The 72,089-nt window shown below is 37.2% G+C and overlaps 1 long non-coding RNA gene across 1 annotated transcript; it reads left to right on the forward strand.

The window, feature by feature from the left end:
* The first annotated feature begins 22,158 nt into the window (after positions 1–22,158).
* On the forward strand, positions 22,159–49,549 carry LOC145239906 (uncharacterized). Its single transcript, XR_013862394.1, has 2 exons — positions 22,159–22,650; positions 46,981–49,549. It is a non-coding gene; the product is annotated as an uncharacterized LOC145239906 (long non-coding RNA).
* The last annotated feature ends 22,540 nt before the right edge of the window (positions 49,550–72,089 follow it).

A 72,089-nucleotide genomic window follows, 5' to 3' on the forward strand; every position in this document is an offset into this window, starting at 1 on the left:
GGCCGGCCACAAACGCATACGCCAGTGTTTGCTCTGACACTCTATTGCCAAATAGAACTGCAAGTTTCTTCAGCTCCGCGAAGAAGACGTCCACAGTTTCTCCTGGCATGAGCTTCCTTGTGGCAAATGTTTCGTAGGCCGTACAGGGATCCATGGCAAATGCCTTGTATAAAGCATTTTTTATACAGGTAATATCAGTCTTCTCCACAGCACTCAGTTGCTGATATACACTTAGGGCGCCTCCAGCCAATCTCAGGGGAATCACGGTATGCACCCCCTTTACTTCACAGAGGTTGCAGGTCAGCTCAACCCTTTCAACCCAGTCGACAACAGAAGTGGATCCGTCGAATTCGGGTATCAGTTTTAAATCAAACTTTGCCCCAGCCATAGTTGTCCAGGAAAAGAGACAAAATGAAATTGCCGAAATAGCTTATGACCTTCACCTTCACTGAGGTGAATGATTTATATGACCTTCACCGAGGTGCGCTACTTGACACACAAAAATAAACCGCCTCTTAATCACCTGCTAACGCATGCATCACTGTAACGTCCAATGACAACAACAACCACAACCTTCTCACTCGACCTGCCTTTATACCACTATCTCAATCCCTTCTCTTGCGCATGCGCCTGTAGATTCCTAACAACCTCGAGACTTCCGCTTATAAAAACCCAAGTTTTGTTGTCACGCATGCCTATACAAGGCACAAACACGAGGGCGTTTGTTGTGTTGGTAAGTACTACATATGACTTGATAAATCAAAGCTTTTTAAAACGTCTGGTATGGAGAGTTTCCAACGATAATTAAAACCTATGGTATTTCTGAATGAATAACATGATCAAATCCTTCAAAGACAAGAGAAAAATTCAGGTTTTCATACATCATAGTCATACATCAAAACAACATGATAATTATGCAGATATTCACCAAAGATCAATCCTTGGATCTTATTCATACCTGATATTTATAAATGATCTCCCTGATAAAATTGAATTTGATAAGAGTATATTTGTTGATGAGATTACAATTTATCATAGACATGAGGGAAAAACCAATGTACACTTATCAATGTAATTGCAGAAATTCTAAGAAATGATTTTCAATCTGTAGTGAAATGGGACTCTAAATGGATAGTATTATTTAATGTTACGAAGACTAAGCAGAGATGTATCTGCAGTTTTCATAAAATTCAGATTAGTCATTTGTCAACTTGTGAAGGGTAGGTATAAGGTCTGTTCCTTGTGAGGGAGAGAGTCCGTTTTACTGAGGTCTCTACCAGCTCTACTTTCCAAAATTAAAAAAAAAAATATCCAAGTTGGGGAACAACTATTCAATAATTCTGGTAAAGGTATTATTTAAAATCATTTTGACAAGCAGCAGTTATGGCTTGTAACTCTTTAGTTAGCAAACGCTGATAAAATAACTGCTACTCTGAAAGCACATCAAATGTTTTTTACGGGTGCATACATAATTCCTACTACAATCAGAACATCAAAGCAGTTAATGATCACTCATTCTGCAACTTTGGTTTTATGGTGCTGAAAGTTTGCATACATTAGGTTGACATCTAAGTTAGCATGTTTGTTAATGTTTAAGGGCGTTAAAGCATAAATGAAGAAATAATTAGATAATTGAAATTTCGTAAAGAAAAATTAAAGAATAAACAAAGAAAGTGTCAGGGTGCTTTCTTCCTAAAAACAATCTAATTATTGGTATATACTTGCCTCTACACAAAGGGACAAGTTAGATAAAAGTTTCGTGTGAAATGAAAAAAAATCGGCTTTGAAATAACATTATTATTTCAGCACGGTCCATATTCTGAATGAGTGCAAAAATTAAAAAACTAATTTCCGACAAGTTCAAAGACAAAATTAAATAATAGAAAATACAAAAATAAATAGAAAATACAAAAATAAATATTTATCTGTTTTTACCGGCTTGTTTACCAAACAAAAGAAAAGTTTCCTTGTGTTTTAGAATTAAAAGTAGAAAAATGTCCGAGTTTACTACTGAACTTTTAATATAAAAATTAACAGCAAGGGATGGGGTTATTTGATTCACTCACATCGATAAATCGTTTCGTATATATTATATGTAAAATGAATGCCGATGCTCAGAATGTATAAACATTTTGACCACTCGCTTTACTTAAAAAAATTCACCAAAAATCAGGAAATTAACCAATTTTTATGAAATTTTCAGTATTTATTAAATAATGATTATAGAATATAATGAACTCATTATTTTTATTTATATCTTAGTGAAAATCTATTATTTCGTTTAAAAATCCTAAAGTTATGATTTTCAGTAGTAAAAAAATGCATGAATTTACTTTTGCTTTTTTATCATCATGATCTGCTGTCCTTCGTGTCCGAAGACGACTTCCTGTGAATCATCATTCTCCACTTGTAACGGTCACAAATGAAGATCTGCCAGCTTCTAGTAGGGATCAACCTGTCCTTTAGATTTCGTTTGATGGTGTCACGAAACCTGAGCTTAGGTCTGCCTATGCCTCGTACCCCATCCTCCAGCTGTGAAAACAGTATCTGTTTTGGTAGTCTGGAGTTTTCCATTCTGTTTATGTGCTCGGCCCATCTCAGGTTTTTCCGGATGAGGAGGTCATACATGCTTGGGATGTTGGCTTGTGATAGGATCTCCCTGTTGCTGACAAAGTCATTTAAAATCTGCCAGAGGTGTCTTATCATATAGGTGTTGAGCTTGCAGGCTACCAGTTTGTACACTGGCCAAGTTTCTGCACCGTATAAGAGTGACAAGACGACGATGGCATTTAGTTCTGAAAGTCAGGTCTTTATTTTGCCAGACCTTCTGTTTGAGTTTTCCATAGGATATGGAGGCGTTGGAAGGTTTATGTACATAAAGCATCGCAAATTGTATCAATAAAAAAAAATTATTTAACTTTTACAGGAACATTAGGAAAAAAGCCCCTAAAGTCTGAATTCAATATAAATCAAAGAAAAATTCATTTCTCGAATTACCAATACTATCATTGAATTAAACATTGTTTATTTAATATTTTCACACAAAACAATTTTAATTGCAAAAATATTTCTATGCTTTTTTTTTCGATTACAGCTTTCGCATAATTTTTATATGAAAGTATTTTCCTTGCTTGCATGAATGTGAAACTTTCAGCATAACATAATTTTTATATAATCTTGAAAAATAATTGGGTTTTTTTAAGCAGGAACATAGAAAGCTTATCAAATTAAAAATGGTAAAAAATTATACAAACATCCACGATAGGAATGTACAGTTAAACAACTGGGAAAAAAGAAACCAGCACTATCTACCTCTCTTTAACTGCCTGACGTCATTTTCAGACAGCCTTACAACTTTCTGACATTTTGGGCTTCTGTATAATTCATGTTTAGACAACTTCTGTTTGTTGTGATTCTACAAAGGCAGAATCTCTCACGTTTGAGGGCTAATCAAGCTATTTTTTGTACAAACAAGGTGTTTTTTATATAATTTAATACCGTAGGACTTTACTTTACTAATTATCTAGACCAAGAAAACTAATATTTATCTTTAAAACATGGTGGTAATGCACTTACTGATCCGCGCTATTTTTTAAATTGTATTCTCAAGTTTAATTAAAGTTTTATGATACGTTTTTTTATTCAATTGTAAGCTTAAAGTATAGAATAGGTACAAAACACCCTCCCCTCCCCGTGTTAAAAATGGATTTTTTAAATAACAACGTTATTATTTCAGCATGGATCAATAAGTGCATGAGTCCCAAAGAAAGTTTTACAATGAATTTATTTAACTTCAAAATTTAACTGAATTTGTTAGCTTGCTGTGTCGCTGTGAAATCATTTTCATTATAACTTTTTTCTCATGTATAAATATTTTTTTTTACATTTGAAAAATAAATTAGTCTATAATTTTCCAAACACAATAAAAAAAAGTAGTCAACAACCTATTAAAAAACTATGATAAACCGGTTTTCAAAATTGTCCTATTTTTTCTGCCATTTTTGTCCATACCTAGTATATATTATTTTGAATTATTAGATTTAAACTTAAAGTATGTAATGACTAAGCTAATTATTTAAAATGGTTTCCAATGCCAACAAATCCCCAGGGCACTCGTAACACACTATATATAGGGTTTGTTTTACTATACACAGAGATTCGAAAAAGTTGTCAAAAAAGAAATGTATAACAAATAAATGTTATCAAAGGCAAGATAAGTTACTTTTCTACCTAACTGGTTAAGGTTTTAGTGTTTTTATTCAGTGTAAAATGTTTATTAAATTCGAGAAACAAGTAATGTTGAAGGCTGCAGGTTAAGAAGAAAAGATGGCCGTGATGGCTTTAGATACTCGATAATCACTTCAAAATAAGAAATAAAACAAAATGCTGTTAGAAACCCACCCAATAAATGTCACTGTAACATTTACTGGGTGGGTTTCTAACAGCATTTTGTTTTATTTCTTATTTTGAAGTGATTATCAAGTCTCCAAAGACACCGTGGCCATATTCTAGTTCGCCAGCAGCCTTCAACATATTACTCGTTTTCCAAACCGAATAAATATTTTACATTAAATAAAAAGACTAAAAGCTTTTCCAGTTAGATAGAAAAGTAACTTATTTTGCCTTTGATAACATTTATTTGTTATAATATATAATTGTTATATATTTGTTTTTGATAACTTTTTCGAATCGATAGTCAAACAAATTCAATTAGAAACGATTGTATAATATAATCGTCCTTCGTTTACATGCAAACTTTGACGGTGTTAATGCAGAGAGTGATCCGCGCTACTTTTTAAATGGTATTTCCATGTTTAATTAAAGTTTTATGATACGTTTTTTTTTTATTCAATTGTACCTATTTACAATGCCTCCCCACGGGACAGAGTTAGACACCAGGGTCGTTTTTTAACGTGGAGAAAAAAGGTACAAAAATAAAAATTATCTCAGTCGTGAAGGATTTCTCCTCCACTGAAAGAGAACGAGAAATGAAAGTGCCGCATCTGAAGAACAGATACTACACTTTGATCTTGCCCAAAAGTCCGCGATATTATTCAATTGTAAGGTTAAAGTACAGAATAGGTACAACACACCCTCCCCTCCCCTCCCCATGTTAAGAATGGCTTTTTAAATAATAACTTTATTATTTCAGCACGGATCACTCTCTGAATGAGTATCTTATAATTAATACATACCTTCTGATTGACAAATTGCTTTGAAGAAAAAAAAAAAAAACAGATTTGTTAATTAAAACGAGATGAATTTGAAGAGTGCATGTGTAAATTTAAGATAGCGACCGGAAAATCAAGTTCGCAGAAAATTAAAACCGAACTAATTCAAATCCACCATTGTAAAACGGTTGATGTTTTCAGTGAATATTATGTATAAACTTATTATTTTATTTGCCACTATATTTTAATAATGGGAACAAAACAAAATACCACAGGCCTGATGGAAGTTTTTTTTTTTTTTTTTTTGCCCGTTGACGAAGACAACAAGGGTTTGTTTTGTATTACCGTGTTAAAGAGAGAATCAGACGCCATCTTGAATTTTCCAATACATCGGTAAACACTGTATGTTTTTCGAGCTGAATAAACATGTTACATTGAATAAAAACAACAAAAAAAATATATATCCAGTTTGGTAGAAAAGTAACTTATCTTGCTTTTGATAACATTTATTTGTTATATATTTATTTTTTGACAACTTTTTCGAATCTATGTGTACAGTAATACAAACCCGACAACTACTTACATTTTTTTTTTTGACAGGTTGCGATTGACCAAGACTAGTGACACAAACTTAATCGGTTTTATATATTTTAAACATGCAAACATATAGGGCAACAGTAATACATAAAAAAGTTTTCATTGACATATGTTTATTTAAAGAAATAATTGATAGTGAAAATAATGTGTATATAAAATACGGTTAATTCAATCTAGCAAAATAAATTAAGTTCTTATTTGCAAAAATAATTAATAGTAAATAAATTCAGTTATTATTTACAGAAATTATTAATAGTAAAATAAATTCAGTTCTTATTTACAAAAATAATTAATAGCAAAGTATATTCGGTTCTTATTTACAGAAATAATTAATAGTAAAATCAATTCGGTTCTTATTTACAGAAATAATTAATAGTAAAATCAATTCGGTTCTTATTTACAGAAATAATTAATAGTAAAATCAATTCGGTTCTTATTTACAGAAATAATTAATAGCAAAATAAATTCGGTTCTTATTTACAGAAATAATTAATAGTAAAATCAATTCGGTTCTTATTTACAGAAATAATTAATAGTAAAATCAATTCGGTTCTTATTTACAGAAATAATTAATAGCAAAATAAATTCGGTTCTTATTTACAGAAATTATGACCTTCACCTTCACCGAGGTGCACGTGCACGACTTACATGATCTTCACCGAGGTGCGCGACTTGACACACACATAAAAACAGCCTCTTAATCACCTGCTAACGCACGCGTCACTGTAACGTCCAATGACAACAACAACAACAACCTTCTCACTCGACCTGCCTTTTATACCACTATCTCAATCCCTTCTCTTGCGCATGTGCCTGTAGATTCCTGACAACCTCTAGACTTCCGCTTATAAAAACCCAAGTTTTGTTGTCACGCATGCCTATACAAGGCACAAACATGAGGGCGTTTGCTGTGTTGGTAAGTACTACACTCCCCCCTGATCTGATGATCACATAGAGTGCACTCCGGGGGTGGCCTCTTAGTTCGTTGGCTTCTGCGAAGGGTGGTATTTACAATCTCGGATTCAAGTTCTGGTTCTGGTTCTGGGTGTGGTTCTGGTTCTGATCCTGCCTGATCAGACGAACTACAACTACCACTCTCTTGCTCGGTGACCTCACTCATTAGCAGCTCATCATCTGATGATTCATCGCTCTGTAGTTGTGGGATGTACTTCACTGGCCGGGCGAAGATCACGCACATGGCGTGGGGTTCCATCAACAAGGGCCGACTGCTGGCTGACCACTCCAGATATTCGTCCTCGCTTGAACTTGGTGGTGCACCGGTTTCCAGGGGGTCTAACCCAAACTGGATCCCTACCTTGTATTTGTCATGACTCTCCTTGTCGATTGGTTGGACAGTGTCAATGCCCTTTATCCTAACATGGTATTTGTGTATGGCATTGGCCAGTGCTGTTGTTAGTGTCTTCCCATCCTTTGGTGTGATGTTATACCAATACGTGGCCTCCGTAATGGTGCATTGCTTTCTGGCAGCAATTCTCTTGATGCTGTGATGGCTCCTCTCAGCAATGCCATTCCCTGATGGCACATGAGCACATCGCAGTCATAGTCGGACACCCCACTCATTCAACAACTGCCGAACTTGGTGGCTACAAAAAGCAGCATTGTTGTCCGTCAATATCTCTTCCGGCGCACCTCGCTCAGAAAAGATAGATGACAGTTGGCGGACAACATGCGCTGAGTCCTGCCTGGTCATTTGCTGCCACACCGCAAAACGAGTGGGTCCACAGTCGATAAGGGTTAGAAAGGGCTTACCACTGTAATGGGTAATATCCATCGCTAATCGTTGCCACACATGCTCAACTTCCAATCGCCCCTTCTGCCATTGCTCAGGTGCAGGATCGATAGACTGGCATGCCTCACAGTGCTTGATGATCTGCATGACATCCGCCCTTGTCACTGCCGGGTCCACACGCCTCGCAAAATACAAAGTTCTTTTGATACCTGGATGTCCACTCTGTACATGAATTCTTTGTATTTGGCATGAGCTAATCACACCAACTGCGCAAGATCGAGCAGCGAACTCCATGCTTGTCTTCACAGCTTCATACCATTTGTGAGGCACACGGGTTAGTTGGTCTGCACGATTACAGTGTGATGCCACGAGCGTTACACTCACCGACAGGTCATACTCTGATACCAGACTCTTCAGGGTGTTTAGCCTCCGCCGGATTAACATCTCACTGGCTGCCTTAGTGCCTTGTCGGGTATCGAGTACTCTGCAATGCTATTCTTGAGTTCGGTTGGCACCCTTCCTTCTGTCCACTTCCACGATGCAGTCCATGCTTTTTGGTGAGGGTTGTAGTCCACCTTAAAATCAGGCCGATCAATGTAAACTGCAGCACACACTGGGGTTGCCAAAAATCGCACAGTCCCATCTCTTCTGATAACCACTCCCCCCAGTGCCTTAATAGCATCATATCCCAACAGTACATCGAATCCCAGCAAATCACCAGCACATTAATGTCTGCGGCCACACCAGAGTCTGTGTGGACTTTGACAGTTCCGGCTCCACAGCAAGCTTGTGTATTGCCACCTATTGTGGTTACTTTGATGTTCTGCTTTGTCCAGTTTTGACACAACTTGGCACTCATGATGGTGTGTGAGCACCCGGAGTCGAGAAGAGCTGAACAAGGCACTTGGTCCGCATACACATTTATTGTCGGTTGCGCCTCAATTAAATCTTGTCCGGAGAACAGGGCGGCGCTGACGTCCTGCCCCCTGATGCATTTTCCGCACAATTTTGGGATAAATGTCCATAACTACCACATTGGAAACAGCGCGGGCGCCCCCGCCCCTTGTTAGTACAATTTCTTGCAAAATGGCCTCGCTGGTCACAACAAAAACATCTCCCTTTGGTCGTGGGTCTTAAACTGGGACTCTTTTCAGCATTAGTCTTGGCTGCCTGCACCATCATTACAACCGGTTCCCTCAGGTCCTCCTCATCTCTGATAATGGCTCGAGCGCGTTCTAACAAATGTTCCATGGGTGTTACAGATACGCAAGTGGAAGCCCTCAACAGTTGCTTAACATGGGTGGGAAGGCCGGCCACAAATGCATACGCCAGTGTTTGCTCTGACACTCCATTGCCAAATAGAACTGCAAGTTTCTTCAGCTCCGCGAAGAAGACGTCAACGGTTTCTCCTGGCATGAGCTTCCTAGAGGCAAATGTTTCGTAGGCCGTGCAGGGATCCATGGCAAATGCCTTGTATAAAGCATTTTTTATACAGGTAACATCAGCCTTCTCCACGGCACTAAGTTGCTGATATACACTTAGGGCGCCTTCAGCCAATCTCAGGGAAATCACGGTATGCACCCCCTTTATTTCACAGAGGTTGCAGGTCAGCTCAACCCTTTCGACCCAGTCGACAACAGAAGTGGATCCGTCGAATTCGGGTATCAGTTTTAAATCAAACTTTGCCCCAGCCATAGTTGTCCAGGAAAAGAGACAAAACGAAATAGCCGAAATAGCTTATGACCTTCACCTTCACCGAGGTGCACGACTTATATGATCTTCACCGAGGTGCGCGACTTGACACACACAAAAAAACAGCCTCTTAATCACCTGCTAAAGCACGCGTCACTGTAACGTCCAATGACAACAACAACAACAACCTTCTCACTCGACCTGCCTTTTATACCACTATCTCAATCCCTTCTCTTGCGCATGAGCCTTTAGATTCCTAACAACCTCAAGACTTCCGCTTATAAAAACCCAAGTTTTGTTGTCGTGCATGCCTATACAAGGCACAAACACGTGGGCGTTTGTTTTGTTGGTAAGTACTACAGAAATAATTAGCAGCAAAATCAATTCGGTTCTTATTTACAGAAATAATTAATAGTAAAATAAATTCGGTTCTTATTTACAGTCGGTTCTTATTTACAGAAAAATTAATAAAAATCAATTTGGTACTTATTTACAGAAATAATTAACAGCAAAATCAATTCTGTTCTTATTTACAGAAATAATTAATAGTAAAATAAATTCGGTTATTATTTACAGAAATGATTAACAGTAAAATAAATTCGGTTCTTATTTACATAAATAATTAACAGCAGAATTAATTCGGTTCTTATTTACAGAAATAATTAACAGCAGAATTAATTCGGTTCTTATTTACAGAAATAATTAACAGCAAAATCAATTCGGTTCTTATTTACAGAAATAATTAATAGCAAAATAAATTCTGTTCTTATTACCAGAAATAATTAATAGCAAAATGAATTCGGTTCTTATTACAAGAATTAAGTAATAGTGAAATAAATTCGGTTCTTATTTACATAAATAATTAATAACAAAATAAATGTGTTTTTTATTTACATAAATAATTAATAGCAAAATAAATTAGGTTCTTATTTACAGAAATAATTAATAGCAAAATAAATTATGTTCTTATTGACACAAATAATAGTAAAATAAATTCGGTTCTTATTTACGGAAATAATAGCAAAATCAATTCGTTTCTTATTTAAAGAAATAATTAAAAGCAAAATAAATTCGGTTTTTATTTACAGAAATAATTAATTGTTCAAAAGAACCAAACCTGGAAAATAACTTAGGCGAAGTACAACTCTGTCCTAACAAGACATTTAAATTGTTGAAAAGAACCAAGAGAAGAAAATTCGCCTCAAAGTTTCCTAAGACACTTGAAAACTGAATTCAATTATCGAGAAAAGGATAATTGAAGTTTAAGAAAATTCGCCGCTGGAAAGTTTCTAAGAAACTTGAGAACTCTAAAATATTCTGCCTCCATGGAATTTTAACCCTTGCAAAAGGACTACGGAAACGAGTTTCCAGGAAAAGGACTGATAAAAGAGAACTTTTAAATAACACGAACTCTGAAAATAAAAAAGACCCAAACAAAGCGAACTTTCTAAATGTTCCATTCGGAAAAGGGCGCCCAGAAGCTTCAGTAAGTGCACCCCCCTTCTTTATTTCTTTCTTCCACCTTCTCTATCTCTCTTTCCTTCTCTTTCCCTTCACTCTCTCCCCTTTTTACTACTACAAGAATACTTGTAAGCCAGATGGACATTTTTGGCAGCCCATAGAGGTCACAAACTTTTCCTTTTGCCATTATATTTAATAAGTCCTATTTCTCCTATTTTTCTCTTTTTGTTTGTTTTCTTCCTTGATGTTTCAGAGTTTAGTAGTAACGTCTAATTGATTAAGAAGAATTACCTTCCACGGGAAGAAGTGGATAATAAATTTCTTCACATTTAGCTATTGTGTGTGTGTATTTTTTGTTCGTTTATTTTAAAACCAACACAAAGTCAAGTATCTGCAGAATGTCTTCTTGGTTCCTCCTCTTCTCTTTTCTCTCTCCCAACAATCGAACACAGCATATAATAACAAAACTCTAAAGCACGTCTGACAGCACTGACTTCTGCCAACAGTCTGCCCCTCCTCTTAACAACACAGGCTTTTTATATCGCAAAATCGTTCACCTCTATTTGCATATTCTTCTAACTCACGTGATCACTACTCTATAAATAAGAGTCTTGACCATTTCTTTTCTTTCTTTTTATTTATTTTTGGTGACCGACCCGCACGTGGTCTATCCAGGTAAGTCACGCATTTCTCCACACTCCCCCCTGATCTCATGATCACAAACAGGACATGCGGGCAATCGTCGTTGGCGGGTACTCCTTCGAAGAAGCACTTCCTCATTGCTGTTTTCTTCATTACCACCATCATTACTACCAGTCTGTTCCATTATCCCGTCTCGTGGTTCCATAGGCGGTGTCTCACAATCAGGGCAGGGGGGCAGTATCCGTCTTTGTCGGGTACTTCTCCGAAGAATCGGAGGCGTCATCTCCTCGGTATGCTCCATCATCCCTTCTCGCTGGGTTTCGCAATCACGGGGGGTGGGCAGTATTCGTCTCTGTCGAGTATTTCGATGAGGCATTACTTCCTTGTGTCCATCGCTCTCCTCACTATTGTCATCAGTATGTCCCATCATTCCCTCATCTGGTTCTGTTGGTGGTGTTTCTATGCTCACCTGAAGGGGCAGTAAGTGATCAGGATCATCTCTGAACGGTGTGTGATCCTCCTCATCGTCCTCAGAATCAGAAGAGGTATAACAAGGGCGGATATCTTTTACGTGACGTGGTATGCCACCAATCAACATGGTCTGAGGACTTATGATTTCATCTATTTTTCCCCGGAAAAATTTCGTAGTGCACCCAGCATTTGGGGGTTTTATCCAAACAAGGTCTCCCACCTGATATGGTGTATTGACAACACTCACCACTGATGGTATGGCATCAACTCCTTTCACACGCTGTTCATATTGGTAAATCCCATTGGCTGGTGCAGTTGCTGGTGTTGCATTGTCCTTGGGTGTTATATTATACCAGTACACAGCTTCTGGAATAGAGCACTGCGTCCTGGCTGCAATTCTTTTGATGGTGCGGTGACACCGTTCTGCTATACCATTACCCTCGGGATAATATGCACACCGATAATGCATTTTAATCCCCCATTCGTGCACGAATTTCTGAAATTCTTGACATCGAAATGTGGCGGCATTATCAGTCAGAATTTCAATCGGGGCACCACGTTCAAAAAAGACGGCTCTCAACTGTTGTATAATGCTGGCTGCATCCTGTCGTGTCAACAGGCGCCATATTGTGAAACGCGTCGGGCCACAATCCGTCATGGTCAAAAAATGTTTGCCCCCATAATGTGTTATGTCCATCCCTACTCGCTGCCAGTTGCCCTCCACCTCGAGCTTCCCTTTTTGCCATTGGGATGGTGCCGGATCAATTCTCTGACACTCTTCACACGAACGTATGGCTGCTTTCACTGATGCTTTTGTAGTTGCAGGGCATACTCTCCGGACAAAATATGCAGTCCTCTGAATTCCAGGATGTCCAATCTGCTGGTGTATCATACGGATCTGGTCAGGTGTTAATTGATCCGTTACAGTCGCGCATGTTTGTTGTTGAAGATCGGATCTCTGCCTCATTGCATCGATCCACCTCTTTGGTACTCGAGTCAAGCTATCAGCCAAATTCTGCATCGATGAGACTAACGTAATGTCTACCTGCAAGCTGTATTCGTCAACTAGACGCTTAATTATTGCTAGTCTCCTTCGTACTAGCATTTCACTTGCAGCTCTAGTCTTAACTCGAGCCTTTCCAGTCAAGGTGTCGGTTAACCAATGGTAAACACACAATGAGTCAGTGTGGAGATGCACAACATTAGTCTGCCATTGCAATGCGAGATTAAGACCTTTTAACGTGGCATCAAGTTCTGCCAAATTTATATGTTGGGCATCATTTTTCGGACGAAGCCAGCATGCATCTTCCACAACAACACCTAGTTGCTCCAACACGACACCTGTAGCCAACGAACTTGCGTCAACCCATGCATTTAGTTCGTTTCCAGACACTTGCCACTCACCCCGGGCAGGGTCATTCCTATGCACTCTGGACAACATTTCAGCCATCATTTGTTGGAGAGAATCATCATCCGCAACATCGTCCCATCCTTTTGTTACTGTAGTCACTCGTCTTTTCACCACTCCTGTTGCCGATCGGAGCCATCCACAGACAGGTAGATGTCCTACCAATTTACCACAGATAGAAAACACAGTACGTCTTGTTAATACATTGGGTAACTTTGGAAGTGGGCTCCCTCGTTTCCATCGCAACATATTGCCCTCCTCCCAGACCTCGAGGCCTAGCACGGGCACTCCATCCTTTAGGCGCTTAGGGTCTTTGCTTATTAACCCAAACGCTTTCAGTTTTATTCGAACTGCATCCGCAGACATTATGTCCTCATTAACATAGATGTCATCTATGTAGGCTGAAGCAGCTTTTGCTGTGGTCTCATCCTGCATCAAAACAGTTTTAATAATGGTTGTCATAATCAAGGGTGCTACGTTTAGGCCAAAACCCAAACGTATCAAACAATATAGTTTTCCCTTGAGTAGTACTGTCTGAAACGGCCATAATGACTCATGGACACGTATCTGCAGGTAGGCCCTCTTTAGATCCAGAAGTGCTACATTGCTCCCTTTTTGACGCCACTCTCTCAGTTTAGCAGCGCACACATCTGCGTTTCCGGTAAACGCATCAACATGCCGATTCAACTCTCGGTAATCCATTACGGGACGAATTTTTTCTTTGGTAGGTTGTTCAACAGCCATGAGCGGAATTAATCCCTTGGGTGGTCCCAGACGTTCCTGTGGGTATGGTATTAACCAACCGTTGTCAATCCACATCTGAAGTTCTTCTTCATATGCGGCCCTATTCTTGGTAGAAACTGCATACTCTGGAATCGTGTTGCACAGCCGATCTGGTTCCTGGCCCATGGCCCATTTCCACTTTGCAGTCCACACCCTTTCGTTGTCATCAAATGTAGCACAGAAGTCCTTTTCTTCAATCGACATGGCTGCACAGACGTCTTTCCCTTCTCCAAGCCTGATACCTCTAGCTGCTGTGATTGTAACGCCTCCTAGTGCTTGTATTGCATCAATTCCAAGCAACATGTCGTAGCCAAGGGGTTTCTCCTGCATCACCAGAACGTCAACTTTAGCTGTGTCACCCTTCTCAGTGCAGATTGTGACTGTCCCTTCACCACAACATACCCGTGATAAGCCATTGATGGTCATAACGCCAACTGGGTTCCTCCGCCACACCGGACAGCAATGGGCACTAACTATAGACCGGGAACACCCCGTGTCTATAAGTGCTGAACACTGCACATCATCAAGTTTAACGCTAATGACAGGCAATCCTGTGTTTATTGGTTGGCAGGGGGCAAGGGTAGCGATAGTACCTTGCCCCCAACTTCGTTTCCCGAACAGTTGCGAGATATGTGCCCAAACTTATTGCAGCGATAGCATTGCACTGGTCTCTTTGATTGTGGATATACACCTCTCCTATCACTCCGGCACTCTTTAGCAAAATGATTGGCCTCCCCACATTTATAGCACACTGGGGTGGCATGCTTATTACTATCTGGAAGAGAGTCCACATTGCCTCCATGTCGAAAACGAGCTGCTGCTGCAATTGGTTCCTGTTCCTTACAGATGTTTCGAGCTCGGGCCAATAACTCATCAGTTGACAATTCATCGATTCTTGATGATGCCCGCAACAGTTTACTGACCTCCTCGGGTAGGCCTACCAAAAAAGCACAGCTTAATATTTTATCGTTGACCCCACCAAACGGTACAGATAATTTTCGCAGGTCGGCTAGGTACACGTCGACTGTTTCCTTGGGTTGAAGTGTCCGGCTCGTGAACTGTTGCCACGCAACAAATGGATCTGTACCAAACGCTGTATACAGGCTCTGCTTGATTTCATCCCAGTCTGGTTCATCCCCGAGTTGTTGGTAGACTGCATAGGCCCCTCCGGTTAGCCTCAAAGGGATAACTGTGGCTGGTTCTTTAATTTTGCACAGTTTACAGATTTTCTCTGCCTTTTCAATCCATTCAACGACAGCCGGTCCAGTGGTAGATCCGTCGAACTCGGGTATTAAGCGAATGTCGAATCTGTCCATTGTTAGTAACCGCACACCAAGCGCCGAAATAGCTTAAAACCAACACAAAGTCAAGTATCTGCAGAATGTCTTCTTGGTTCCTCCTCTTCTCTTTTCTCTCTCCCAACAATCGAACACAGCATATAATAACAAAACTCTAAAGCACGTCTGACAGCACTGACTTCTGCCAACAGTCTGCCCCTCCTCTTAACAACACAGGCTTTTTATATCGCAAAATCGTTCACCTCTATTTGCATATTCTTCTAACTCACGTGATCACTACTCTATAAATAAGAGTCTTGACCATTTCTTTTCTTTCTTTTTATTTATTTTTGGTGACCGACCCGCACGTGGTCTATCCAGGTAAGTCACGCATTTCTCCACATATTTTATTTAATCAAGTACTTACTTCCAATTTCTAAATATTTTTTAAAAATATTAATTACTAATGTTTTTTTTTATTTAAACTAATAATTTTTAGTTATATTTTAAAACTGCTGATTCGTAATATTCATGATTTGACGGTGTAAAATACTGATGTGACCCCTCTAGAGTTATCGAACTTTGCCGGGATTTAACTGCAAGACTGCCAATAATTCCAGAAAACTTATGATCTTTGTCATAATGAATTTTTACGTGAAATGTACATTTTTTTTTCTTTTTTTGCAGATTTGAGATAAAATTATTCCATGTATTTTTTTATACACCATTTTTTTTTGAAGAATTAACTTTGAGCAGTAATCTTTCAAATATAATCAAAAAGTAACTGAAATTTAAAAAAAAAAATGTCTCCTACCCAGTCAGCCATTCATTTTGCACGTATGTAGAGTCTCGATAATCACTCCAAAATTGAAAATGAAAGAAAATTCTGAGGTAGATATAGTTTTAAAAGGAACCCCCCTTCTAAAAGAAAATAAATTTGTATATATATTTTATGTAATGTCCAAGATCACTGCACGGAAAAAAAAAACAAGTGTCAAGTGGATACGGTTTATTATGTAACGGAACTAAATTGAAGACACGAAAAAGTTAACCATTTATTTATTTTAAAAAACATACTTTAGTTTTTAACATTTCTTGTGTTATTACGAAACAATAAAAAAAAAAAGAAAAAGAAGAAACATGGCGGACGTACATGAGTGAGGCACAGGCACGCCTAGCGAAATACGCATCGGCTCCAATGTTGTACAACGTTCGACTTAGTGAGCACCTAGTTTTTCTTATTTATTTATTTATTTTATTGAACGAAAAAATAATTGAACATACAAAAACGTACAAACAATAATTAGAAAGTCCAACAAAATTAGGCACAAGGCCCTATAAGAAATTGGGAGGGGGAGGGTACAGGGTCTTTGTGACTAAAGTAACATGATGAATGATGGAGACTTAGTAGTTTTTCTTATTTATTATGGCCTTTTTATTTTGTGTTGTTTGGATTGTTTTGTTTTTGTTTTTTTTTTATGGATATTTTTCATTTTGGCTTCAACTTTGCGAATTGTTTTGTTATTATATGATTTTTAATGGATTATTTGGGGGGGGGGCGGAGATTATAGGTATGGGTAATTATTAACAGGAAAATTCGTGCAAATCCAAATTAACACTTAAACAAAAATAAACAAAAAGCATATCGAAACACAGTGAAATGTTATTTGGTACTAGTGCACTTTATAAGAAATTCTGCAAAAGTAAGCAAGCTTTTTATTGGACAGTTTCTCCGCCCACGGATTTATTTTAACCAATCAGATTGCATGTTATAACTAACTGCCGCGAATGTTCTCGGCGCCAATATTCCATTTTCAGACCAGAATCCGAGAAGACGCAGAGTGTCAAAAATTTCGTGAAAAATATTAAATAATTCGACCCCCGTCTTTCCAAGCTTATAACTCCTCGAAAAATGTAATTCAAGCCCTATTTTTTTTTCAATTAAAGTAGCAAGGGCCAAGGTTTCATTAAAAAAAACACACACAAAAAAAATCATGTTTAAAAAAAAAAAAAAGGTTTTAAACTTCAGACTTTACAGGTAAATTTCTAAAAAAACACTACTTTTTTTGTTTTGTTTTAAATTTGAATATATTATCTATTGATCTTTTATCTTCAATTTGTGATATATAAAACTTTGGTGAGTAAATTAATTATTTACTTTTTAATATACATTTCAAAATGGGAGGCGTGAATTAATTCGACCCCGTCTTTCCAAGCTTATAACTACTCGAAAAATGTAATTCCAGCCCTATTTTTTTTTCAATAAAAGAAGCAAGGACCAAGGTTTCATTTAAAAACAAAACAAAAGAAAACCCAAACAACGTGGGTAAAAAAAAAAAGTTTTAAACTTCAGACTTTACAGGTAAATTTCTAAAAAACACTACTTTTTTTTAAAAATTTGAATATATTATTTATTGATCTTCAATTTGTGATACATAAAACTTTGGTGAGTAAATTAATTATTTACTTTTTAATAGACACTTGAAATGGGGGGGGGGCGTGAATTAAAAAAAAAGTTTGTCTAAAACATTATATTCGGTTTATTGGAAAGAGCATACAATTTCACATTAACCCTGAAAATATCGTAAAAATTGAATCAAATTTTGATAGATTTTTAAAGCTTAAATTTGAAAAATACTGAGCTCGTAAAATTCAATTAATTTCATTACTGTTTTAAAAAAAATCTATTACTTTTAAAACAAATTTAATAGTTTATTTTGGAAGTATAATCCATAAAGAAAATAAACAACCAACTTTTATAAGAGAAATTACGAGTTTTTTTATATTTTATTCGCAGTTTCGTGTTGTTAGGGGTGTCAAAAATTCCTACAAAAATTCTGATACACATAGAGTTGGACAGACTGGATTTCTCGCTCGAATCGAGGCAGCAAAAATACTTTGTTGCTTTGAGACGTTTAATGCCCAAATGTGGAGCAGAGCATTATCATTGCAATTACCAATGCCCTTAAGTAGGGAGAATTTATATCTGCACGCTTATGCTGCAATTTAATGTCTGTAAAGATTCATCTTTATTAAGGTCTACGGGTTGACCTACCTTGTCCACTATTTCACTGACTATGGGCCCTTTCGTGTAAGCCCAGCTAGCAGAATCCATCTTTGAAGTCAACTCAACATCTCCAACCTGCGCATTACTTCGTCAGCAGGAAATTCTACCAGCCCAAAGTGGCAGATAGCTGAAAATGACACATTTTGTAACATGGACCTTTTTTACTTTAATAACTTTTTGTAACATGGACCTTTTTTACTTTAATAAAATTTACGTTGAAGTCTTAAGGTGAGCCTGTTGTAATTTTCTGTTTGGTTTTCTTCCATTCTGCTGAGGGCAAAAACCTTGTGAAAGAAGATCTCACATCGTTTTTTTTTTCCTTTTTTTTTTATTTGCAAAGGATACGCTTTTTTTCTTCCCCCTTCTAATCGTTTTTTTTTTAAATTTTTTTTGCAAAAGACGTAATATTTCTCCCCCCTTTCTAATCTTTTTTTTTTTTTGCAGAATAACGTCTTTTTTCTCCCCCCCCCGCGTTCTAATCGTTTTTTATTTGCAAAAGGTGTAACTTCCCCCCTTCTAATCTATTCATATATATATTTTTTTTTGCAAAATTGCTGTTTTTTTTCTTCCCTCTTCTAATCTGTTTTTATTGCAAAAGTAACGTCTCCCCCCTTCTAATCGTTTGTTTGGAAAAAGTTGTAATATTCCCCCCACTCCTTTTCCTAAATGTCAACGTTTCCTTTGTCGGACTGTTGATTTTTTTTTTTTTAAATTGAAGCGTTCTTGAATGTATAAATTGTAAAAAACAACAAAAAAAACAAAAACATTATCAATCTTATTAAATTGTAATGGTTAAAAAAAAAGCCATATCCTTTTATGACATAAATAAATAACTATTGTCCATCTATTTAAATTGTAACCGAGAAAAAAAGTCATCTTATTAAATCGTAACTTGAAAAAAAACGTCATTCTAAAATCGTAACTTGGAAAAAAACAAAAAACGTCATTCTTACATCGTAACTCGAAAAAAAAAGACATCTTTTTAAATCGTAACTTGAAAAAATAAAAACAAAAAAACGTCATTCTTAAATTGTAACTTGAAAAAATAAAAAACAAAACAAAAAAAACGTCATTCTTTTTTTTTTACATAGGCATCACCACATTATCAAGGCCAAGAGGCCACTCAAGGATAAGGATTAAAGAGTGTACAGTAGAAATTGGACAATATAGTAATCATTAGTAATGAAAATTTGGTAAATTTGATAACTTATATGGAACGGCTCATCAAGAACTTATTTACGTTAGACTTGAACACAACCATATTGTAGTCAGCCGGAAAGCAGGAAAACGGAAAACAATTCCACAGGCGTGCAGTTCTAAGAAAGAAGCTTTGTTCATGGAATCTACGTTTAGGTTTAGGCACAGATAAAGAGTGGGGCGAATTATTGATAGTGTTTACAGCTAGACGAGTGTTTCTTGTGAAAGTTTGGCGAGGGGGGACCACAGATTGAAGCTCAGTCGAACACTTTCCATGAAAATAACGATACATCAGAGACAAACTCGCAACATCTCTTCTGTGAGATAGAGGTTGCAAGGAGGAGAAAAGGACATCTCCTACGATGCTACAAAGTCTATTTTGAACTCTATCAAGGCAGGACAAGTCCTTTCTAGCAGCTCCTGCCCAGACGTGGCAACAGTATTCCATCCTTGGACGTACCTGGCTCTTATATAGATAGAGAATAGCATCAGCAGTGAGATATTTACCGGATCGATAGAAAGATCCCACCATTTTTCCAGCGGCCTTGGCAACAGATTTGATGTACGTGTTCCATTTAAGATCAGGAGTAATGGTCAAGCCCAGAAGCTTGTCAAAACTTGAGGCCTCCTGAAGACGAGAGCCATTCATTTCAATTGATGCCAGATGTGGATCAGAATGTTGATGATGTAAAGAGAGAAGCTTGGTTTTAGATGCATTAAAAGTAACCAGCCACTCCTTTCCCCATTGTACTACGTGCTCAAGATCAGAGGAGAGAGAATTGGAGAGAACTTGGTCGTTTACTGTCTTAGATGTGCTACCATAAATGGTAGTGTCGTCAGCACAAATGTCTACAAATGATGTAAGGATGTGATTTGGAAGATCATTAATGTAGATCAGGAAAAGATCATAACTTGAAAAAAAGTCATCTTCTTAAATCGTAACTTGAAAAAAAAACAAAAAAAAACGTCATTCTTAAATCGTAACTTGAAAAAAAAACAGTCATCTTTTTTCTTCCTTCATTATTCTAATTCTTTGTGAAGATATTGTAGTCAATGTGTAAGGAAAGTCCTTTAAAATTACTGCGTCCTCTGTAGATGTATAATGTTGCAGCAACGTAAAGCAATTCAATAACCAGTAAACACCGGTTCTGCACGGAATCCAACTAGCAAGGTACCTAGACGGACGCAAACGGTTACTCAGAACGGTCCCAACAACGGTAAGATATGTTCACACCCACACGGCACGAGAAGCAACGGCAACACGATTCCCGACCAAGTCAATCATCGCTCTCCCAACGTCTTTCAATCACCCGCTTTTATGGCCGTTGCAGGCCGGCTAAATTTGCATATTGCGAGAATTCATGTGACTTTACAAGATATCATCCTTTACAAAAGACGGCGGCCGCCATCTTGATCTTTCTTTCTCTATTTTAGGTCGGCGACGCCGAGCCGGCCCCGAGGTAAGTCTTTCCTTTTCGTCGGTCTCTCTTACACACCCACACAACACACAAACACACGGGCACTTGTCTCCTGGATGCACATTATAGATATTTTTTACACTCATTGATTAAAAAAATATATTTTTATTAGTTGTGATTTCAGGTGTAGTCTGTTGCTTAAATGTGTTCATTTAAATTAATGTTCCTATTTACAATGCCTCCACAGGGGACAGAGTTAGACACCAGGGTCGTTTTTTAACGTGGAGAAAAGGAACAAAAATAAAAATTGTCTCAGTCGTGAAGGATTCCTCCTCCACTGACAGAGAACAAGAAATTGAGGTAAATTTATACAAATACCGTGACAGCGAATTAGTAGAAAAAAATGTACCGTAACCCTAACCCTAACCCTAATCCAGTTTTCAGATTCGTGTTCAGCACACCGAAACGTAACAGAATACTACGTAAAAGATTTTACTAATTCGCTGTCACGGTGTTTGTATAATAATACCGAAATTGAAGTGCAGCACTGCAGCATCTGAAGAACAGACACTACATTCCGATCTTTCCCCGAAAATGTTACGCGTGATCGAGTTTATTATCTCGGCTTGGCGAAGGCCTCACGGTTATCTCCCTTGCACATTTAATAAGATTTTATTTAGCTGGTTTTGGGTTTCCAATTTTCATTTTGTTTTTCCTTCTTAACGACTATAGTTTGACGTTGTCGGAAAATTGTAATTGTAGTTCGCGCCTTTTTTTATTATTCCACGTGAGAACGGCCATTTTTATTTTTCGTTATTATCCAGATCAGAACAAAAGTGCGCAAAAAGTAATTTTTTTCTAATGGCATGTCATCCTCCTTTGAATCTTAATCAGAAAAAAAGCAAAAAAAAAAAAAAAAAATGTTAGCCAACTTTTCATAAACAATGAACATTTAAATGGCTATTCTGAGGACGAGGACGACAAAAACGCAAAGAAACAAACAAACAAACAAAAAACACAAGATATGAAACCTCATCTAAAAATATAATTTACCTTCTTCGTTCTAATTATTTTTATTATCTGACTTACTTTGCCATTTGTACAATTCCTTCTTATTTGAGTTGTTTATGTGAAATATTCAGTTTTGCAATTTGTGAGGGGAGAACACATTTGGAATTATGTCCCTTTGGTTGCAAAGTTGTACATTGTTCTCATCCGGATGTTAACACTAGTTTAACTAATCCTAACAATAATGAAATGTTCAATTTTGAAACCTGATATTTTATCTTCATATATTTGTAAAGTTTTTAATGAATTTGACACACAAAAGATGAATTCACTGAAGAATTCGAAACGTTGACAAATCTATTGTAAACTTGATAGGAAAACAATTCAGCACACTTAATTAATGAACGGACATTTTTTACACAAACAAACTAATGATTACACCGTTTTACGATGACCTAAATTTATTGCTTTGCTACAGTTGATTTTCTTTTTAAATAATTTCACGTTTAAATCTGTTTTTTTCTTCTTTTCATTTGGATTCTTTTATATTTGGATACATTTTATTTCTTAATGAATTGGACACACAAAACAAAGGTTGCATCAAGTTACTAAAAAATTCTAACAAAACATTTTTTCTGTTTTGAACACAAAAGAAAAGGAACGAATTCATCTCACTTTTTTTTTCGTATCGAATTCATGGAATGAAAGGTAAGTTTTTATTTTTTGTACACTGAAACAAATATTATTCTATAAGATAAAAAAAAATAATATTAAATATGAGGCAGTTTTGCAGTTAAGTCCCGGCAAAGTTCGACAACTCTAGAAGGGTCACATCAGTATTTTACACCGTCAAATTACGAATTATTAGTTTAAAAATATAAATAAATATTATTAAAGTTTTAAAATAAAAAAATATTTAATTAATATAAGAAAATATTTTAATATTGGAAGTAAACACTTGATTAAATAAAGTAAACGAACATAATATACATTGTTTAGGTACGTGAAAGAAAATTTCAAAGTTAACATATCTCAAAATGGAACAGCTCAGCAGAAAGAGTATGCAGAGAGCATTCTAATGATACTTGAACCACCTCTGTAGGACAAATAATAAGAAAGTTACAACAATTCTAAAGCTGAAATTTGAGGCTAATTTTTGACAATAGAATCAATGGATTTCCTTAACAAAGTTGTGACCGATATCAAGATTTTTCACAGTTATTTTGTCATAGCTTTCTTATTTCTTGTCCGATTTCAAAAAGACAAATATCACTGGAGAGCTTATTGAATGGAGAACAAGAAAAAAATATTTTGAAAGTTTATTAATGAATTATTTACAAGATTAAGAGGTGAAAGGGGATGCTGGGGCGGAAGATGCAGTCAATTACTAAGGCAATATTACATCCCCGCATATGAAGTCTACTGCTAATGCTGATTTTTGCAGTCAAAATAAACTGCAGAAGCACCGTTTTTTTTATTTCTCATCATACAAACACCAATAAATATAATTTTTTTTTTACATTTTTCAATTATTAAAATTTCTTTTAGCATATAAATTAAAATTTCGAAAAAGTTTTCAAAAAAACAAATATATAACAAATAAATGTTATCAAAGGCAAGATAAGTTACTTTTCTACCTAACTGGATATATTTTTCGTGTTTTTATTCAGCTCGAATACAGTGTTAATCGATGTATTGGAAAATTCAAAATGGCGCCCGACACTCTCTTTAACACGGTAAGTTCAAGAAAAGATGTTATAAATAATAAACTAGACAAAATACTGTTAGAAATTCGCTCATTATATGTTACCGTGACATAAGTTGGCATATATTCGGTGTTTTTTTAATAGTATTTTGTCTTGTTTATTATTTATAACACCTTTTCCCAAACTTACCGTGTTTAAGAGAGAGTGGCCGCCATTTTGAATTTTCCAATACAACGGTAAGCACTGCATGTTTTTCGAGCTGAATAAACATGTTACATTGAATAAAAACAAAAACTGTATCCAGTTTGGTAGAAAAGTAACTTATCTTGCCTTTGATAATATTTATTTGTTATATATTTGTTTTTTGACAACTTTTTCGAATGTGTACAGTAATACAAACCCAAAATTTCTTTTAAATTATTAAAACTTTTAGAATTTAAAGTTTGCAAAATGTGCATAATAAAAAATATATTCATGAAAGTTTTATTTTTTTAATTTTAAAAATAACTCTTGTATTTTTTTTAATTGTAAATTTGTTTATTAGTTTATCATAGAATAAAAAAGCAAAGTAACAAAATGGAAGAAAAAAAAAAAAGCAGCTCGATAAAATGATAAAATAGAAAAAAATACATTTTGCCGGGGAGAAATGTTTTGGTTTAAAGAAAGTAAAATTTAAATCCTAAAAGTCAATTATGCTGAAATAAATTTTAATAATTTAAAAGAATTTTTTTAGCCAGCCGTAGTTTGGCGTCATTGCCGTTGTTGGAAAATATTTGTAAACAAAGTGCGTAGGTTAACGATATGGCGTTAGTGAAATTTTGAAAATTTTCGTAACGGCTTCACATTTTAGGTAAACTCAAAACCAATGAAGGTAAAGTCATATAGGCTTCATATTTCGCACAAATAAGGTTTAATATCTATATTAACGAATATATATAGTTTCAAAACTATTACAACTTACCTTCATGTCTAATAATGATGATTTAAATGACACAAAACTTCACTTCAAAATTTTTTACACTTCTACTGAACGTATGGAAATAATTCAAATACCAGCATGTAGCGAAACATGTGTGCTACCTCATCAGTATCCCTGCGGTGTAGTTAACCCCCCGGATATAGGTGGTAGGGGCCAATTTATGACACATACCTCAGTGCACAGAATTACGGCTTACTCAAGTTACCAATGCCACTTAACCCTCGCAAAAGCCTTGGCATTTTCACATACCTACATTGTTTTTTATATATATATTATATATTTATAACTATTTATTTAACAGAAAAATGAAACAATTTTTAGAAAGTGTTGTCTTAACAGAAAAGCGAACAAAATGAAACCTGAAGTACAGAATTTGGGGGGAATTTTTGACACCCCTAACACGAAACTGCGAATAATATATATATATATATATATATATATATATATATATATATATATATAACTCGTAATTTCTCTTTTAAAAGTGAGTTCTTTATTTTATTTGGAATATACTTCCAAAATAAACTATTGAAGTTAAAAAAAAAAAGAAGAAATATTATTGTTTATTTATAAAAAAAAACAAAAAAAAAACAAGAAAACAGTGTTTACAAAGTGCCGGCACGGCTTCATGCAGACATTTTTTTTTTTTTTTTACGTAATGAAATCAATTGAATTTTTATGGAAAAATTAATTTCCTAGAAGTAATAAGACTGCTCAGTTGAGAAGGAAGCAAGATACACTCACCTTTAGAGTTGCGAAAGAATTGCCCCTTTTGCGACGTGACAGTCAGTTAACAAAATAAGTAAATCAATGTAATCATCAGCATCATCAGCAAAAGTAAACACCACTCAAATTGTAACCATCAGCAGCAAATTTGTAAATACAACTGAAATTGTAACAAACAACAAGGAGTTTGATTACCTCCCCTTATAGGTCTGAAAAGGTCATGTGATCACCATTACATGACCAAGGTAAAGCTTTATAATGCTTCTAGGAAACAACAACTCTTTTGGTTAGTAACAAGGTAAGTGCACCTACTCCCCTCTCTCCTGAGCAACCAGTGACTTCTAGTTTTTTCCACATTTTACGAGTTAATTTTTTTTTCAATTTTTAAACTTTAAAAATCTATCAAAATTTTTCTATTGGTTAACTTTTTACGATATTTTCAGGGTCAATGTGAAATTTTATGCCCTTTCCAATAAACTAAATATAATATTTTAGACAAACGTTGTTTTTTTTAATTCACCCCCCCCCATTTTGAAATGTCTATTAAAATTTTAATACTTAATTTATTTACCAAAGTTTTATATTTCACAAATTGAAGATAAAAGATTAGCATTACAAGCATATGCTGTATTTTCATGGACATCGGCAATATTACTTAGTTAATGTGCTTCAACAAGTCATATCTTTTTTATTTGTTGGCCAATTTTTAAAAGAATTATATTAATGGGAAGAGTATTCCAATGATGTTAATTTATTTTTCTTATATGTGTTCAATATTTTTATGCTCCAGGTTAAAAATGAAAAAACTGTACAAAATTACGACAACAAAAAAGGGAAACATTTTTTCCAATGTTTTCATTTTATACATTATGTTTGGATACATATGCGTGGGGTTAAATTTGATTGGATATGGCTGAAGTCCATCTCTACTGATGTTTGACTTTTATTTTTACGACGACAGAAAGCAAAGTTATGACCGAGCAAAGTTATAACCCAGCAAAGTTGACGAAGAATATTTCAAAATTGATAAGATAAATCTGCATATATCATCCATTTTCATATAGATAACAGTTTCAGAATTATTTTCATGTATAATATGTAAATATTTGATAATTATTAATTGCGCAGAATTTTATTTCAAATGTTATCTTTTATAGAAATCAAATCCGCTTATGGAAAAACGGTCGCTAAGCATGTCATGCGCTGAGCTGACTAAAGCATTCTCTAAAAATAGAAAACTGTTTCTGCTTTCGTCTGATAAAAAAAGATTGAAGGGCGATGCTTAAAGGTGCAAGCAGCAATCGGAGTTGCAAAAAAGAAATCCTCCTTAAGCGACCCACCCAACGGGGTCTGGTAACAGAACTATCTAAAATTCCGGAGTAGACAACTAACAGTCTGGTCTCTATGATAACACAGTACAGACAGAACAGATAGAGAGAGACGAACCCTGAATATATAGGTTGTAATCACTTCCCACCCCTCCTACTCAATCCTGACTATAAATATCAGAAGTAGATAGACATTCAAGTTGGTCGCAATATCCCCCGTCGCTGAGCCTGCCAGATGTAAGTAACATTCATCCAACTCATTTTTTTTCCACACACTCCCAACAAGAAGAAAAAGAAAAAAAATTCAAAAGGGGAAAAAAATCATTTACCTGAAGCTCATAAAAGAAATAAAATAACAATGTCCAATCCACTGCTTATAAGGAACATGGTATCCTCCTTGTCCCTTACAACATGCTATTGCTGATTACATTTTTAGGCAGGGAGCAGGCTTGGTCTTCCTTTATGTCGTTTTTGTGGTGCACACTCAGGGCAGTACCATTTCCGTCTTATTGGGGGTGCCTCATCGATGCCAACACATTGGAAATGATACCATTCATCACATGAGTCGCATCCAATCATGACCTTATCTAATTGAGAAGCATTACATATTGGACATAACCAGACAGGGTCTTCTGGAATGGAAGATAAACACGATGGCTCTCCATCCTCATCAACAACTGGCTCATTCACTATGGGTTCGATAGAATCGGTGACCTCTGGTTCTGGAATATTGTTAGGGGCCACAGAAAGCTCTAAAGGATACAGATGTTTCAACGAGTGGACTTCATCTCCTCTTCTGACATGGGCAGATCTAACTACATTATCATTGCCTCGTATAAGATCCACAATGGTTCCCAAAATCCAAAAGGGTCTCGGTTTTAAGGGGCTCTTAACCAGAACCACATCATCCTTTTGAAGGCGATTCTCTGATTGCAATCGGGAGTACCCCAGAGATTTCTATCCCAGGTCCAAAAGGTATTCGTTGTACCACAACTTATGGAAATTAGCACACCATTGGTTCCTATGCTCCAAGGTTCTGATCAGTCTCTCCCTGCTGGGTGGCACTGCCATAGCAGGATCCCTCTGTCCCAATTGTAACAATAACCCAGGGCTCTTGTTGGGTTTCAAGAACATGTTGGGAGTGATAGCTGTAGCATTATTGTCTGCAGACACCTGGTATGTTAGAGGTCGATTGTTAACCGATCTCTGAATATCAGAGATCACGGTCACCAGTGTGAAATAATTCAATTTGTTCTTTTGCCAATGATCTTAAATAGGTTTTTATGGTCTTGATGCAACGTTCCCAAGTTTCTCCATACCATGGTGAAAACAAGGGAATAGTATTAAGTCTCACGCCACACAAGCCAAATTTATCTTGATATTCGTTCATTAGAGAAATACGGCCAAAAAGTTTCCCACTTCCAATAAAAGTTTTGGAGTTATCGCTATAGATAGCCCTCGGAATCCCATATTGATTTGTGAAGCAGGCCAGAGCTTGAAAGAAGGACAGCACACTCATGTCCTGAACCACCTCCATATGGACGGCTCTCACATTCAGGCAAGTGAAAAATAACAAATTCATTTTTCTGTCAGAGTTTTCCTCTTTCACCCAGACATGGCCAGGGAAGTTAACGCCTGTATGCTTGTAAAGCACTTCAAAATCAGCACGAGGAGCCGGTAGACTAGCCACGACATTGGGAAGCACCAGTCGGGAATTGTATCGCTTACATCTTGCATAAGATGCCAAGATCTTATTTACCACTTGTCTACCTTGTGGAACCTAGTAGCCGCTCTGCCTCAATTCAGCCAAGGTTGCTCCGGTTCCCAAATGTGAACATTTCACATGACCGTCTACAACAATAAGTTTTATAATTGGGTGATGTTTTCCAAGCAAAATGGGATTTTTTACCTCACACGCCAGATGTGAAGATCGGTCAAGTCTTCCCCTTGAGTGGATTAGTCCATCAGAATCCAGAAATAGATCCAAGGCACGAATTCGCATGGGTTCCTGGTTCCTCATATGTTCCATCAGATACTCAATCTCTGCAGGAAATTTCTGTCTCTAGAGTAATTTCAGCAAATAAACTGTGGCTTTGGAATTGTCCCATTCATGCCCCAGTTTAATAGCTAAAAACTTGTAGACCAATGAGGTGACTCTCAGCAAACGAGAAAAGGCTGAGAACCTATGGATAGGTATGATAGAAGGGCATTCTTGGTCTAGGACCAGTGAATAGTTCATCGAAGCATGAGGCATCCGTCGGCAATGTTCATTTAAGCATGGTAACTCCTGTGCTGGCCACTGAAGGAGTCCTCTGCCTAGCCAAGAGGGACAGTACAACAAAATTTAAAATTGAACAGAAACCTTCTCATCGTTAATCCTCTCATTATCATATCAGCTGGATTATGCGTGGTGGCCACATATTTAAAAATAGGCTTTAGTCCATATCAATATTCCAACTCGCGATTCATCAGTAAAATGTCCTTCAATCTGTTTTGAGCAAAAATGTTTTTGCTGGCCATAGATTGTAACAACAGCCAAGATAATACTATCTGGGCATCGGTGGCCACGCACAACCTAGCTGGAATAAACTGCTCACAAGTATTCAGGATGGTTGACAGACATTTTAGTGCAAGATAAACTGTCATTAGCTCTACAACAGGCAGAGTTTTTTCCTTCATTGGGGCAACGTTACCTTAGGGAATAGCAAGCAAGATCGGCAGTCTTGCACCACGTATGCTGCAAATCCATAGGCTTCCTTAGATGCATCACAAAAGATGTACAGGTCACCAGGTTGTCCGGCAACAAGGGCCTGTCTATCAAAATAAAGATCACTTAACCCTGACAGGTCCTTAGAAAGTTCTTTCCAACCACTCAAAATTTCAGGAGGAAGAGGATCATCCCAACCAAAATGATTCTTCCACATAGTCCTAATAAGCACACAACTTCGGACTGTAACCGGGAGGCAGAGAGACAGTGGGTCAAATAGTTCAGAAAGGATCCTTCTCTTCATTGAGGCACCAGGATCACACTGAATAGGTGCCACATGCATTTTTTCTGAAAGGGGATTGTATTGATACCCCAATACCCTCTCCCATTCCTTGTTGTGTACACTTAGCGTACCATCACTTTTCATCCTATCTCGGAGGGCGTCAACATTTGTATTACATGACTGGATAATAAATCCTCCCTCTCGCAGACATTTCTTTGTAAGGGAATATAGTTTGACAAGTTTGTGCGGATCTGCTTCAGCTGTAACAAGATTGTCCACATAAAATCGTGTTTCCATCATCTTCCAACAATCATCTAATGAATACTGAGCTGCATGAAATTTAAGAATACACCCCAATATGAATGGGCTGGCAGTGAACCCAAAAATCAATGTAGAGTATCTAAAACAGCAAAGATGATCTCCGTCCTTAATGAAGAAACTGAACCTGTTCTTGTCAGCTTCCAAGCTGAGATGTATCATTAAGAATGCCTTTCGAATGTCCGCCAACAGAATGTAGTTATTAGCTCTGAAGCTCATCAACAAATTTAGCAGGTCTCCTGTGAGGTTGATGTCAGAGTAAGCGGCTTCATTAAGGGACAGTCCATTACCAGTCTTCAAGCTACAATTGAAAACAGGATGGATCTTGGTCATAGCTGTAGGGTCATGCTTAACAACTGGCCGATGTGGTATCCATACATAATTCTGAAATTCGTGGACGGGTACAAAGATCTCCTCAATTATACCATCCTGCTCCTGTTGCCGGAACACTTCCTGATACATATTATTTTTTATCAGGTTCTTAGTCACCCTGTTCAAGATACGTAAAGAGACAGCATGATTAGACGGGACTCTGGCTAACTTGTCAACATGCCAGGGAAGCTCCACATAGTATGTGCCATCTTTGAACTCTATGGCATTTTGAAAGCGCCTTATCTGCTCTTGATCATAGCCAGAGAAGGTATTTTCATCATGTATTCCCAAAGATTCTAGATTGAACATCTGTTCCAACCCCCTCTGTACTTCACTATCAGGGAAGAATTCCCGGCCAGTGAACATTTAACATCCCGGAAGGCATCTAACAAAAGTTCCAAATTTGTTAGTCAGACAGACAAATCGATCATCTCAGCTACCAAAACATGAGATGTCACTGGATTTCCACAACCCAAATTGATGTCCAGAGCAACTTCTTTGAAACTTCTATCACATTCGCCAAGCAGGGTGGATAACCTAACAATCCATTCCAATTGTCTCTATTGAGCCCAAGCCATGCAGTACATCAGCAGACGGATATGACCTCTCACTGCCTGTGTCCAGGAGGCAATTGATTGCAATAGACTTCCTTCCCCTGCTGAAGGTCACAAACAAAATGGGGGGGGGCAAGCTTCGAGAATATCCGGGCCACGTCTGGGGGCTAGTGTCTATATGGAATGATGAGGTAGTCTTGGGTCTCCGTGCCACTCCCTGAGAAGAACTCCTTCCACTATCAAATGAAGTACTGGCAGAGGTGCCGACCTTGACCTGTAGTAGTTTAATTGCTTCCCTGGTGAGCTCCAATATGGAAGACAAGGATGATATGCGGATCCCCATCAGCCCAATCATTTCCCCCTTTAGTTCCTTAGGAAACTTCAAAAACAGAATCTTGGCCATTAAACGAGCTCCACCTGAAGTATTCACAGAAAAGTCACAGGAATAAGCATTTCCTAGCTCCTCCAAGAGGGAAGCAGTCCTAGAAATAAACTCGCCAAAATCCGAGTAAGAGCTCTTCTTCCTTGGTATATAATCAAGTATGTCTTGGAATATTTGATCAATGATCTCATCGATATTTAAATATTCCTTTTTCAGTAAAGCAAGGGCATGTTGATAATTTGCATCTGTGCAGCTCAGATGGTTGATTAGCTTCAAGGCTCTGTCTGTAAGGGAGCATTTTAAGAAATTTAAACGTTCAGTGTCATTAGCCATACCAACCACACAGTTTTCAAATCTTGACAAAAAATTTTGGAAACTCATGTAGCTATCTCAGAACCACCGAATGTGAGTCTGGTGATCTGTATCTGTGGAGGTTTAACTACAAAGGAAGCTGAACTTCTTTCTGATGTCGAATGAAGAGTTGTATCCATGAAAGAACTGGCAGTAGGTGCAGCCAAGGAATCATCCAATTCATCCAACTCTATATGGTATTCCATGAGATGTGATGCCCAACTAACTTCTGTTTCCAGTACATCCGTCCCTGGAATTTGAGCTAATTCCAGCTTAGTGATGCATACTTCCATTTCATGAATATACTCCAAAATATCCTTGCGGAAGATGGCATAAGCGTGCGGGGTCACTCTATCTCCATGACACAGCTTCAACCATTCCTCAACCTTTATCTTCAGTACAGTCATCCATTGAAGGATCCATTCCCTAGAAACTTCCATGCTGAATAACGAGTTGATCAATTATGTCACAGGTGAGCAAAAAAGGATAATTCATAAAAATTCTTTTTTGCAATTTGATAAAAACAAAGGTTGAAGGGCGATGCTTAAAGATGCAGGCAGCAATCGGGGTTGCAAAAAAGAAATCCCTCTTAAGGGACCCACCCAACGGGGTCTGGTAACAGAACTATCTAACATTCCGGATTAGACAACTAACAGTCTGGTCTCTATAATAACACAGTACAGACTGAGAACAGATAGAGAGAGACCAACCCTGAATATATAGGTTGTAATCACCTCCCACCCCTCCTATTCAATCCTGACTATAAATATCAAAAGTAGATAGACATTCAAGTTGGTCACAATATCTTCCCCGTCGCTGAGCTTGCCAGATGTAAGTAACATTCATCCAACTCATTTTTTTCCACACATCTTACTAGACTAGTCATTTTTTATTCTGAGCTCGTCAATTTAAAAAAATTATTTTCAAGTTTTTCAAATTTGATTTCCAAACAATACTATTTTGTTGTTTTTAACGCTTTTAGTACACATGCACTAAATGTGTTAAAAAAATAAAATGTACTAAGTACATGCGTTTAACTACTTATTTGTACTTAAGGTAGAATTGTGTCTTTTAGTGGTCAAAAAACACCCAAAAAACAAATACATAACAAATAAAAGGTATTTGTGCACTTATGCTACCATGCTGAAATAATAACGTTATTATTTAGAAACCCATTCTTAACATGGGGAAGGAAGGGTGTTTTTTGTTAACTATTCTGTACTTTTACCTAACAATTAAATAAAAACAGATATTGTGAAACTTTAATTTATTTTTAATTCATTGTCAAGACTATTTTTTCGAATCTGTAAAACAAACTCGTTTTTTTTTAACTGAGGATATCTAAATAATTATAATAATAATTAGGCATCATTGTGATGCATTTTGAAAATTTTTACCTTGTTTCCACCTTAACATTTTTCTTTAAAATGACTATCTTTAAAGGTTTTCGAGTATGCTGAAAACGAATATCGCATTTAAATTTTCCGCAAATAAGTAGCTTTTGCGGATATTAAGCAATGTCATTTCTTACGGTGGTTATCTTGGTATGCACGTTTGTGCATAGTTACGGTGGTTATCTTGGTATGTGCGTTTGTGCATAGTTTCTCAGGGTTGCATTTGCGCGCTTGTGTGTATCAAGATGACCACCAGCGATAACATAAGAAACGACATTGCTTAATATCCTTATTTATTTGCAGAAATTTAAATGCGATATTCGTTTTCAGCATACCTTAAAACCTATGGAAGTAATTTTAAATGTTAAGGTGGAAAAAAGATTAAAAAATTACCGTTTTATTTCTTTATTTACATAATTGAATTTTTAGTAAAACAACAGAATAGAAATGACAAAAATTACCATCAACTGGTGAATATATAGTTGTTGCTTATCAGGATTCCTGGTATCCTGGTACTGTGAAAGTTTCATTGAAGATTCATGTAGAGTATGATTTATGGTTTCATCTTAGAAAATAGGGGTATATTTTGTGCCAGATAGAGGGGATTTACAAAATTAAAAATTGGATTGGTCCCAAAATGCATAAATTCTGGTCAACTATGGGAATTTCCATCTTTTACAGAAATCCAAAATCTATATGAAAATTTTTCTTTGATTTATTTCTGAGATTAATCCATATCTACTCAATTTTTTTTCTTTAAAGGGAGTTGTAAATACCGGCCATGAATGCTCTTTAGGCATTCAATGGCTACACCCAAGATTAAGCTCTCCTTTGGTGAGGAGGCAGGAAAATGCATATTCACAATAGAGCTATATTTAAATACCACTATAATACTTAGCTTTGTTCATAAATAGACACCCACTGTATGATACCATGCGCTAGTTTAAAAAAATTGCAATTTGTTCATCTGAATTTATAATTTATGGCTTATGGCAAAGAGATATATCAGATTTGACTGCATAATCAGAAAGATCACACAATTTTACATAAGACTGCCAAGTTCCATGAGAATAGCTTGAAAAATAAATAAATGGTGGTGAAATTACCGAATTTCTCGAAATGTTGAGGTGCGTAATTTAGCCCACTTTTTCTACAGAAAAATGTCCAGCCTAAATTTTGGCACTTAAAATTCTCATAACTTTTGAACTACTAATGGTATTTGCATAATTCAAACGGTTTTAAGTATATTTTACATAGCTCTTTTCAAGCAAGTTGATAAAATAACAATTATCTAAAAAGAAAAAAATCAACTTGTAATGTTAAAAAGATCAATAAATAATATATTGTAAATTAAAAAAAAAAAAAAACTATATTGATATATTTTTTTTTTAATTGGAAGCCTATTTTCTGCTTATATTGTCCAGTAAGTAATGGACTATGATGACAATTTTTTTCTATTTCATTCAAGGTTTTCTTTTTTTAGATATAAAAAAATAAAATTTCACTCGATAAAGAATGAAAATATATTAAATCAAAAATTTATGTATTTCTTTTAGAAAAGAAAAAAAATCCTCGACTGTCTTATTTTTTTAAGGCAAAAATTTATAAGTAAAATTTGACTATTTTTCACCTACGGGAACACATATTTCTTCACGGACAAGGCTAGACAACTAATGCAAACATGTGGTTTTTACTTCTTTCTGTCCATCCGTAGTTAAAAACAATAAAAAACTACTTCCGGTTTTTCGATAAGAATGTAAAATGCTTACGTAATGTCCGCCTTTTGCAAATAGACGTTTAAAAAATTCTTTTATTTAAAAAATAGATGGAATTTAAAATATAAATATGGAAAATTCTGAACAATGAAAAATGGAACTAAACATTCAATAGTATTTTTTATAGGTACGTGATTTTTCGAATTTATATCAATTTTTTATAACGGAAGTAAGTAAAATTTCGTTGATTTTCTTCAAATCTTTTTTAAAGAAAACTGATTTAAAAAAACAAATATTGCATAATTTGCTATTAAACCTGTTATTTTTTAAAAAAATGTGGTATTTGCTCCTTTAATTGAAAAAAAATTAGGGTGTGAATTACATTTTTCAAGCTTATAAAAATAGGAGGTCAAATTATTCAATTTTTTTTCACGCATTTTTAAGATCAGTTTCTGATACTACTAATGAACCACATAACAAAATATAAATTTATCTATATATATAAAAGGCAAAATGTGTGTGACCATTTCGTGTATGTCTTCAAAAGGTTTTTTGAGCACATGCTCCCGGGTTCGTTACTATCGCTTACAGCTGTTTATATGGGTCCTATATCATAATATGTAGGATTTGGGAATGTGGGTCGTCTCTAGATTTATTTACGTCGACTTTTATGAGATTGGCGCTATTTCGCTTTGTGCCCGGTTTGTCCTGCATTTTAGTATAAATACAGTGAAAAACGTTGGGTTCTCGGCTTTCGCTCTTCTGCTTTCCCCCCCCCTTCCCACCATCATCTGGGGAAAGTGGAAACTAAAAATAACCATCCCGCGATGACCTCATTTAGCATCGTCTTGTCAATCAAACCTCTTTTAGCTTTATAAGCTTTAACTTAACACGCTAATCAATTACTCTCACTCGTGGTCGAGACCGTTAAGTATTGGCATTGGTTTCCACCTCCGCATCAAAGCTTCCGGGTTCAGTCCCTCCTCCCGACCAAATGTTTTTTTTTATTGCTTCGCTTATTCTTTAGTTTACGCCCCCTCCTCCCATACACAGGTTTATTTATGCCATTTTTTTCCGTTTTGGTTTTGGATTTTTTTTTTACATTGTCTTTTTTATAATATTTAAGCAGGATTATTAATTACCCCCCCCCCCTCATACACACACCTACAAATACCCGGGCAACGCCGGGTACCCTCCCGCTAGTCTATATATATAAAAGGCAAAATGTGTGTGACCATTTCATGTATGTCTTCAAAAGGCTTTTCGAGCACACACTCCCGGAGTCGTTACTATCGCTTAAAACTGTGTATATAGGTTCTAGATAATAATATGTAGGATTTGGGAACGCATGTAGCTTACAGATTTATTTACGTAGACTTTTACAAAATTATTGCTATTTTGGCTTCTTGCGTGTTGATTGGGCTTTTTAGTATAAATAAAGTAAAACTAAACTCAAACGACGTCTTCGGCATTGCGCTGGGAAAAACGTCCAGAAGCAATCAGCTTTGATCAGTTGCTATTCAATCTGGACAATTGGAAGCGGCTTTCCCCCTCCCCAACATCTGTTGGGGGAAGAAACAGTTAAATTTGGGTAAACAAACCTAAACGCTGTATGACTTCTATTTGACCTTCTTTATTAGGTCAAATGGCAGCAGCAGAGTTAACTTTTATTGTGCACGCCTGTTTTTATAGTTAAATAACCTGCTTAACGTTGTCTGTTGCTGTGGCTCAATGCTGTGGTTAACTTAGCACGTTTTTTTTTTCACACATTAATTTCCAACTCAAGGGTATGGGTTCGATCCTCATACACTCACCTACCAAAACATTTTTTTTTTATTATTTAACCCCCCCCCCCCCGGAGTTTTGATTTACCTCAAGACACCCGGGCATCGCCGGGTACCTCCCCCCCGCTAGTCTATATATAAAAGGCAAAATGTGTGTGACCATTTCGTGTATTTCTTCAAAAGGCTTTTCGAGCACACGCTCCCGAGTTCGTTACTATCGCTGACAACTGTTTATATGGGTCCTATATCATAATATGTAGGATTTGGGAATGTGGGTCATCTCTAGATTTATTTACGTCGACTTTTATGAGATTCGCGCTATTTCGCTTTGTGCCCGGTTTGTCCTGCATTTTAGTAAAAATACAGTGAAAAACGTTGGGTTCTCGGCTTTTGCTCTGCTCCCCCTCTTTCCACCATCATCCGGGGTGAAGTGAAAACTAAAAATAACGATCGCGCGATGACCTCATTTAGCGTCGCCCTGTCAATCAAAATTAAACCTCTTTTAGCTTTATAAGCTTTAACTTAACACGCTAATCAATTACTCTCACTCGTGGTCGAGACCGTTAAGTAGTTGGCATTGGTTTCCACCTCCGCGTCAAAGCTTCCGAGTTCAATCCCTCCTCCTGACCAAACGTTTTTTTTATTACTTCGCTTATTCTTTAGTTTACCCCCCCCATACACAGGTTTATTTATGCCATTTTTTTTCCGTTTTGGTTTTGGATTTTTTTTTTACATCATCTTTTTTATAATATTTAAGCAGGATTATTAATTACCCCCCTCCATACACACACCTACAAACACCCGGGCAACGCCGGGTACCCCCCCCCCGCTAGTACAAAATAAAGCAACTTTGAAAATTAAACATTTATTAAAAAGTGTATTGTTGTCTTATGCTTTTAATTCATGGAAATGCGTGTCCTTTCTCATTCCATCTCCACAACTCTTCCATTAGATGGGAATGGAACCAATTTTCATATTTTTTTAATATTAATTACATATTATTTTATTTTAAAACTTTAATTATTTTTTTTAAAACTAATAATTCGTAATATTCGTGATTTGATGGTGTAAAATACTGATGTGAGCCTTCTAGAGTTGTCGTACTTTGCTGGGACTTAACTGCAAGACTGCCTAATATTTAATTAAGCTTATTTTTATTGCAATCCATTAAATGAAAAAAAAAAAATTGTTTCCGTTATGCTTTATAAGAGATATGAATAAAAAGTAGGAATCTCCAATTTTAAAAAAACTTTCCTTAAAATATATTTTTCAGTCTCGCATTTAGATTCTAATATGTTGGGGCACGTCATAAGAATTCCCCCCCCCCAATATGATTCATGAGAAAATAATAATGGTTATAATAATTTAATTAAAAGTTGGTCGAATTTTTAGACAATTGAACACAAGAGTTTTTTTTCGATGTTTAATTGTTTTAACATTTTATTTTTTTTCCGTTTACACTTAACTGTTATGTTGTTAGAGATTTTTGTTTGCTATTTGAATTGGAAACACTGTAGTTTATAAAATTTACATTAAATGAGCACCCATTTATTGGTCATCACTAATCAGCAGAAATTAATGTAGAAAAAATATTGGTAGTTTCCATCTTAAAAAATAAAAATCTAATATTTTAGTATTTACGTTTACACAGCCTAAAAAATATCTGCAAAGAAGGAATTCAAAATAAAAACACATTTAAGATATTAGAGTGGGAGATCTATTTCTTATAAAATTTATGTACGTGCTAAGTCACTTACTGATCCACGCTATTTTTAAAATCGTATTTCCAAGTTTAATTAAAGTTTTATGATATGTTTTTTTTTTATTCAATTGTAAGGTTAAAGTACAGAATAGGTACAAAACACCCTCCCTTCCCCATGTTAAGAATGGCCTTTTAAATAATAACGTTATTATTTCAGCATGGATCAATAAGTGCATGAGTACCTAAATTTAATGTAAATTGGCACTCGATTCATGGCCAGTTAGTGGTCAATGATACCTGTAATTGTTCAGTTTCCAATTCTTTTGGCAGCGAGAAAGGTAGGAGATGGAGTGATCATGTTTTTTGTTCTTTATTACACATCTTGGAAAGACGCCATATGGTGTTAACTATTCTGTACTTTAACCTAAAAATTTAGTTGAGTTGAGCTTTAAATGCAGAGATCAGAGAGGAATGATTCTTTTTTGTTGTTGCTTAAGATGAATTTTATTATTGAATGAATTGAGCTTTAAATGCAGACATCAGAAAGAATGCTTCTTGGTGTGAAAAATAAAGATTTGACATTTTTTTTTACAAAGTTCAATATTCAAAAACAGTTGTATTTTACCAACATTTCAAAATATCAGTGGACAATAAGAGAAACTTTACGTTTACAATAATACAACTGTTTTATTAATCAGAAGATTTAAATCACTCATTTAAGGGGATTTTGATGTAACCTTAGCCACAAATGAAGTTTATATGTTTTATCTCTATATGAGATCTCATATTTAAGAGTCTGCTATTTCTGAATTCTGTTAAACTTTTTTTACACTGATTATTATAATTTTAGGAGATTCTATCAGGATGGCACTTCCTCAGCATTGTCTTTCTCTGCCTCTGTTTAGAGTAGATAATGACGTCGTTCTGCAAAACTGTGATGGTCTTCTAGTTAGTTTGATTTTAATGAAAAGTTGTTACTGACCATGCTGTGCAATTTTGGTGGAGTGAAACTATTTTGAAAATTTCTACCATAACTACACATTCGACTGTGTTTAATCCAAAACGATTTCATAGAATTTCTTGTAAGGAAATCTGCCTTTTTCTCCTGTTAGTAAGTCCTCTTGTTTTGCTGCATGTGCCAACACTATAAGCGCAGATTCTTTTGATTCTTTGTTGCATATGCCGCTTCATGAGGGAAGAGAGAGCGCAAAAAAAAAAAAATTTCATATCACAAGTGACAACACGGTTTTGAACAAATTCATCCACGCAATCCTGAACAATACCGCCAAATCAAGATGCCATGCCACCAAACAATATCATTAAATCAACACACACATTCCCGAGCAACACTGTCGACCAAGGCAACACGCCATTGAACAATATCACTGAATCAACACACCACTGAACAATATTGTTAAATAGATACACCACGTTCCCGAGCAACAGCGAATAATCTTGTGAAATCAACATGCCATAATATAAAATGCAGTAAAGCAAGACATGTTATCAGAGCAATATTTTTCAACCAATATTTATCATAAATATTTACAATATAAATAATTAGAAAATGTGGCACAAGGTTTAGATAGGAGGGAAGGGGAAAACATGTCCTCTATAACATTTGTTAACCTAACAAACTTTCACCAAAATACGACAGTCGCTCCATAAATCACCTACTGAATTGACAATATATATATATATATACATGGTGTGGGGAGTTGAGAAGTAAAAATTTTATGTACAAATGATATATTTATAAAGAAAAAAGGTGCTAATGCACTTACTGATCCGCGCTATTTTTTTTAATCGTATTTCCAAGTTTAATTAAAGTTTTGTATGTTTTTTTATGCAGTTGTAAGGTTAAAGTACAGAATAGGTACAAAACATGTTAAGAATGGCTTTTTAGATAATAATGTTATTATTTCAGCACGGATCAATAAGTGCATGAGTACCTGAAAAAATGAAGTGTTAGTTTAAGAACCCCCCCCCTCCCTAGGAGATGTGGCAAGTAAGCAGTTTGGCCAATCGAAAAAGACGTAGATCCCCCAAAACAAAATTTATACCCTTACAAAAGAGGGCTTACATCACTGACAAAGCAGCAAATCTGTCACCTAATTGGGGTCGAAAGTGGAGATTATCGATCAAAAAAGGGGGGGCACAAAATAAAAAGGGGGTGGCACAAAATAAAAAACGGACCTTATGGAGTCATTAATACTCTAGTTAAGTCATCTTAGGAGAACGCCTAAATCTAACCTATTCTAGCCTAACCGGTTGATATATTTACTATGTTCAGTCCAGCTAATCAAAATTCTAAACCTATTCTAAACAATTCTCCCATTAACCAACAATCACGAGGTTGTTTGCTCAGCAACCGACAAGGCTAACATGCTTGCCAGTCGGTTTGCCTCAAACTCCACACTGGACCCTCTCAACCACCCCCTACCTGATTTTTCTATGGGGACAGACACCACGCTAGACGATGTGAATATCACCCCTGCTCAGGTGCATGCTATCATAAAAAACCTTGACACTTCAAAAGCATGTGGACCCGATCTCATCCCAGCTGTGCTAATAAAAAAGTGCTCAGCCGAAGTAGCTCCAGTTCTCTCCAAACTCTACAAAAAATGCCTTAATGAATCCTGCTTTCTGGGCTGTTGGAAAACTGCTTCTGTGGTACCAGTATTCAAGAATTCTGGCGAAAGAACGGACCCATTAAATTATCACCCTATTAGCCTCCTCCTGCTTTTTGCCAAAATATTTGAGACCTTAATTAACCATGCTCTAGTCCATCACCTTACAGATGCTAAACTTCTGACTGACCAACAATATGGATTTAGACAAACTCGTTCCACAGCAGACATCCTAACTGTAGTCTCTGAACATATATACTATTCACATACAAAGCCGGGGAGGGCAGAGCAGTAGCTCTAGATATATCTAAGGCTTTTGACAGAGTATGGCATGAGGGTCTCCTCAGGGAAATTAGATCATGCGGTATCACTGGTAGAATACTAAGCATAATTAAATCCTTCTTAGATAAGAGAAAAATCCAGGTTGTCCTCAAAAGTCGTACATCTAAACAATATGATATAAATGCGGGAGTGCCCCAAGGATCTATCCTTGGACCTCTGTTGTTCCTAATCATAAATTACCTCCCGACAAAATTGCCTCTGAGATGGGTATATATGCTGATGACACCACACTCCAAAACAGGCACGACAGGAAAACAAATGAACACATATCTAAAGAAATGGCAGAAACACTAGAGGATGACCTCCAATTTGTTGTGGAATGGGGACAAAAATGGATGGTCACGTTCAATGCTGCCAAGACTAAACTAGTTTCACTCAATAATTACAAGAAACCTTCTCTGCCACCAATAGCAATGGCCAACGACTCTTTATCTGAGAGTACATCTTTCAAACTCCTTGGCCTAACATTCACAGGAAACATGAGTTGGAACAATTACATTGAAAGCATTGCCAGGGGCACTGCAAATAAGGTAGGCTCTCTCTACCGTGCTAGAGAACTACTAACACCCGAACTACTGTACCTCTATAAGGCCACCATTCGCCCATGTATGGAGTATTGCTGTCATATTTGGGATGGTGCATCTGCTACTAGTCTCTCGCTCCTAGACAAGGTTCAAAAGAGAGTCGCTAATCTGATAGGCCCTGAACTGGCATCTAAGCTTCAGCCTCTGTCCCATCAACGAAATGTTGCATCCCTGTGCCTGTTCTACAAGTATTTTAATGGTGAATGCACTTGTACCCCCATGATGTAAACACCCTCGACAAACCTGACAGGCAGCTAAATCCCACCCCACACAGTAGAGATCCCTAGATGTAAAAGATCTTTCTACTCCAGTAGTTTTTTTCCCCAGAACCGCTAGACTTTGGAATTCCATTCCAGGTCCCTGCTTCCCCAACTGTACTGACCTGCAGAAGTTCAAGTGTAACGTGAACCGACATCTTACTGCCCAAATCCCTACATAGTACCCCAGTAGTTTTTGCTCCTGATAGTAGCCCCCTACACCAAAGTGGCAATGTGTCTTGTTTGGGGTTAAAATGTAATAATAAAAAAAACCCAATTAATGTCGAAATAACACTCAAGATTAACACCATTCACTCGACGCAGGTGCAAAGCTTCAACACACCTTTTGCTGATATCTGCTGAAGAGAGATTCACCTTCTCCAGCTGATCCACATCTACGATGTTTAAAAATGAGAACAAGCTGGGATCCAGTAAAGTGCTCATTTCTGTGGACTTCCTTCTTTGGCATCGACCAAATCATGTCTCTCATAACTGCTAGTATGCAAAGAAAAACATAGTGTTCTTTTTCATGGTTGGTGCCCAATTGCAACATGTCTAGGCACCAATTTGTAAACCAACAGCATTATCGCAGTTGATTTTGGCCCATGTCACATTTTCATACCATCTTATGTCGATATCGTTGACTCTAGTCTCGGCACTACTCATTACAACCACAGTCACATCATTGGCATAGGCAGTATACTTTACCAGGATAGAGCCATCTGGCATAGTAATCCAACGAAGACCAGACTCACCTTAAGATTGCACAGAAAGGGCTTTAATGCAAGCACATATAGCATTGATGAAATTGGACAACCCTAACAAATAGCTCTAAATAAATTGAAGAGCTTTGATCTCACACCATTCATCCTCACTATAGCACTGGGGTTTGCATACAGGAGGCAAATCCAGGAGTGAAACTGAGGACCAAATCCAGTTGAGGAAAGAACAGCCTCTAGGTATCAATGTTGAAAGATTTGTATGGATCTAAATTGATCAGCGCGGCTTTAGTATCGACCTTTTCTATGATCAAGCATGTCATGTGCAAGTTATTCTGAATCATCCGACACTTAACAGCACAAGTCTGCTCAGGATTTATGAGACAATGTAAAGCAAGTTGCAAATGGTTCGCTAAGATCTTGGCCAAAATCTTTAACTTTGTGTTTAACATTGTTAAGGGCCAAAAATCCCCTCTACCATCCCCTCCATTTTTATCCTTTTGAAGCAATTTAATGATCCTCCTGGTAAAGTACTGGGGAATGGACCCGTTCCTAAACCAGGACTTGAATATCACAACCAGCAAGGGAATAAAAATGGGCGACAGCCTCAAATACAATTGGTGAGGCAAACCATCGACACCAGGAGTTCTGTCCAGCCTGACCTGTTTGTGAGCCTCCAGAACTTATTCCTCCTTTATATGTTCTTTGCACCTTGCTGCTTCGGTTTCCTCAAGGCGAGAAAAGTCAGCTAAATAAGCTTTGAACTGATCCATTGTCAGACCAGGCTCTCTGGTAAAAAGATCCTAAAAATGAGGCTGAAAACTCTCCAAGATCCTGTCGTTTGTGGTCACGGTATGTCCGTCTGGCAATGTGACACTGGCGATGTATCAATTTGTTGCTTCCATTGGTGCTCTGTTTAACCTAGTCCTGACTAGAACTCCCTGATCCTTCTTGTTTTCAAAGGAGTCCAGTTCCGTTTTAATTATAGTAAAACTAGAGCTATCTCCCTCCTCCATCAGACGATCTAATCTAGCTTCTAGTGTCTTTTTTTTTTAATTCAATTTTCACCTCAAACAAGGTACAGTGCCACTTTGAAGTAGGGAGCTACTATCGGGGACATAATTTGCGGGGGCATCATGAAAGGAGATGAGTAGCAAGATGTTTGTTCACATTACACTTGAACTTCTGCATATCAGTACAATTGGGAAAGCAGGAATTTAAAAGACTTGCAGTTCTAGGGTAGAAACTATTGGAATAAAAGGCTTTCTTACACCTAGGGATCTCTACTGTAAAGGGGTGGGACTTAGTTGCTTGTCAGGTTTGTCGGGGATAGTCATGTCGAGGAGGCAAAAGTGCTTGCAGTTCGTCAGAGCACTCACCATTAAAGTACTTGTAGAACAGGCAGAGGGATGCAACATTTTGTCGATGGGACAGAGGCTGAAGCCTAAATGACAGTTCAGGACCTATCAGGTTGGTGACTCTCTTTTGAACCCTGTCCAGGAGTGAGAGACAAGCAGCAGATGCACTAGCCCAAATGTGACAACAGTACTCCATACATGGGCGGATGGTGGCCTTATAGAGGTACAGGATACTTTCAGGCGTAAGTAATTTTCTAGCACAGTAGAGAGAACCCATCTTTTTTGCAGCAGTTTTGGCAATGCTCTCAATGTATCTATTTCAGTTCGTGTTCCCTGTAAACGTTAGGCCGAGGAGTTTAAAAGGAATACTTTCAGGCAATGTGTTCTTGGCCATTGCTATTAGTGCTTTTGCTGCCCTAGAGCTACTATAAGCAACAATAAAAAACCTAATTTCTTTTTTCAGATAACTCCACCACTTATTACAATTATAGCCCCCATTTGTTCCTGTTGTATGGTTAGTAAAAGCTGATACTGGAAGTCCTTCAAGTTGAACAACGTGTTGAACTTCCAGTACCAAGCCATTCTAGTTTAACACTATCTAATTTTACCTGTACCTGGAAAAGCCTGTCGTCTGAATAAACTATATTGTTGTAACATGGATAATCTAAAACCCTTAGATTGACTCTCTTAACTAAGAACCGATCGATGTAACTTGAAAGTTGCATCAAATCAGAGCCGTGGTTACCTGTCCAAGTTCATACTATGTCCCGAGTTTTTTATTTCAGAATTTATCGGCAAGATCAACCTTGTCGACAGTCACAAAATATTTTTACATCCCGGTTCCCTCAGGATCTAGATCAGGATCCAGGACTGCATTCCAGTCTCGCACTAAAATAATCCATCAAGGAGTATTCATAAAAGGCTCAATCTACCAAAAATCGGGAGACTTCTCAGTAAGTTGAAATGCCACATCTTATATGGTAACATCCAAAACACATAGTTTTACCTCAGGATCCACAAAAACTGGGTCACATAATGCATTCTAAGTCAACTTAACTAGCCAGCAGACCCTCCTGGACTAGATATCAAAATGTGTTGAGTAGATCTGAAAGTCTCTCCAGCACACCTTGACAAAGTGAGTCTCCTGTAGACAACAAATATCCACACAAAAGCATTGAACGTTGCGTACAACTCAAAGTTTACAAGAGTCGGCCCTCAACTCTCAGACATTTAGGCTTGGTAATCTGAGTGCCATTATGATAACTTAATGTTAGTTGCCTGGAACGAACAAGTCAGGATGTTGATGGCATGTCTCATGGAATACTCTACCATGGCAGTGTTGAAGGCCATTCTGGGGACACACCATTGACGCCCAAAAGAAAAGGTTAGTTTTGCTGCCCTATATAGTGATGAATGCATTCTCAAAACATGATTTTTATAAAATGATTGTTTTTTTTTTGGTATAAACATGGGAAATGTTGAACATGAAGTTTGCTTCTTCAAGCATCTTCAAGAATTCTCTGGATTCATCTCGCATCTCCATTTATATCAGTGAAATCCAGTAATTTTTGTAGGTCACTAAGCTTGTGACCCTTAAGTCTTGAGAGTGTATTTGTGGTAATGCGGTAAAAATTATGTGCGTTTAGATGGAGAGATGATTTTTTTCCTTTTGATGTATATTTGTCTGTGTGGTTAGAGAAGGAGGAGGAGGAGGGATATTCAAATTGGTTTTACCTGGGGAATATATACACATATATTCAATTTAGGTAAACACAATTAGCATAAAGTTATTGTCTTAGGCTGAAAAGAAAAATGACTTGCCTCAAATAGAACACGAAATCTTTTGTTGCCATACGGGTTCTTTTAAACTTAAGACTTTTGACAAGCTTCTGGGTTTGACCTTTACTCCTGATCTGAAATGGAACACGTACATCAAGTCTGTTTCCAAGGTCGCTGGAAAGATGGTGGGATCCTTCTACCGCTCCAGAAGATATCTCACTACTGATGCAATTAAAGCCAAGCCAAAGCTAAAAGCCAAGTAGGTCCAAGGATGGAATACTGTTGCCATATCTGGGCAGGAGCTGCTAAAAACAACCTATTCTGCCTTGACAGAGTACAAAATAGACTTCGTGGCTTAGTGGGGGATGCCCTTTTCTCTACCCTGCAACCTCTCTCCCACAGAAGAGACGTTGCGAGCCTATCCTTGTTTTATCGTTATTTCCATGGCAGGTGCTCGTCTGAACTCCAATCTCTGGTCCCCCCTCGCCAATCTTTCATGAAAAACACCCGTCTAGCTGTATCCACTGTGAAAAATTTCCCCCACTCTATATCTGTGCCTAAATCAAAATGCGGATTCCATGAACAAAGCTTCTTTCTTAGAACTGCACGCATGTGGAACTCTGTTCCGTCTGCCTGCTTCCTTCCGGACTACAACTTGGATGTCTTCAAGTCCAATGTTAACAAATTCCTAATGAACCGCCCCCTTGATTAAACACTTCATACAAATCTCCACACCAACGTAATGTACTTGCAATTACCCTTATCCCTGAGTGGCTTCCGGGCCTTGATAAATGGTGATCACTGTGTAAAAAAACAAAACAAAAAAAAACAATACATTATTGTAGCGACTTATCGTAATTTTGTTTTTTGTTTACCTACATTGAATTAAGTAATATATAATTAAGGAATATATATATATATGTGTGTGTGTGTGTCAATGTTTCTTCTTTTCCAACCAATATAAAATTATGAAAAAATGAGTTAATCAGATAATAGTGACAACAGTAAACCCACAGAATTCAAATATGTGAATGCAAATACTAATACTTCCATTTTTTTTATTTACAGATGTTCGTGCTTGAACGGAATTATTGAATGTCTCATGGATCATCATTTTTGTAAACATTATCTTAAAATGTATTGCTTTATGGAGAAGACAACATCATATCAGTGAAAAAAATTTATCTTATTGGATATTACCATTTTATAAATTTTTGGAATTGGTGCAGAAAAAATCTGCACATTTTGAAGGTAAAAGAAATTATTGAGAAATATGGGTCTAATGTTGAAATGCATCAAAACATATGGAGAGATTGAATCGCAAATTGAATGAATGTATATGGCCTTTAAATTGACAGTGTATTATGCAGTAACATTGTAGTGTGGATATTTTTTCTATAAATATTTCATTTAATGACAAATATGAGAACTCACACAAAACAAAAGCCACATTCATGTGAAGTGTGTGGATATTCTAGTTCTGAAAAATCACATTTAGTGAGGCATATAAGAACTCACACTGGAGAAAAGCCATATTCTTGTGAAGTGTGTAAATGTTTTTTTTCTCTAAAATCACATTTAGTGAGGCATATGAAAACCCACACTGGTGAAAAGTCACATTCGTGTGAAGTGTGTGGATATTCTTGTTCTGAAAAATCAACTTTAGTGGTGCATATGAGATTTCATACTGGGGAAAAGCCACATTCGTGTGAAGTTTGTGAGTATTCTTGTTCTACAAAATCTGATTTAGTGAGACATATTAGAACTCACACTGGGGAAAAACCGCATTCATGTGAAGTGTGTGGATATTCTTGTTCTGACAAATCACATTTAGTGAGGCATATGAAAATCCACACTGGTGAAAAGCCACATTCGTGTGAAGTGTGTGGATATTCTTGTTCTGAAAAATCAACGTTAGTGATGCATATGAGATTTCATACTGGGGAAAAGCCACATTCGTGTGAAGTTTGTGAGTATTCTTGTTCTACAAAATCAGATTTAGTGAGACATATTAGAACTCACACTGGGGAAAAACCATATTCATGTGAAGTGTGTGGATATTCTTGTTCTGAAAAATCACATTTAGTGAGGCATATAAGAACTCACACTGGAGAAAAGCCATATTCTTGTGAAGTGTGTAAATGTTTTTTTTCTCGAAACTCACATTTAGTGAGGCATATGAAAACCCACACTGGTGAAAAGCCACACTCGTGTGAAGTGTGTGGATATTCTTGTTCTGAAAAATCAACGTTAGTGATGCATATGAGATTTCATACTGGGGAAAAGCCACATTCGTGTGAAGTTTGTGAGTATTCTTGTTCTACAAAATCAGATTTAGTGAGACATATTAGAACTCACACTGGGGAAAAACCACATTCATGTGAAGTGTGTGGATATTCTTGTTCTGAAAAATCAACATTAGTGATGCATATGAGAATTCACACTGGGGAAAAGCGACATTCTTGTGAAATGTGTGCATATTCTTGTTCTACAAAAACAGACTTATTGAAACATATGAGAACTCACACTGGGGAGAAGCCACATTCTTGTGATGTGTGTGCATATTCGTGTTCTCAAAAATCAAATTTATTGAGACATATGAGAACTCACACTAACGGTCTCTGGAAGAAATAAACTTTGTACCAGTTGTCATGGGAGAAACTGGCCTAATAAAAATCCTTAAAAATACTTAGAAGCATCTATTCTTAAAAGAGCTTTTATATATAAATGTACATGGTAATGGAGTCAAGTGGTTCTTAAAAGTAATTAAAGTAAAAAAAAGTGAAATGTGTGGATATTGTTCTGAAAAATCAAAGTTACACATGAGAATTCATACTGTTAAAAAGCCACATTCTTTTGAAGTGTGTGAATATTCTTATTTCAAAAGATAAGATCAAGTGTGACATATTAGAACTTAATGCCTACTAGATACTATCAGGAGATTGTCAGAACAACTTGCCATGAAAATTAGATGAATTCTTATCCTGAAATCCAGTAAAACCAAGAGACCAAAGCGAAAGATATACTACAACATATGAAAATGGTATTAGTGAGACGGAAATTATGTTCTCAATGTCTTTATTAACTCAGTGTTTGAGAGATAAAGAACTTTAATGGAACATTCGAATATTTATGTATCTTATATAGAGTTCAAGTGTAACTCCCTCATAGTAGGCCCCTTGGTTTCTGAGAACTTCAACTTAAGTAAGAGAAAAACCTCTGCATACAAAAATGTGACACAATGAAAACCTCTGCATCGAAATAGAAATATCCACCAAAAGCTCATTTCCAACTAATACTCTACCAAAAAAAAAAAAGATCACCAGACTAGGAAAAGACTACACAGCAAAACTACAATTCAAACTCCATCAATCGATATAGAACAGATATAGCTGGACAATATAAAGCTAAAAAAATATGTAGACACACTACCCGAAAGACCAAGCTTTTGTGAAAAGCAAATAGCAACTAATACTTAAATGAGCCCTCTGGTATATAATAACATCAAATATTATAATCAAATGTTTGCATGAAGAGGAAACTACTTGATTTTCTGAGAAAAAGCAATATTTCACCTAATGTTAATATTCCTTTTCTTGTAAATAAAGTGTTGTGAAAATAAACAAATCACAAAGCATGTGCACAGTCATGTTCTAAGAAGTCAAGTGTGTTTATATATGTGAATTCACATGTAGAAAATAATTAAAAAAAACAACCTGGCAAATATATAAGTTTCGGAGATATTAAAACAATTCCACATTTAGGGACATTTTTTTTTACAAAAGTCACCAATTATCAAGGCCCAGAGGCTACTCGAGGATAAGTGTTAAGTGTACAATGGTCAATGGGACAGTGATGTAGTAATTGTTAGTAGTGGAAATGTCATAAATTGGATGCCTTAAGGGGAACGGTTCATCAAAAATTTGTTTATGTTTGACTTGAAGACCACCATATTGTAGTCAGCCGGAAAGCAGCCAAATGGAAGAGAGCTCCACAGGTGTGCAGTTCTAAGAAAAAAGCTTTCTTCATAGAATCTATATTAAGGTTTAGGCACGGATAAAGAGTGGGGTAAATTATTGATAGTGTTTACAGCTAGACGAGTGTTTCTTGTGAAAGTTTGGCGAAGGGGGGCCATAGATTGGGGCTCAGACGAGCACTTGCCTGAAAATAACAATAAAACAGACAGGCTCGCAACGTCTCTTCTGTGAGAAAGAGGTCGTAGGGAAGAGAAAAGGACATCTTGCACTAGGCTACGAAGTCTATTTTTAGCTATGTCAAGGCAGAATCTTTAAAATCTCTTAGTTAAAATGTACGAGATAGTGATTGAATGTCTTTGGTTCAATCGGATGTCTCATCTACAGCTAGAAAGTGAAATTATAAAAAAAGTATATACACAAGACTTAATAGATATTGAATATTGTCTAATTGAAGAAAATCAAGGCTTAAATGCCAGAATGATGAATAACGCCTGAATATTAAATGTTGAATCAATTCTAGTATCGCTAATCACTGCATAGACAACCATCTTAATTTCTGGTTTCAAAATCTTGCATCACTCCATAGTATCGATTTGGCACAATGACGTAGCTCCTCCTTTTGGAGAGCTAGAAGCTTCTACCTTAATGAACATTGTGCCTGACTTGTCTGTACTTGTGAGGTGCAGATGTGTTAAGCAGGTGGTTTGTGAGTTTGGGAAGGTTAGAGCATGTCGGCTTACCGTCGTTTATTAATATTCAACTGAGTCAGAACGATTTTAGATCATAGAAAATGAAAACCTTAACAACTCATCATCGAGGCATTCAGAAACAAAACAATGTGCAAACTATGAATATATCTTTCTCTCTTTTTATGTCGTTCTTTTTCTCTATTTCTCTCTTCCACTCCCTTTTTCTCTCGTTCAATGGAGAAAGACTAGAGAAGCGACCCATGTCAGCTGGTTATAGCCAACGACATATAATATTGATGTTTTCATGTGCCTATCATTTGATATTGTTTATTCCCCCGGGTAGCTGGTTGTTTTCTCAGGACGTCCCTCAACCAAGTAATCCTCCCTAGAAACGATAGTGCCATATCTATAGTGGTCGTTTTACTAATCCATTGATTTGTAAGGAGGCCACAGAAGCATGTCTAATAAAAGGCGATATAACCCTTATATACCCATTAGAGTGAGACACTATTCCCAAAACAAGTGCTGACGAATCTGCTGTCTAACAACAATATAGAAGTTCTTCACTCGCCTGGTTACATACAACATTTATGAACACTTAATTAATTGAGAATTACGGACGGGCAGCAAATAAAATGATAAAGCAACAATGTCCTGTTTCTCTTTCCTGTCCGTGTCTATTGCAGACTTAAGCATCGGGCAGTTTTGACTAAATATATTGCTGTGACCCAAAACATACATTTTTTTTACATTAGGATCAATAGTCGAAATGAAAAATATTTGGAATTATACAGAATCTTTGCAAGACCAAGCTGTAGCAAAACTTTTGTAGATAAACTATATTATATGTAGTGTGTTTTTTGCCTTTCAGCTAATAAATATTAGTTACCCACATAATAACAATTTGGATAGAAATTCTATCATGAAATTTCTTGTCTTGTTTATAGTTTATGGTATTTCGTCTGCTGGAGACAACCTTGTTAGAGACAAATGTTAACCAATTTATTAATATTTATATTTCTTTTTTGTCATAAACTCTGAATAACGTCATTTAATATTGGGTAAAATCCATTGAAAGCGGTCGGACACTTAGAAAATCGATTTTATTTTAAAAAAAAAAACATTAAACAAATAAAAATATTGGTAAAATCGATTGAAAGCGGTCGGTGGTTGGGTTCTATGAGAAAATAAAGCTGTGTGCGCATTATAAATGTTTCTTTTCTGTGTCTTACGTTATACATTAGTACATTAGGGGTCATTTCGAGTTAAAAGTTTATTTACTGCACTCATCTGGACTAGAGAAAATCATTATTTAAATGTGTATGTCTCGTCGAAATAACTAACGATAATTCTCTGATATGGCCGACCAGACGGGTGATCAAAAAGTCAGATCGAGCGTACCGGAAAATGAAATGAGATCAAATTGACAATTGGCCTTTTTTTTTTTTTTTTTTTGGCTTGAACTTAGCGCTTTTCAGATTAATTTGTTATGTTTTATTTTCTTGGTGGATAATTTTTTTGGGGGGCCGTGTTTTTTTTTTTTTTTTTTTCCCGTTTTTTTAGTCTCATTTCGTTTTCCGGTACGCGGTACACTCGATCTGACTTTTTGATCACCCGTCTGGTCGGCCATATCAGAGAATTATCGTTAGTTATTTAGACGACACATACACATTTAAATCATGATTTTCTCTAGTTCAGATGAGTGCAGTAAATAAACTTTTAACTCGAAATGACCCCTAATGTACTAATGTATAACGTAAGACACAGAAAAGAAACAATGCGTACACAGCTTTATTTTCTCATAGAACGACTGACTGCTTTCAATGGATTTTACCTAATATTGATATCAGTAACTTAACAATTAAAATTGTTTAATAATAATAATAATGTTGATATTAACATGTAAAACATATTCCACACTTTTTCTTAAACAATTATTTTACAGCCATTAAAATATGTGACTTTTGCGTTTAAGTAATTAAACAATGAAAAAATATATTGCATATATTTTGGAAATTAAACATTCTTTGCCATAAATATATACAGTCTTAAAACGTTGAAATCTCACGAAATTTAATATTTCTCTTGGCAAATACCACGCATATATTAATGCTTCTAATAAATCGAATCGTATGCAATGCCATGTTTATCATTGTCATTCTTATTAAAGATGTCAAAGGTCTTGTTAAATTTTGTTTTATTATTTTTTCAATTAGGTTTTCAACTATTGAAAAGTAAATTAAAGTTTATTCATCAAAGCTGATCGTTATTTATATATAATCATTTTTATGTAAACCACGGGTTTATATTAAAAAATAATAATTCTTCTGCTGGTTTTTCTTTGTTAAAAAGTTGCCGATTTTATCACATCAAACCCGGTAAGAGTTAAACTTTCCAAACGATTGGAAGATAAGATTAATTATTCTTGAAAGAAAGAAGAGATCATGATGTCTTTAAAACATGTAAAAAAGACGATAGATATCGGAGAATGTTTACATAAGTTTTATTCCGAGAACAACATTACCGGAAAAACCGATCCCGGACTAGCCGGAAGTCCCTGCAAAAATTAAAGTCTGCAGTAACTGTCCTTCATATATATAACAAATGGGTGCAAGCTTGGAAAGATTGAATAGGAAATGTCGATCACTATAACTAGATATTATCTTCTATGGCCTGAAGAAAATGGATACGTTTCAAGGTGCAGTTTTTCTGAGTCAAACGAAAAGAATATTTCTATCCTGACTGGACTAAAAGAAAGAACTAGGGAGTTTTTCTTTCTTTTTTTTTTGTTTTTTAACCGTACTTCCTTCCTTCTGAAAATTGAGAAAATAATTTCCTTACTATAAAGAATACTCGCCGAACATTATTTAAGGTAATATGTTATCTTTTTCTTCAGGTATTTCAACTAATCTAATCGAGAAGAATTCTATTTAAAAATACACGACATTACAAAATGTAAAAAAATGTGAACAAAGGGAGCGAAATCTTTTCGACTTTGTTAAAGTATTCCGACCTTTTGAAAAAAAAAACTTACGCTGGTTGAAATCTCATATCACAGCAGTATGTAAAAAAAAGTCTTCACAACCCGTCTTTCTTTCTATCCTTCAGAATTCTTACACGCAAAGCTGACAGCAGATTCGTAGCTGCAGACAACTTGTGAACTTTGTTTGGGCTCTTACGTTTCTTTTCGTTTCTTAATAAAATTATTTGTTTGTCCATTTTTTTTTTCTAGTTGCTTTTCCTTGCTTTTGTATTCGTAACATTTTTATCCGTCGAAATGACCTTCATTGAAAGTAAACATAAGGATTTCGACACAGTGTCTCAAAATAACAATCCGCACAGATCAAAAGCTATTAGAATCGATAGCGCTTAAGAACATGTCGCAAGCAGCTACAAGACTTGTGGGAATGCTAGTGAAAGGATATGATATTATATTGATAGATACTCTAGGGAAATACCAATTGCACACTGTCCATAATGAGTACCAGCTAGAACTAGCAAGCACATTGAAGGAATTGTTCCGTCTTAGTCAATCAATCGCTGTTCCACTGCAGGCGATTAACTGTATATGTGTTGCTTTGAGTGGTATTCCATGTAGTTTTTGTATATTTCCTTAAGTAGAAAGTTGCTCATAGCACCTGTATCGACCTTTGGATCGATGCCTATTTTTACTATTGCCAATTTTAAATTTAGCATATGCCTCCGTAGCAGATGATGACAACTGCTGAAATGGAAATAATTCTCTTCCCTTGAACCACTAATGTTACTTTCGCCTTGTGTCGCCTTGTGGATTCGCCTGTTTTTATGCCACTGTGGCTGTGTCGTTCTTTTTTGTACTTGTTTTTTATCTCTCATCTTGGAGCGGCAAACTTTGGCAAAGTGTCTTTTTTTTTGGTTGCATATTATGCACGATTTTCCTTGTGCTGGGCAGTCCCCTCGAGGATGTTCTTTGCCACAATATCCACACTGTGTTGGCTTTTTACTATTTCTATCATAAATTGCATGTGTACTGCTCTCTTCCACTGTGGTGGTGCGTATTGCTTCAACTTGCTTGCACATCGTCTCCTCTGATTCTCGCTATTATCAGATCATTACTTTCTTTGATTAAAGATTTATGCACTGACTTTAGATAAATTCTGAACAGGAAGAAATCGACTACAAGGGTATCCTCTACTATTCAGTCATGCTAACACTGTTTGGCAATTTGACGAAACTGTTTCAAAAATGAACATGCCGATTCATCAAAATTTCTCTGAACTGCAGCAGTTCATATCTTGCAACGCGATAATTCGAACTTGGGTTCGAATACTGTCTAAATTATTTAATGTAGTTTTCGATTGTCCTTTCTTTGTCATCTCAAAAGACGAATGTGTTGCTTATTTCTTGTCCTTCAACACCATACCCTAACAAAAGATATCTAACCGTGATATCATCGTTAACATTGTGCATTGGACCTTCCAAATAAAGCCTGACTTGCCTGAATAAATCTGTACATCGATTTGGCGAGGTTTGTGCTGAACCAGTCTATTGTTTGTGGTGGAACTTGGGATTAAGCTGCCTTGCTAAATAATATCGATTTGGTTTAAGATAATAATCTTACCTTTTGTGTTTAGCGGCTACACACGTGGTCATGTTTTTTTTTAAACTGGTGTGGAAAAGCAAATATCACTGCTTATTCACTTTTCCTATTCGATTCATTTTGGTAAAAAAATATGCCGTTGTGATCCCACATCTGAAAGCATGTTACCTGGTGTTGGAGGTAATCCAATAGGATTGTTGTGATACAGAATGGATAAGAAAGAACACGAGCTAAAGAATAAAGGCTTCATTTACAAAAGACACCCTGACAATAAATATCCAAGGGACGCAACTCTTTCAAACATCCATTTTGTTTAAGGGACTTAACTAACACAACAGTGTCCAGGCCGAATCGCTACACCAGCATGAAACTCCTATCTACTCTTGGCAAAATATCGGCACAGATTTATTCTCACTAGCTTAGAAGCAATATCTGCTTGTGGCGGACCAGCACATCCGACATCAGTTTTTTTTATTTTTTTAATTACATTTTCACCCCAAACAAGGCACATTGCCACTTTGGTGTAGGGGGCTACTATCAGGGGAAACATCTACTGGGGCACTATGTAGGGATTAGGGCAGCGAGATGTTGGTTCACGTTGCACTTGAACTTATGCATGTCAGTACAGTTGGGGAAGCAGTGACCTGGAATGGAATTCCAAAGTCTAGCAGTTCTGGGGAAGAAACTACTGGAGTAGAAAGATCTTTTACATCAAGGGATCTCTACAGTGTGGGGGTGGGATTTTGCAGCTTGTCGGGTCTGTCGAGGGTGTTCACGTCGTGGGGGCACAAGTGTTTGCAGTTCTTCAGAGCATTCACCATTATAATACTTGTAGAACAGGCAGAGGGATGCAACGTTTCGACGATGGGACAGAGGCTGAAGTTTTGATGCCAGTTTAGGGCCTATCAGATTTGCGATTCTCTTTTGAACCCTGTCAAGGAGAGAGAGACTAGTAGCCGATGCACCGGCCCAAATATGACAGCAATACTCCATACATGGGCGAATAGTGGCCTTATAGAGGTACAGGATACTTTCGGGTGTTAGAAGTTTTCTAGCATGGTAGAGAGAGCCCACCTTCCTCGCAGCGGCCCTGGCAATGCCCTCGATGTAATTGTTCCAGCTCATGTTTCCTGTGAACGTTAGGCCAAGGAGCTTGAAAGACGTACTCTCAGCTAAAGAGTTGTTGGCCATTGCTATAGGTGGTAGAGAAGGTTTCTTGTAATTATTGAATGAAACCAGTTTTGTCTTGGTGGCATTGAACGTTACCATCCATTTTTGTCCCCATTCCACTACTGATTTGAGGTCATCCTCTAGTGTTTCTGCCATTACTTTAGATATATGTTCATTTGTTTTCCTGTCGTGCCTGCTATAGAGTGTGGTGTCATCAGCATATATACCCATCTCAGAGGCAATTTTATCGGGGAGGTCATTTATGAATATCAGGAACAGCAGAGGACCAAGGATAGATCCCTGGGGCACTCCGGCATTTATATTATATTGTTTAGACGTACGACCGTCGAGGACAACCTGGATTTATCTCTTATCTAAGAAGGATTTAATTATGTTAAGTATTCTACCAGTGATACCGTAAGATCTAATCTTCCTGAGGAGACCCTCATGCCATACCCTGTCAAAAGCCTTAGATATATCTAGAGCTACCGCTCTGCCCTCTCCCGCTTTGTCCAGTGAATGGTATATGCGTTCAGAGATTACAGTGAGGATGTCTGCCGTGGAACGGGCTTGTCTAAATCCATATTGATGGTCGGTCAGAAGTTTAGCATCTGTAAGGTGCTGGACTAGAGCATGGTTAATTAAGGTCTCAAATATTTTGGCAAAAAGTGGGAGGAGGCTAATAGGGCGATAATTTAATGGGTCAGTTCTTTCGCCAGAATTCTTGAATACTGGTACCACAGAAGCAGTTTTCCAGCAGCTCGGAAAGCAAGATTCATTAAGGCATTTGTTGTAGAGTTTGGAGAGAACTGGAGCTACTTCGGCTGAGCACTTTTTTAATAGCACAGCTGGGATGAGGTCGGGTCCACATGCTTTGGAAGTGTCAAGGTTTTTTATGATAGCATGCACCTGAGCAGGGGTGATTTCCAGATCGTCTAGCTTGGCGTCTGTCCGCATAGGAAAGTCAGGTAGGGGGTGGTTTAAAGGGTCCAGTGTAGAGTTGGAGGCAAACCGACTGGCAAGCATGTTAGCCTTCTCGGTTGCTGAGCAAAGAACCTCGTGATTGTTGGTTAGTGGGGGAATCGTTGATTGCCCATTATTTACTACACTGTTGTAGATTTTTCAGAAGTCACAAGTTCCTAATTTTTGTGCTTCGATGCGTTTTTTAGTGGTTTCCGTAAATTCCCTCTTAGCTGTCGCTATTTCTTTCTTAACGTTACTTCTAGCTTCTATGTACTTTTGTCTGTTTGAACTGGACTTATGTCGGTTAAACCTTCGGAATGCATGCTGCCTTTGAGCAATGGCAGTTGCGCAAGTCGAAGTAAACCATTGGGGAGAGTGGGGCTTGCTATAGAATTTCCGCATGGGAACATGCGCTTCGATTGCAGTTTTGAACCATTCAGTGGTCTCAGTTGCACACTGTTCAGCAGGAAGAGAAAAAATATTTCCCCATGGGGCGTCTCTGATAGCTTCCCAGTCAGCCTTTTTATAATATCTCGCTGTTTTGAGCACTGGCTCTTCAGTTTTGGGTCTAGAGTTTAGGGCGATTTCAACCATTATTACCGCATGATTAGCGTTCCCAAGTGGGCTGTCGGCTTTCGTTACACAATCATCAGGAATGTGGTCAAAAACAGATCTAATAGTGATGCGTGTTGTTCTTCCTGATCAGGGAAGCGGGTTGGAAAAGTAACAATTTGCAATAGGGAGTGAGATACAGAGAAGCTATGAGTTGCGCTGCCTGCTGCATCTGTGTAAGTAGAGAATCCAAGCCAGTTTTTGTGATGGACATTAAAGTCACCAAATACATGTACTTGGGCGCTAGTGTCGAAAGAGAGTGCTGTGTCTATGCTGTCAGATACTTTGTTTTTTATGGTGCAGTCTTGGGTCGAAGGAGAGCGGTAGAGAAAGTAAAAGTAGCTAATGTTGTGTTGCATGATTAGTCTAAAGCACATAAAGGCTTGATCATCCGTTTCTAGGTTTGTTTCTCTAGTCAGGGGAAGGGTATTACGAATGTAAACTCCAAGTCCGTGCATATGTCTGTCAGAGTCCTTACGGCAGAGTGGGAGATATCCAGGCATGTTAAAGTAGTTAGAGGGGATGGAGGAGTGTAGGTTAGTCTCACTTAGTGCTAGGATATCCGGGGTATTTGTTAGGAGAAATGCTTCAACATCAGCTAAATTAGTTCTAAGCCCACGGATATTTGTGAATGCAAGCCTCAAGGGAGGAGGCAAGTTGGATTTGTTTGACCCTAAGCCTGGTTTAAGCTTATTTTTAGATTGTACTGTCATCATGTTTTTTAACGAGTTTCAGTTGGGTTAGGGGAAGCCGAACAGGAGGTTATGCAGAATATCACACATGCATCACAAGTAGACCATCAGCTGACCCTCCATCAACTAGGACTGTGGCCTCAGGAAAGCCCACCGGGGATGAGTGCAGGGTCCCTTTCCATGCGCGCCATGGCACTGCAAACATCCCGATATTATTCAACTGTTGATGGAGCAGCCGCTCTAAGCGCTACCAAAGAGTTAGGGCACCTGTACTACCAGTCGGAAACAGCAGCCAGTAACTGTCAATCCGGTACCCTCAACCCATCAGAGGAAGGTCAACCCAATCTAATTGCTCAGGCATATGTGGTACTCAAGCATTCTCAAATGCCCAGCTTTAGGGGTGGGGTGTGTCGGGAGTGGGGAAACGGCGTTCATTGCCCTAGACAAGAAACAAGATCTACCAATGGGTGTTTCTGTCGAATCACTGATAGTATCTCTGCGCCTGACTAATAGGCAAAGAAGGAGTATGGAAGCCGGGCGATAGGCAGGACCTATCTACTCCTTAAGCAATTTAGGTATTGCAAACCGGTAATTTGTTTGAGTCACCAGCTCTAGGAAGGCTGTCATCCAAGACTGAAGAGGCCTCCCTCCTCTTTGGTTTAGTTTCAGAGTTATCCTTCTCCTAGACGGATGATCTGGAAAGATCTACTGGGTCCGTCACCACTGAGAGGGTTTGCTCCGCGCCTGGGTTCTAATCCAGGTATTTCTGCGACCCCGCGTGGTTAGATAATGCTATTGGGTTAGTTTGTAGAGGTTATATCTGCTAAATAGTTACACTCCTCAAAGTGGATTAGGGATATTGTTATTTCATTGTTACTGGATAAAGGGGTTGAGTAGAGCTCATGCAGTGTAAGCAACTATGATTGTAAGGAGGCTTGTTAGGAGATAGTGTGGTTAGAGGCTTTCATTTTTGTTCATATATATTTTTTTCTCATTTTTTTTTTCCTTTTTTATTTTTTTTTATTTTTTTATTTTTTTTATATCCATGTGGGTCTAGTATAATATTAAAGTGTGAGTAGGAGTTAAGAATTGAACTACGAGTTGTGCCAAAACTATATTTTAGATGATATCAGGGCATGAGATGCGAGTGCAATATAGTACGGGTAAAACAGTAAGTTTTGAGTCATGTGTAATTTGATAAATAGATATATGGGCTGGTTTTAGTAGGTGCGAATAAAGTTGGAGGTACAAGGTGAGTTTCTATTATTGAGAGAAGATGTTTTCAGCTTTCAAGTAAAAGTTATGGACATTTACCATAGCAAGGAGCATTGGTTCAGTTTCGTATTAGCGTTGCAAAGATATCTAAGAGGGGACAGTTGTGTAATGCAGTGCGGTGTGCTTTGCTTCCGAGTACATACTTTAGCTGTTTAATCCCAACTGGAATAGGAATGAACTCCAATGCATGTCTAGAGGGTAGAATTGTATAGATGTTTAGTGATGACTAAGCAGTTAGCATGTGAGAGTCAGGGGCTGGAAATTAAAGATTCCAGTACAAAACGGAGTGAAATGTAGGAGTTAAGTGGCGGTTTGGTGGGAAGGAGCAGATTGTTAGCCTTCAAGGGATAGGAGTTATAAATTTACAAGAAACAGATCTAGGATTTAGAGTGGCAGGTAAGTTTTTTTTTTTTTTGCGCATGCAGGCTAGACAGAGGTAATCGTCTTGGAGGTAAAATGTATATTGGGATTTCGTAGCTAGCAGTTAGGTGTTTGTTCCAGTTACAAGAACTAGTTCATGGCGGTCGGAATTCCGTATTTTGTATTTATAGGAAGACATTAAGGTAACGCACAGGAGCATAGCATCCACTCAGGAAGAATAGCTCTAGTATCACAGCTAAGATACAGCATATTTAGGTAACGAATAGTGAAAGTAAAATAGGTGGCACTTTTTTTTTGCACCTTACCATGGCTGTTACTATTAAGTATTGTACTTAAATAAAGTTCTTCTGTCATCTAAATAAGCTAAAAAAGGAATTCCCCCTCTGTATTACTACGTCGATGTGACATGGTAAAAAGAAATTAGTCAGGAAATTGTTTTTAAAATAAGTGAATCAAGAATGGTCAAGATGTCTGAGAGATAAGATAAAATTTCATCGAAAAAAAAAAAAAAAATAATAAATAAATAAAATAAATAAAATAAAAGGGTTAGATTTGTTTGGTTTAAAAAGAGGATAGAATAAAATATAAAATAAGATAAAGTGTGCAAAGAAAATACAAAAAAAAAAAATGTACTTAGCTAAAAATTAGATCTTCGGTGTGGTGGCAAATGGCTCTTCGACCACCATGCAAGTGACGCTAAGGAAATTCTGACCTTACTAAGCCATTACTAAGCCAGGTCATTGGAGTAGGAGGGGGCACACCTTACATTTGATCGTTAGTGAGAGCTTTCCCTTCTTTAAGGGGAAGGAAAGGAAAGAATACCAATATTCTGCTTATATATTTTGAATAGATTCTGAAACTTCGTCACATTTAGATTTTACAACAGTAACTTGGCCAGGCATGAATTAAATTAAAAACTGGGCAATTGGGCTGAAAAGAAATATAGAAGCTAATACGCAATCTGAAATCAAGACAATTTCTTGTCTGAGATATTTACCAGTAAAGAAAGTCCGTGCGTCTTTTTTTCGCCTACGACTCATTTTTAGGCACAGTTAATAATTTGGGTGTTTATATGTCAAGCGGTCGACTTCATATTTAAATTAATCTATTTCAATGAGAGTAGATTATGCATAAAAAGGAAAAAAGTTCTTCTGTCATCTAAATAAGCTAAAAAGGGATTCCCCCTCTGTATTACTACGTCGATGTGACATGGTAAAAAGAAATTAGTCAGGAAATTGTTTTTAAAATAAGTGAATCAAGAATGGTCAAGATGTCTGAGAGATAAGATAAAATTTCATCGAAAAAAAAAATAATAATAATAAATAAATAAAATAAAAGGGTTAGATTTGTTTGGTTTAAAAAGAGGATAGAATAAAATATAAAATAAGATAAAGTGTGCAAAGAAAATACAAAAAAAAAAAAAAATGTACTTAGAATAAAATATAAAATAAGTTTATACAACGCCTTCATTCTATCTCATTCATAGCCGTTATCACAATACAAAGGCAATATTTTAAGAACGAGGTCCAAAGTGTTTATTTGGCGATGATGACATACAGTAGGTACGTGTAAAATGAATGCCGATGCACAAAATGTATAAACATTTGACTCCTCCCTGTCACGCTGTGTTAGCTCGTGTTGTGTGGTTGGTTAATAGAGAGAAACGAAAAGACGCGTGTTGTTAGTTTTAAATATAAAACATGGAGGCCTTTATTTTCCAGTGCGCATGCGTGGTTGTTACAAAACAAGGATTGTCATGAAACGAAATGATAACGTTGTTACAAAACTAGGATTGTAACGAAACGAAATGATAACATCGTTACATCCCCCCTTTACCAATATGAAGATTATGATATTGAGCATATTCAATATATGATAAAAGGTAAGGGCTAATTCAGGGTAGACTGCCTGAATAGCTACAGCGAAGCAGGGGATTATTCTGCCCCATGAATTGCTTGCTATATTTCTCTAGAAAATGTTCACAAGTTCATTTTTGATGGTGGTCGTACCACCCTGCCACTGCGAGTGTATTGTTTGGCGTCTCTTTGTGGAGACTGAGTTGTACATGCAGGTGGTTCTGCAAATGTTACATGCTTTGGTGTTTGTGGTGGTGTTGGCCTTATTGGAGCACTCCTAATATGCTGCCGGTTTCTCCGTATCATATATCCGTTTGCAGTTTGTAGGAGATATGATCGGGGACCATCTGCTTGAGAAGCTACGGTTGCTAAGTACCAGTTTCCGTGTGTAGGGTTTTGTGCTCTTACCCTCTGGCCAGGATATAAAGGTGGTAGGTCTTCCTTGAGCGCATGCTGGTCAAAATATTTCTTTTGCTTGTGTTTTCTTTGTTTAAAGGCATCATATATTTGATCCTGATCTTGGTGGTTGTTTTCTATTTTTGTTGCAATTGGGGATTGGATTCGTCTACCCATGAGAAGCTGTGCGGGGCTGGGTATGGCGTTTGAGATAGGTGTGCAGCGCCAGTGCAATAATGCAATTTCGGGTGTTGTCCTAGATTGCTTGGCCTTTTTGAGGATGGTCTTGATGGTCCTTATCTGGCGCTCTATGAAACCATTTCCCTGTGGTCTTCGAGGTGAGGTGGTCTGATGGTTGAAACCCCATTCTGTGGCAAATTCGTGGTAAAGGGCGCTTGAGAAGTGCGGCCCGTTGTCACTAACCACTTTTGACGGTATGCCAAACTCCGCGAAGGTTTGTTGCGTTATTTTCATGACAACACTGCTTGGTGAGTGGGCAGGTAACTGTTTGATAACAGGGTACTTGGAGTCTGCTATGATCAGCCATTGATGTCTATGGAGCTCGAAAAGGTCTGTTCCAACTACGTCCCATGGCTTTGTCGGAATGTTGTGCTGCAGGAGAGGCTCTGACATTTGTGATGGCTGATGTTGTTGACAGACGCTACATGAGCTTGTGAATTGTTCGATGTCTCTGTTTATATTTTTCCAATAGAGAGTGTCTTTGGCTAGGAGTTTGGTTTTCTCCTGTCCTAAGTGAGCGGTGTGGAGTTGCTTTAGGATATCTTCTTGGAGGGTCTGAGGAATGACAATTTGTTGTCCTTTAAGGATAAGGCCGTCATCAATTGATAGCTGATCTCTTAGGCTCCAGAATTCTCTGATATCGGTAGGCAGTTGCTTGATTGTCTCAGGCCATCCCATGACAATGGTATCTCTTAGCTGGTTAAGCAGAGGGTCAGCTGTTGTGCAGTCTCTCAGTTTTTCAATGCGGTCAGCAGAGAAATGAATGGTGTCAACTCGAACATCCAGATTGATAGGGTCCGAATTACCAGGTGATGGCAGGCGTGATAACCCATCAGCCAATATGTTTTCAGATCCCTTGTTGTAGGATAATCTGAAATTATATCCCTGTAACTGGATGAGCATTCGTTGTAGGTGAGCTGGAGCTGAGGTGAGAGGTTTGTCAATGATCATGACAAGAGGTTTGTGGTCAGTGACAATTTGGAAACCATGACCGTATAAATATGTGTGGAATCTATGTGTGCCAAACACGATTGCCAGTAGTTCCCGCTCGATACATGTGTATCGTTGTTCTGTTTGTGTCATACTATTGCTTGCGTATAAGACAGGCATTAAATTGCCAGCTGAGTCTGGTTGTAGAAGCGCTGCTCCTATTCCATGAAGACTTGCGTCACAGTGTAAGTAGATTGGGCGCTTGGGGTCAAAGTAGTGAAGCAGGGACGTTTGAGACACTTCACTCTTCAGGTTTTTGAAAACCGTCTGGTGGAGTGGCTCCCATTGGAATTCTGACTCTTTGTAAAGTAAGTCACGTAATACAGTGGTTTTTGAGCTGAAATCCTTAATAAAGCGGGATAGGTATGTCATTACACCTAGAAACTGTTGCAGTTCTGTTTTATTGCGTGGTTCTGGCATTTCCTGTAGGTCTCGTACCTTTGCTGGGTCATTCCAGAATGGGTGTATACATTTCCGAAGAAGATTTCCTGGCGTTTTATCTCGCATTTCTTGGAATTCATTGTGAGGCCCTCTTGTGTGGCGACTTCCATGAGGTGCCTTAGGTTGTTGTCATGTTCACGTTCTGTTGAGCCATATACAACAATATCATCCGCTATACCGCATGCTCCTGTGCACTTCTCAAGTATTCTGTCCATCTCGAGCTGGTAGATGTCTTGGCTCACATTTAAACCAAATGGAAGTCGTTGGAAGCAGTACCTTCCAAATGGTGTTTGAAAAGTGGTCAGGATCTGGCTTTCCTGGTCAAGCTTTATAGACCAGTATCCTGCCTTAGCATCCAGTTTTGAGAAGTATTTTGCACCTGCAAACCGGTGATTGAGTTCCTCAACTGTTGGGATTTGATGATACGGCCGCATTAGGGCTTTGTTTAGTGCCCTTGGGTCTAAGCAGACCCTTATTGTGTTGTCGCGTTTGGTTACATATGTAAGGGAGCTTACCCAGTTAGTTGACTCCTCAATACGGCGAATGACATTCTGTGACTCCATCTTGTCTAGTTCAGCCTTGATCTTCTCCCGCATGGCTATTGGCGTTCTTCTTGGTGCGTCTATGTGGCATGGAGTGTTAGGGTTGACAGTGAGCTTGTGTGTTTTCTTGAACTCACCAATGCGGTCGAATCTGTCGGGGTATAAATGCATCAGATCATCTATGCTGTTGATAGGTTGTTGCTGAACGGATATGGCACAGTTCATTGTCACAACGTTGAAGGCTACAGATGTTGGCAGGCCCAGTATAGCTGGTCTTGGAGTGTTGACCACATAAAATTGAGTGTTGAGCCATGAAGAGTCCTTGTATTTGCACCTGATGTTTGTGGTGCCATGGCATTTTATTTCAGTGTTGTTGTATGCTGTCAGTACGCATTTCGTTGGGTTTAGTGATCCAGGTATTGGGTTTCCATCTTCGTTTATGGCGGAGGGGCACATACTGCGGAATATGCGTAAAGGTAGTGTGTTTGCCTGTGCACCCGTGTCTACCTTCAGTTTGAGGCTGTGCGTACCTGGGTGGTCTGTCAATATAACGTTGATATTGACAAATGCTTCATTTTGTGTTGTTTTTTGTTTGTGCAGTGGATGTTCACTGTTAATAGTGCTGAATGTGAGGTGCTCCATTGCCGCATGTAGTTTTGTTGTGGCTCGGTCGTCATGTTCAGCAACGCTGTCGACTTTTCGGCCTGTTCCATGTTGTCTGTGCCTTGGCTGGCTGCGGCTTTTGTGCCAGGGTTTTTCTTGTTTCCTGGGTCTGAGTCTCACTGAGAAGCACAATTTGGCCTAATGGCCCATTTTCTCGCAGGAGCTGCATATGTCGTTCTTGGCAGGGCAATGCTCCTTTCCAAAACAGTGGTCCCGTCCACAATTTTTACACAAGTTGCTGGTATTTCTGTTGCCTTCCTGGCATTCGCGACCACCGCGATTTATGATGTCTATCTGTGACAGGCCATGTAGTTGGTGTATTTTGTTTATATACACAGCTGAAGCCTCATATGTGCGTGCTAATTTCACATCCTCTTCTATTGTATAGCCCTTCGGCTTGTTCAACAGTTCTTTTTGTAATTCCGGTATGGGCGTGTTGGCTATCAGTATTTCTACTAAACGTTCGTTCATTTCATGGATTGTGAAATCGCATTTCTTCGCCTGTAAGCGACACCTGTTTAGAAATATGTCGGTCGTCTCGGTAGGTTTTTGTTGGTATCTACTGAGTTCAAGCCTACATATACGGTGGTTGGTTGCCGGTTCCAGCTGCTCCAAAAATGCGTTGAAAATTTTGTTGGCATCTCTCCGGTCTTCGTTTGACATAGACCAACTGTTGTATCTACGAATTCCTTCCTCGCCAGTTTCGAGTAGAATGATAGCCACTTTCTCTTCTTCTTTAGTTCCCTTCGCTGTGAAATAAAGTTCAAAACGTTGTTGGAATATCTTGAATGACTCTGCAGTGTTAGGCGAGTGAGTCCCAGTCGAGAATGGGAACTGGTATCGCTATATTAGCCATAGTAGTAGTAGTGTTGTTGCGAGCTTCAACGAGCGTGTGTGTGTGTGTGTTTTACGAAGTTTTGGTTCGAAAAGAAGAGAGAAAAAAAATATAATGTCTTACTTTTATCGTTGTTTTATTTTATTTTTCCCTTTATCTCGCCGCTGTCACCATGTCAAGCTGTGTTAGCTCGTGTTGTGTGGTTGGTTAATAGAGAGAAACGAAAAGACACGTGTTGTTAGTTTTAAATATAAAACATGGAGGCCTTTATTTTCCAGTGCGCATGCGTGGTTGTTACAAAACAAGGATTGTCATGAAACGAAATGATAACGTTGTTACAAAACTAGGATTGTAACGAAACGAAACGATAACATCGTTACACTCCCTTTACTTGAAAATTCACAAAAGCGTCAGGAAATTAACCAATTTTAATGAAATTTTCAATATTTATTAAATAATGATTAGGGAATATAATGAACAGGTTTTTTTTGTTTTTTTTTTTAACTTAAATCTTAGTATAGTAGAAATCTATTATATTTTTAAACAAAAAATACCTTTTGCTTTTTAGCAGTAAAAAATGCATGAATTTATTTTTGTTTTTATATGAAGATAAAGCATCGCAAATTATAACAAAAAATGAATTTTTACAGGAACATTATGCAAAAGTTTCCTAAAATCTGTATTAATAAATTCGATATAACTCGAAGAAAAATTAATTGCTCGAACTGCCGATATTATCATTGAATTAAGCATAGTTTATTTAATAGTTTCACACAAAAATTATAATTACAAAAACTAGATTTAGTGTTTTTAAAATTACATGTTTCGCATAATTTGTATATGTAAGATTCTAATATATCCCTTGGTTGAACGAATGTGAAACTTTCGGCGTAACATAATTTTCATATAATCTTGAAAAAAAAAAAAAATTTTTTTTAAATTTAAAAGCAGGTACATAGAAAAATAATTTTTTTTAAAAGTTCAAAATAGACTTCGTAGTCTTGTGGGGATGTCCTTTTCTCTTCCCTGCAACCTCTTTCTCACAGAAGAGATGTTGCCAGTTTGTCTCTGCTTTATCCTTATTTTCATGGCAAGTGCTCGGCTGAGCTCCATTCTATGGCCCCCTCGCCAAACTTTCACAAGAAACACCCGTCTAGCAGAAAACACTATCACTAATTTCCCCTACTTTTTATCTGTTCCTAAACCTAAATGTAGATTCCATGAGCAAAGCATCTTTCTTAAAACTGCACGCCTATGAAATTATCTTCCGTTTTTCTGCTTTCCAGCTGACTACAATATGGTTGTCTTCAAGTCTAACGTAAACAAGTTTTTGATGAGCCGTTCCATTACTAACGGTTACTATATTGTCCGATTTCTACTGTACACTCTTAAACCCTTATCCTCGAGTGGCCTCTGGGCCTTGATAAGTGGTGATGCCTATGTAAAAAAAAAATAATTAAATCAAACAAATAGTAAAAATGATATAGACATTCACGATAGGAATGTACGGATGCACGGCTGGGGAAAAAAGAAAACCAGCACTCCTTACATCCCTTTAACTACCTGATGTCATTTTCAGACAGCCTTTCGACTGTCTGACATTTGGCCTTCTGTATAATACATGTTTACAAAACTTCCGTTTGCCATGATTCACGATTCTCGCTTTGGGGGCTAATTAAGCTATTTTTTGTACAAACAAGTTTTTATTTTTATTTTTATTAAATTCAATATCGTAGAACTTTACTAATTATTTTTTTAAATAGACACAGAAAAACTAATATTTACCTTTCAAAGAATTTTTACAATGAATTTATTTAACTTCAAAATTTAGCTGCAATTGTCTGCTGTAAAAACATTTTTCATTATAACTTTTTTGTTTTTTTTCCCCCGTGTCGTGTACAAGTACTATTTTCCTATTGGTTTTTAATCTTTCAAATACTTTCTTCAGATGCGGCATTGCGGCACTTCCATTTCTCGTTCTTTTTCAGTGGAGGAGAAATCCTTCACGACTGAGACAATTTTTATTTTTGTACCTTTTCTCCACGTTAAAAAACGACCCTGGTGTCTAACTCTGTCTTGTGGGGAGGCATTGTAAATAGGGGCAATCAAAAGTCGGATACCTACAAAATAATTATGATAAATCGACTTTCAAAACTGTCTCCCTATATTTATTACCGACATTTTTGCCTGCACCTACCATACAGAGTCACACCAATGTCTTTGAACAGAAACGCTCGAGGAGAATTGTTCAGTTGTTGACAAATACCGACACCACTAATATCCAAGCAGCAATTTACGATATGCAGTCAAGAACAGCATTACAGTATGTTATTGCTGCTGCATAACAGACCACACCCACCTCTACATACTGGACAGAACCACACTATGGTAGCCACACAGAGACTATATCTATAAAACTCCTCAAACATTTAAACAAATTCATTCTCTATTCTACGATTAACGAATAAGAAAAAATATAAATAAAAAATAAATAAAGTATATAAAAAAAAAATTAAATGTTGTTAACTAACTCTCATTTTAATATGGCAGATGTTGTAGTTATGTCCCTTGCATAACTCGGATGGAGAGAAGAGTTATTGCCCTTACTTTTTATTGATTTCCCCCTCCCCCTAAAATGACGGTTCATAAATAATTCATGAGATAATTTAAAGGCAAGGTACATAGAAAAATAATTTTTTTTTTTAAAGTTCAAAATAGACTTAGTATAGTAGAAATCTATTATTTTTTTAAACAAAAAAATACCTTATGGTTTTCAGTAGTAAATAAAAAACGCAAGAATTTATTTTTTGCTTTTTTTTATGTAAATAAAGCATCGTAATTTGTAACAATAAAATAAAAATGAAATAATTTTTACAGGAACATTACGAAAAAAGCCCCTGAAGTTCGTATTAATGAATTTGATATAACTCGAAGAAAAATTAATTTCTCGAACTACCAATTTAACGAATTTTAACGTAAGTCTGTAATTTTTTAGTGTGTAATTTTTTCAATGATTATAAATTGTTTTCTTAACCAATTGTAATTCTGTATTAATATTAATAAATAATGTTTTTTTTTTCAAAGAATAAATTGTTAAGCATTAATTTATCCGTCTCATCGGTTCATTATTGAAACCATTTAATGATATGCTTCTGCTTCACATAGTTTAAGTTTAACCGAATTATGTTTTATAACAATAGGTTGCAAGTTTATTATGTAATCATGTGGTTATGGCGCAATGTTTTGGTCCAAATTTAATTTTTTTCAATTGTCTTTCTCGTTGATGCCATTCCTTCCTTTTTATTTCAACGTGAAATATTCAGTTTCGCAATCTTTTTGGTAAATATCCAGATCCGCTACTACAGAACACCGACCACTTTAATTTGTTTTTAAAATTTTTTTTTAATAGGTAATTGAGGTCGCTGACAACGAATTTTATAGTCAAACTTGGGGCAAATTTACCGTTTGCATGGTATTTACCCCTGAACCCACGAACTACTTTCCACCATTTTGCAGCTTCCGTTTACGCTACGCGCATGCACGCTGTAGCATAAATGACGGCTTCACCAAGCAAACTACGTTGGGGGAGGAGATTTATTTTTTTTTCCAGGACATAGAATTTTCTAATTTTCAAGAATACATTATAGCACTTTTTGGGTGGAAAATTTAAAATTAGCTGAAAAAGAAATAAAACAAGAAAAGGAAAGCACTCCAAGTTGTAGTAGGGGGGTGGGGGGTTAATTTATCTGTTTTTTTTAATTTTGCCGCCAGAGCTTTTTGGATACGATAAACAAGTCTCGTTCCTGCCAGTGATACATTTTTGGATAATTATTACTTTTTTAGCAAATTTATTGTATTAATTCATTATCTTAAGACTTTAACTTAATACTTAACTTGGAAATAATTCCAGAAAACTGTAAACGCGATTTTTTTTAATGAAGGTCACCATTTATCAAGGCCCAGAAGATGGGACAGTATTGCAGTATTAATTAGTATTGGACATTTGATAAAGTGTCATTACTTAGGGGGGTGGTTCATCAGGAATTTGTTTATGTTGGAATTGAAGACATCCATGTTGAAGTCAGGAGGGAAACAGGCAAGTGGTAGAGAGTTCCACAGGCGTGCACTTCTAAGAAAGAAGCTCTGCTCATGGAATCTACGTTTTGATTTAGACACAGATAAAGAGTGGGCAAAATTTTTGACAGTGGTTTTAGCTAGACGGGTGTTTTTCGTGAAAGATTGGCGAGGGGGACCAGAGATTGGAGCTCAGACGAGCACTTGCCATAGAAATAATGATAAAACAAATATAGGCTCGCAACGTCTCTTTTGTGGGAGAGAGACTGCAGGGAAGAAAAAAGGGACCCCCCCCCACTAAACCACAAAGTCTATTTTGTACTCTGTAAAGGCAGGTTAGGCTGTTTTTAGCAGCTCCTGCCCAGATGTGGCAGCAGTATTCCATCTTTGGACGTACTTGGCTTTTATATAGATAGAGAATTGCATCAGTAGTGAGATATCATCTGGAGCAGTAGAATGATCCCACCATTTTCCAGCGACCTTGGCAACAGACTTGATGTACGTTTTCCATTTCAGATCAGGAGTAAAGGTCAAGTCCAGAAGCTTGTCAAAACATGGAGCCTCCCCTAGACGAGAGCTGTCCATTTCAATTGATACCAGATGGGGATTAGAGCGTTGATGATGTGAAGGTAGGAGCTTGGTTTTAGATGCATTAAAAGTAACCAGCTACCTCTTCCCCCCACTGTACCACGCGCTCGAGATCAGAGGAGAGAGAATCGGAGAGAACTTTGTGATTTGCAGCCTTTGATGTGCTGCCATGGATGGTCGTGTCATCAGCATAGATGTCAACGAATGATTTAAGTATGTGTTTTGGGAGATCATTGATGCAGATCAGGAAGAGAGTTGGGCCCAGGATGGACCCCTGAGGGACTCCAAAATTAATACGGCGGGTCTCTGATTTTTGTCCATCAACCACTACTCTTATGAGCCTATCAGAGAGAAATGATTTAATGATTGAGAAAACATTTCCAGTTATACCATAGCTGGAAATCTTGTGAAGTAGGCCTTTATGCCATACCTTATCGAAGGCCTTTGATATGTCATGAGCAATTGTCCTAGAAAGGAAGGCTTTGTCAAGAGATTCGCTAATCCTATGAGATATAACCGTTAGCACATCTGCTGTAGATCTAGCAGAACAGAAACCAGATTGCGTGTTACTGAGAAGGTTATTTTTGCTGAGGTGGTTGACTACTTCTTTATTTAATATGGATTCCAGCAACTTACTCATGACACACAGGAGACTTATTGGCCTGTGCTGAGATGGAGATGACTTATCACCTGAATTCTTAAATACAGGGCATACTGATGAGGTTTCCATGGTGTTGGAAAGCACTTCTCCTTAAGGCAATGCTTAAACAGTTTTGTAAGCATGGGAGCAAGTTCTGGTTGAAGCTTTTTTAACACTATAATTGGGATGCCGTCAGGGCCAGTTGCTTTACTGGAATCAAGGTTCTTGATTAGCTTGGCGACCTCATGCACAGATATTTTGTATAGTGTGTTGTCTGTTATAAGAGGAAATACAGGGAGTTGATGGCCTTCGTCACTTAGGGTAGAATTAATGGCAAAGTTCTTGGCAAATAGTTTGGCCTTTCTGATGCTGACGAGATGACCTCAGGTTCATTGATAATGGTTGGGATAGATTGCACGCTTCTGTTCAGGATCCTATTTGTTATTTGCCAAAACTGGTGGGAACCAAGCTGCTGATCAGCTACTTTGGATTTAACAGACTGAGCATATAGCTCTCTTGCATTTTTTTTATTACTCTTTTACAGTGGTTGCTGGCGTTCCTGAAAGCAGCTTTA

The sequence above is a fragment of the Euprymna scolopes genome, chromosome 19 (assembly GCF_053919585.1).
Source record: "Euprymna scolopes isolate OS-2025 chromosome 19, ASM5391958v1, whole genome shotgun sequence".
In the NCBI taxonomy this organism is placed as follows: Eukaryota; Metazoa; Mollusca; class Cephalopoda; order Sepiida; family Sepiolidae; genus Euprymna; species Euprymna scolopes.